The sequence below is a fragment of the Silene latifolia genome, chromosome Y, assembly GCF_048544455.1.
Source record: "Silene latifolia isolate original U9 population chromosome Y, ASM4854445v1, whole genome shotgun sequence".
Taxonomy (NCBI): Eukaryota; Viridiplantae; Streptophyta; class Magnoliopsida; order Caryophyllales; family Caryophyllaceae; genus Silene; species Silene latifolia.
The window spans coordinates 230,227,558-230,299,646 of record NC_133538.1 but is presented as its reverse complement, the minus strand read 5'-3'; the positions used below and the strand labels follow the sequence as shown (position 1 = coordinate 230,299,646).

At 35.0% G+C, this 72,089-nt stretch overlaps 6 protein-coding genes and 3 long non-coding RNA genes across 10 annotated transcripts; 5 read left to right on the top strand and 4 right to left on the bottom strand.

Annotated features, from left to right (window-relative positions):
• Positions 1-12,084: 12,084 nt before the first annotated feature.
• Positions 12,085-13,804, top strand: LOC141626331 (uncharacterized). The gene is made up of 2 exons (XR_012535930.1): positions 12,085-12,176; positions 13,603-13,804. It is a non-coding gene; the product is annotated as an uncharacterized LOC141626331 (long non-coding RNA).
• Positions 13,805-14,661: 857 nt separating this feature from the next.
• On the bottom strand, positions 14,662-15,348 carry LOC141630208 (protein FAR1-RELATED SEQUENCE 5-like). Its single transcript, XM_074443066.1, has one exon. The coding sequence runs from the start codon at positions 15,346-15,348 to the stop codon at positions 14,662-14,664; it is 687 nt and encodes a 228-aa protein (XP_074299167.1).
• A 1-nt stretch (position 15,349) lies between these two features.
• LOC141630207 (protein FAR1-RELATED SEQUENCE 5-like) lies at positions 15,350-16,848 on the bottom strand. The gene is made up of 3 exons (XM_074443065.1): positions 16,830-16,848; positions 16,023-16,091; positions 15,350-15,924 (listed from the first exon to the last, which is right to left on the bottom strand). The coding sequence occupies exons 1-3, from the start codon at positions 16,846-16,848 to the stop codon at positions 15,350-15,352; spliced, it is 663 nt and encodes a 220-aa protein (XP_074299166.1).
• A 680-nt stretch (positions 16,849-17,528) lies between these two features.
• Positions 17,529-19,019, top strand: LOC141627411 (uncharacterized). The gene is made up of 2 exons (XR_012536984.1): positions 17,529-17,721; positions 18,407-19,019. It is a non-coding gene; the product is annotated as an uncharacterized LOC141627411 (long non-coding RNA).
• Positions 19,020-37,762: 18,743 nt separating this feature from the next.
• Positions 37,763-40,329, top strand: LOC141630206 (protein FAR1-RELATED SEQUENCE 5-like). Its single transcript, XM_074443064.1, has 4 exons — positions 37,763-37,806; positions 38,379-38,459; positions 38,703-38,762; positions 39,390-40,329. Exons 1-4 carry the CDS (start codon positions 37,763-37,765, stop codon positions 40,327-40,329), a joined length of 1,125 nt encoding a protein of 374 aa, XP_074299165.1.
• A 49-nt stretch (positions 40,330-40,378) lies between these two features.
• LOC141630205 (protein FAR-RED IMPAIRED RESPONSE 1-like) lies at positions 40,379-41,561 on the top strand. Its single transcript, XM_074443063.1, has 2 exons — positions 40,379-40,577; positions 40,843-41,561. Exons 1-2 carry the CDS (start codon positions 40,379-40,381, stop codon positions 41,559-41,561), a joined length of 918 nt encoding a protein of 305 aa, XP_074299164.1.
• Positions 41,562-42,698: 1,137 nt separating this feature from the next.
• LOC141627122 (uncharacterized) lies at positions 42,699-50,059 on the bottom strand. The gene is made up of 18 exons (XM_074440581.1): positions 49,790-50,059; positions 49,612-49,659; positions 49,444-49,518; positions 45,863-47,714; positions 45,569-45,746; positions 45,398-45,442; positions 45,176-45,301; positions 44,887-45,072; positions 44,661-44,797; positions 44,475-44,561; positions 44,287-44,371; positions 44,137-44,208; positions 43,926-44,015; positions 43,677-43,808; positions 43,480-43,586; positions 43,314-43,395; positions 43,136-43,201; positions 42,699-42,967 (listed from the first exon to the last, which is right to left on the bottom strand). Exons 4-18 carry the CDS (start codon positions 47,704-47,706, stop codon positions 42,959-42,961), a joined length of 3,246 nt encoding a protein of 1,081 aa, XP_074296682.1. The 5' UTR covers positions 47,707-47,714; positions 49,444-49,518; positions 49,612-49,659; positions 49,790-50,059; the 3' UTR covers positions 42,699-42,958.
• A 135-nt stretch (positions 50,060-50,194) lies between these two features.
• LOC141630204 (uncharacterized) lies at positions 50,195-51,531 on the top strand. Its single transcript, XM_074443062.1, has 3 exons — positions 50,195-50,853; positions 50,937-51,015; positions 51,130-51,531. Exons 1-3 carry the CDS (start codon positions 50,780-50,782, stop codon positions 51,529-51,531), a joined length of 555 nt encoding a protein of 184 aa, XP_074299163.1. The 5' UTR covers positions 50,195-50,779.
• Positions 51,532-54,354: 2,823 nt separating this feature from the next.
• On the bottom strand, positions 54,355-57,396 carry LOC141626276 (uncharacterized). 2 transcript variants are annotated; one of them, XR_012535877.1, is made up of 2 exons: positions 56,277-57,396; positions 54,355-56,132 (listed from the first exon to the last, which is right to left on the bottom strand). It is a non-coding gene; the product is annotated as an uncharacterized LOC141626276 (long non-coding RNA). The 2 variants fall into 2 exon arrangements; XR_012535878.1 differs by having other exon boundaries at positions 54,355-56,054.
• Positions 57,397-72,089: the final 14,693 nt, after the last annotated feature.

The window sequence follows — 72,089 nt, the reverse complement described above, 5'->3', positions numbered from 1 at the left end:
AATGTCATTGTCTCACTTTCTTTCAGATTTGTGCTTCCTATTTTTGCTTCTTATTCCATTTATCTTCTTCACAATGTAAAATTCTTGTCATTCGTGAATAATGTATTTTGTCAATGGTATTTTTTGGTTTATAGATACACATGTTTTTAACCACACATTTTAATCATATTTTCAGATTACCACACATGGATAAGTTGACGCTATATAATGATAGTGCAAGTACAAGCAAGCAAACCCAGAATGCTATTACTAAGAGAAGTCGATGCAAGAAAGCTTTTAAAACGAATTTAAAAGATGATGATGGCTTGGGGCAGTGTTATTTGAGGACACGTATGTCACCTAAAATGTTGTTGACATTTATCAACAGTAATTTGAGTGCAAAACAAGTAGCTGATGTAAAGGACATGGGCTTTGGTGGGGTTCTTAATCTCCGGACAGATATGGTTCCAGGTGCTCTTGCACATTGGTTAGTTACCAAATTCAACATATCGTCATGCTCCTATATGAAAGGGCAACTTCAAATAACGGATGAAGATGTTCATTTATCACTTGGTATTCCTATGGGTGCAAATGATGTCACGATAGCTTCCTCAACAGATAGGAGTGTTGACTTTGTTGAGTTAAAGAGTAGATGGTTGAGACAATTCAATACAAAAGATCCCACAAAGGTTGATGTTAAGGATATATTACAACTGATAATTAGCCAAAGAGACGGCGGGGAAGAGTTTAAAAGAAACTTTATTGTATTCATTGTCTCAAAGATTTTTGATGGGCGTAAAAGAGACTTGTGCCACCTTTACGAGTGTTGAAGTGTTTAGAAGATATTCCAGCTGTTGCATCATTTAATCGGTGCAAATTTACCAGTTTTGATTTATTGAAGTGTTAAAGATTGGAGAATGTCCGGAAATGATAATTTTCTTTGGGCCTATCATGGTGTTCGTTTTCATCTATCTTGATAGAGTATCCTTCAGTTATTTTTCAGTCCCTCGAGTATTCCCAACAATAGCATCATGGACGAAAGAAAGGATAAAATCTAGGCTTAAGGATGAGATGAAGGATGGGTTTGGTACTGGAGGTGTTCTATGTCGCATTGTCAAGGCTACGGTTCAGCATGTAACTTTTACTATCCCAATACAATTGGATATGCCTGAGGCTTTTATTCGAGAACCCGAGGCTACTGAGCACCCAAAGCCTACTGAGATTACTGAGGACCCAAAGCCTACTGAGGACCCGAAGGCTACTGAGACAGTGGAGGAGGACAGTAGCCGGAGCAGTATGTTTACTTTCAAGAAATTGGCAGAAGATGCAAACAATCTTGCTCTTGCCTATTCTAGTTTCTCAAAGTCTTTGGTAGAAGCTAGAATGAATTATCCTGACAGTAAGATTGTACAACAGATGGCTCAAATCGCATCTGCTTTAAGTGATTGCTCTTATTCATCACAACCTACAACAGAGGGATTGAATATTCCTGTGAATAAAGTTGATGAGTCTGTCAGAGTGGAAGAGAAGGTAGCTGAAAAAGTGAACAAGAGAGGAGCTGACAACGTGGGAGATAATGGAGCTGTTTGTAATGAAGGTGATAGTGAGGAGCAGGATCCACTTACTAAGTTTGGTAAACTCAAATTTGATAATGAGGATGAGTTGTTGGCAGCTCTTCTTAAATTAGAAATTGCTTTGGGAAAACGGCCAGCAAAGGAGAAAAGTAATGTTATCAACAAACCAACTTGTGTAACGGCTTCAGTTCCTGTTTCTGTCAACACCAAAGCTAAGCCAGCTTCTCCTATTGTTTTGGACTCTGAGTCTCAAGAGTTTGAGCCACTGAATTTTGAGAAGAAACAAAAATCTTCTACATTTGTTCGACGGTCTCCACGGTTTATAAACCCCTCCCTTCCAAAGTTTACACCACCTTCCCTCCCATCGGATAATGATTTTACCCCACCTTCATTTAGATTACTAAGTTCAGAATCACAATCACAAGAAGATGAGTTAAAAAAGTTCTGTGATATTGCTCTAAATATTGGAGATGGGGTTGAAGTTGTGGAACCAATTGTTGTTGAACCGATTTCCTCATTGCCACCAAAAGAACCAGTGCACATTACAAGAGCAATGCTTAAGAGAAAGAGAGTTGAATCACAATTTTTCAAATCTCCTTTCCTTCAGAGAAGTATCATAGTTGCTGGGAATTTGAATAAAGTTGAAAAAGATGTATTGGAATATGTATTTTCAGAGACATCTGATGAAAGTTATGATTTTTCTAACATTGTCTATGAATTTGTGTTAGACACTTTTTTTGTTTATAAAGTATGATTTCGTAACTAACTTTTATCGATACATGTTTATTCAGTGAGATCCTCTTCCAATGTGATAACCATAAACTTAGTCGGGCAGATTTGAAGACGGTAGTGACAGGTGACATAGTGCCTAAATCATTATACATGCTTGGTGTTTCATTTTGAACGAAAGTGAAACACGTGAGAGCGCCAGTTCACCGTATAGGGTGTATCTCCAAAACCGATGAAGAAGTAAGTTTTGTATAATAATCTGATGATATTCTTGGGATTACTCATGTTTATCTCTTTTGCAGTCATACTCCGCTACATTTTCTTATAATTTTTTTTCTAATCACCAGGATCCCCTTATTGCTACTCATACTACCGGCATTAATCACAATTTTGCTGGAGCAAATCTCGTAAGTAAATATTTGCGTTTTAAACCGCAAGTTTTTTATTCAATGTGCCAGTTTGCTACTATTTTTAAACTGCAAGTTTTCTGACTTTTTAACATGAAATTGCAGATTTTTGTTCCAATAATCTCTGAGACGCCATTTGTGTTTTGTTTTAACTTCATAGCAATGAAGTTGGAAATCCTGCATGTGATGAAGCCAAAATCTGTGAATTATACAACAATTATTGAGTCTACGGTATGACCTGTAAAGTCCTTTTCTGAATGTCATATTTATTTTGGTTTGCTAAACAACTTTGCCAAATGCAGGTACAATTTGTTATGAATTGCTTGGTCCGAAACAAGATTCCATCTATACAAGACGTCAAGAATCTGGTGAGAGAGGAGTATATTCCGAAATCAAATATGGGTGATGGAGTTGATTCTGGGATTTATCTCATGCGTTTGTTGGAGAAGTACAGAGGCACTAGAAAGGGTTTCCCTTTGGGTCTAAATGATGTAAGTTATGATTTCATATAGTATACATCTAGCTACCTAGATACAATTCAATCAATTTGCTAGTCTATAATGTTTAAGATATATTCCAATTTGTTTCTAGACACATGTAATGCTTAACATATATTCCAATTTGTTTTGTAGCACAACCAAGTTAAGCTTTTTCTTCTGCAAGAGTTTGCTCTCGATTTGTTGTTTCGACGGTAATAAATCAAGGATAAACTCTTATCAAAAGCTGGATCTTTGAGTTTTGATACGAGGTATCCCTCTATTCCTTTGAGTAAATATAATCATAAATTACTTTCTAATGAAGTTGTAATTTTCTTGATAAATTTATTTTTTTGTTTTGTCCCTTATTTTTTCTAGATTTGAAGCAGTTGACCAAGAGTTCCAAATGAGAAGGCGGTCACAACATCAATGTCAACGTCAACTCACAGACACGGAACTTCTTGCTGTTGCAATGAAAAGGGGTAAAGGCATCGAGTAAGTTGTGAAATCGATAACATATTTGCACAATTAAATTTTGTTGATGCACTTTTATGTTCTAATTATATTCATTTACAGTTTAGACGAGACTCTTGTGAATACTGAGTGGATGGCAGTGTGTCGAAAAGGAATGCAAAGTTTGCAAAATCGGCACTGGATAATGGATTTGGTAAGTTTTCCTACACCTTTATTAGTATTATTATTATTATTATTTATACTAATCTTTTTGTGATATTTAGAACATGATCATTTATATGTAGGTGCTTGATATGTATGGTGTGATGTGCACATATGATAGGACTGATATTCTCTACTTTCCAACAACAAATCCGGGTAGATAATTAAGATTGATTCGAAAATGCAGGTTTTGATTCAAAAATGCATTTTTATACATGTTGATTCAGATTTGAAAATGCAGTTTTTCAGATGTATTAGTCCTCAATATCTAAACAATTTTATAATTTTCAGTTTGTTAAGCCCGCATTAAGGCCTCAGAAAGGGAATATTGTCTGGTGCCCTCATCTTAAGATGCACTACAAGCCTGAAAATGGAGCAACTATTGAAAAGGTAAATTTGTTGGGAATCTACCGGAAAAGTTGTTTTGGCGTTGGGTGGAATGTCATTGTATGACCTTTGCTGCTATGACATTGGTAGGTGTTTTTCACAATTGGCAAAAATGGTAATCATTGGTTAGCTTGTGTGTCGGACCTCAAGAAACAGAAAAACTATATCTTGGACTCATGCAAGCCAAAGTTAGAAAAAGCAGATGATATTGAGGAGTATAATTCTTATGTGGAGGATATTGTATGGCCCCTACTTTTTTTGTTATATTTTTGCATTTTTATTATCAGTTAGGATGAAATTATTTTATTACTATTTTTGATAAGTTGTTGTCATTCAAAGGTGTTCCATGTTGCAAGTCAGTTTGAGGGCCACAAGGGTTACAATCATCTTAAGGGCATCATCTTGTTTACTACTGTTGTTATCAATGTACCTCAGCAAGAAAACACGTAAGTTTTCTAAAAAATCCTTTATTTATTAGTCTGAAAATGGTTGCAGTTTTTTTAGTCTAATAATCTTAACTGTATGTGTAGTTATGATTGCGGACTATTTGTTATGAAGTTTCTGGAAGGTGCAATACACGATAGGAAATTATGGGAGGACCAAAACTATTTCAAAGTAAGCTTGCCAAATTAGCTAAATGTCGCTTTTTCATTTCTCTATTTATCGTATTTTTATCGTTGTTATCAATGTTTTTTAATTTGCGAATATGATTGCTTATCGTCGACAAATTATGTTGAAACTACTCAAGTGGGAGAAAAATACTGCAAAGGTAATTTTTGAATATGTGGAACTGATAGATACATATATGTAGGTGAGATAGAATACATTAGTAGGGGTACACAATCTTAAATTGCTGGATAGACTTCTTTCAGTGTGTAGATACACACCTCCTGCTGTGTGGATACACTTATCTGGTCCACGAGGTTTTGAGGTTACAGTTCTTGGGGCTGTGCAGATACATCCCAATGGGCCGCTTGATACACACTGCATTTGTCGCAGACACACTGCAGCCGTTGTCTGCATACACACCAGCAGAATGTGTGGTTACGCATTGTTGACTGTCTAGGTACACATATCACAATGTGCGGTTACACATCTCTGGCTGCATACACACCTGATAGTAATTTCTGTAGTAGTTTAGAGTTCATTTCCCTTCACCAAATGGCAGATTTTACACAAATTTATTGTAAGACGTTTACATTTTTTCTGTGCCTTCATATATGTTGGTAGGAAAACAAACACAATTATTCGTGTTCGGCGGTTTTACACAAATTTATTGTAAGACGGAATCTTTAAATCACTTTTGTTTAGCTACTAATAGAGTTTGTGTTTAGATCCGTTTTACAACTATATTAGTGTAAAATCATCTTACACAAGACTAACTCCCACTTGCCATTGATTATAATGTCTACTTTCATCAAGTTGGTAATATTAATATAGATATAGAAAGTAGAAGTTTCTGAAACTCCAAATTTAGACACAACCTCGTGGTTATATTCTGTGGATACACACCTGCAACTAGTGTGGATACACATCTCATTTCGTTTGGATACACACCCGCCTGGTTTGTGAATACATGCCCGGCCGCAGATACACATCCCCTCTTGTTTTGTAGGCACTTATGTGCCGGAGATGTTAATTTTATTTTACATATAAAATTATTTTAAACTAACTTAACATTACTTTTTTCATGTTTTATGACCAGGTGAGTTCGTAGATGGGAGTGTGTTTTGAGGATGTGTTGTGCGTAGTGAAATGTATTTGAATTTAATAGTGTTGTGTTCAAACATTCCAGGAACATTTTTGACTCAATATTTCGAATCGGGTTATTATGTTCAAACATTTTTTAGTGTTGTGTTCAAACATTCCATGGCTGTAATTGAATCCAAGTATACATTTTAGTGTTCGAATCCAAGTATACATTTTTTAGTGTTCGAATCGGGTTATTGACGTTTACATTTTTTCTGTGCCTTCATAGTGTTGTGTTCAAACATTCCATGGCTGTGTGGATACACACCTGCATCTGTGTGGATACGCATTGTCGGCTGTCTGGATACACATCCCTGGCTTTGTGGATACACATATTCTTTTTGCGTTCGCTTTGTTGTTCTTTCATTTAACAAACTGTGGATGTTACTCTTATTCAGTTTAAAGTGTGGAAACTCCTAATATTCTTATCACATTGATTACTCTTATTCACAAATCAAACCGAGAAGAAACTCGGCTGTAATTGAATCCAAGTATGCACCGGTTAAGGAAGCATATGCATGCATCCCGAATTCGATCGCTATATTGAAAACACAAATCGCTTCGGCAATATATGAGGGGGATTTGAACCCATGTGTTGTCATGAATCATGATACCTCTGTTTCAATCACTAGGCTAAAACCTCTTCGCTATATAGAACCGATATTGCAACAAATGGATGATACATAAGGCCATATGGGTTAATATTCATGTGCACCTTGACAGTAGAAACTCGGAACTCAGTTTTAAAACATTGATTAACAATAACTATTATGAAATCCAAGAATAATAATAATACAAGAAATCAAGATATAAGAAATGAATAAACAACTTACATATTCATCAATAGTTTTTAGGACTTATAATAATACTAAGTTCTTAATTCTATTAACAATTGGTACCCGACAAAGTTTAACTAAATTCTACAATCCAATTTTACCCAAATTCGACTTGGCCGTACTCAAATCCAAGTCTGTTGCTCCATCTCTTTAAACCGAACAAGACTCAATTTAATCTACTTATTATTCAAAATGTGGATTGTAGCTGATCTTTGAAGTTAATAAAATATAACCAACATAATAAAAAGTACAGTACAAATTAATAATCCGGAAAGTAATTGCGGATTTCAAAACGAATATCACTGAAAACATCATTATCACCTTCAACCCAATCCACCGGTCGTTTTCCCATGCAAGCGGAATTGTCCCGAACTCAAAGGAAGGCCCCTTCGCATACAAATATGCGACCGGCCCCAAATCATCTCTATTAGCAACCCATAAATATGGTCCCGACGGAGGTTTAACATTTTCAAACCACCACCTCGAAGCTTCATTATTAGAAAAGCGCTCCGTTTGAGCTTGAAGGAAGCATTTGCGCTCATCTCCCGCTCCAAACTCAATCATTGCATATCCCTTGAACGACCCATTGTCGTAAAGAATAGGGTGGATAGCTTGAACTAAATTTAATCCAAAGACGAATAATTTCTAATAATCATGTCAAGATCATATGAGAGAGTTTCCTTTCCAAACCCATCTCGTGTGCTTGGCAAATTATAAAGAATACACATCACAGGTTTGACGTACGATATTTCGGAATGGCGTCCAAAACTTTCATCGAATCAAAGGATGCATCGATTCATAGGATGCATCGATTCATAGGATGCATCGATGCATCGATGAATTATTAGAAGACATAATGGTTGAGAGGGAATTCAAGATGGATTAAGTTTGAAGTTTTTTGAAACAAAGAGATTGTAAAACCTATTTATATAGAAATAATTAAGGCAGATGCAATGCATAGAGTTGAACGAATGAATGTTTGGTGTGAAACGTTGTAAATAACCACATTCATGGCACTTGCCACGATGTTTAGAAATGTCTAGAAATGTGTAAATGTGTGGTAAATAATTAAGGCAGATGAAATGTCTAGAAATGTGTAAATGACGGTTTAATCCAAAAAGAATTGAAACTCATTCTTCGTTTAATTCCAAGTGAATGACGGTTTCAGATGGGTCCTGTGAATGACGGTTTCAGATACGAGAAAAACTACACCAATTCACTATTCCCATTGTTTCATCAATTTTTTAAAATAAAGAACTTAATCTTCAATTTGTATTTATATTTTATTTTTAATTATGTGTGTCACACCTCGACTTTTGAGGGTACACAATAAAAGTTAGTATAATAATAGAGAAGCAAAGTGTTTGAACAGTAAATGTGAGACATTAGACAACCAAATAACACTTCGCGACTTGGGCAATTCCTACTATCATGATGCGTTAATTAAACATACTTCTTAAAAGTCTTTACTTACTAGAAAGACCACTATTTAAAGTCAAATACAACATACTTCTTAGAAGTCTTTACATACTAGAAAGTTTTTAGAATACTTAATACAACTTAAACTTTTTCTAGCTGAAATCAAACTGGACTCACTTTTGAGTGGCTCGACTTGGGTAATTCCTACTATCATGATGAGTCATTTCACCGCAAGCACGACATTTCCTCAAGGGCTTTGCATTTTCTTGTACTGCCTTTTCCTTGTTTGAAGTAATCCGTCTTCCTGATCCCTTATTCTTACACTTTTCTGGTGGTAGAACACTAGCTTCAGACGGTATTTTCGAGCCAATAAGCATCTCAATTTCAGTGAAACACCCCGTATTTTAATAAGTTGGATAAAATTCTTTTAATTGCTACTTTATATTTAATTTCGTTGGTTAACAATTTATATATTTATTTTCTCAGCTAATTAATTAATTTCATTATAATTCGTTACGTTAAATTTAATAATCATTAATAAGTTTATTTAAAGTTAGTTCGAATTTATTGAAGTTAGTTCGGGTTTATTTATTTAATAATTTCCGTTTCTTTACGAGTCCTTATGAAGGTTGTTTTAAGTAAACCCGAGATGGATTTTGGGAACAAAACCGTCCAATTAGCTATTTTGAGCTTATTTCACTAAAATAGCAATTTTTATTAATATCCGTTAGTTTCGTAAAAATCGCTAATAATTCCGATTCGAGCTAATTTTGTATTATTTACGTTAACTAGCTGAGTTTATTTTATTTTCACTCATTAAATTAATTTCCGTCTCATATTTTATATAAAGATAATTCGTTAATATCGTCCTTTCACATAATTATTTTAGGTGGCTCATATGTGGTTGAAGAGGAAGAGTAATTTTGGGTTTTAGAAGCTTTCTCAAGTTTTTACTTGTCTCTTTGCTAGCGTAAGGTAACTATTCCGAGTTACTCGACGAATTAATGTCACATTAGTAGTTGATGTTGTGTTTGTTGTTTGATAAGTGTTTAGCTGATTGATAATTATCACAGGTTAGGATAGTTTATAAGTTGAAATTGTAATGATTAGGCTCAAGGTAAGTTTTATAGCGATAATTGTAATGTTTTGTTGATTGTGCCGAAAACTGAGCCTTAGTCCCTTTGACTGATGCGATGTCAGTTAATTGAGTGATTGGTCACCGCATTTGACCCGCACCGCCGCAGGTGGGGTTGCGGGTAAAAATTCGGTTGAATGAATTAGATAATCGGCCTTTTTCTTGTTTTAGGCCATTTATTATATCTCTATTTCACATGTGTAATTAGTTGAATTTAAATAGCTTCTTATTTTGTAGTAATGGCCCTAGATTCCCCTAAAGCCTTTAATATTGTTAAAATTGCTAGAATTGGAAGTTAGTATTGAATTCTTATTGAGGAACTGTTGGTTTATCTGCTGAATAGACATTTATATAGCCTTTCACATGACAGAATGCTAGAATTTATGTTGATAAGAAGGACTTTTTGCCCTCTTAAGGTTAAGTGGGTGTCTTACTTGACTTGTGTGGTGAGTCTTGAGTGGTGTGGGCTAAAGTATTCAAGCTGGGACTAGCTGTGACTAGGTCCTAGGTGAGTATTTCGGCCTCCATCATAGATAGGTCTTTATAGTCTTTGACGAGTATATGTTCACTGCTTGATAGCCTTTGTGTTCCCGACTAGTGGATGTTTATCCAAGTTGGGGCATGACCTCGGGTACTAATTTTGATAGTATGGGGTCAGCTTAAGTACTAGCCGACCCTTCGGTGGTGTCCTTAGGGTACTCACTTCACTTTGTTTTAAAAAAGTTGTGAGTCTTGGGTGCGGTGGTGTGTATCCGCATGTCTAGGTCTCTTGTGATTTTAGGCTAGGGTTGTGTTGTCTCTTGGCCATGTTTTCTTAATAGTAACCACTGAGCCAAGATACCAGTTCGATTACCTTCCCTACCTCGTGGTATAGACTTGAGTTACAAAGTGACTATTGACGGGACTAAGAACTTATGCCTGTCTTTGATATATTGCCCTTTCTTGTTTGGTGATTCTATGAATCATAGAAGGTGAGATGCAAGCCGGCTATGGTTGATAGAGTTTGGATTCCTGGATGTTATGTGATTCACATGATAGTGTAGTATGAGTCGGTCTAGTATTCACATGCTAGGACTATGTGTTGTTATATTGTTGTTCACATGATAAGCACGATTGTCTAGCATCTATATGCTAAGGCAGTGTGTGATTCGTATTCATATTATTATGTTTACATGTTATATTAATTATGACATTTCGTGGCTGGGAGAACTCGGAGTTACTCCCCACCGATCGTGTGGCTTTCGTATTTGTATAAAATGCGAATGACAGTAGGTGATGCATATATGGGGTACATGGACGAGCTAGCGAGCAAAGTAACCTTGGGACCTAGACTGGTTTTATTTCATTGTGACCCTTAAACCCTTTTTATGTCACATACATTTTAGGGACATATGTCTCCCTTTTCTATTTTGGGTTTGTATCTTTACTTTTTCTTATCATTAGCTATGTATGTAAAGTAGTTCATTAGCATTGCAGGTTTTGGCACCCGCTTCTGGGAATGTTGGAAATGTTGTGATTGGTTTAGAAAATTTTTGAAATTACAGGTTTTTGGCTAGTTGAACCAATTACAAACATATCCTACCGCTTTTTTAGTAGAATTACGTGTTTACTTTTCCGCAATAAATGAGGGTGTCACAGTTGGTATCAGAGCATATTTGCTCCCGACGCACGTTTGTGCACCCCACTATAAATAACTTGACCTTAAAATAATAAACTTGAGAGACGGGTAGGATGGGTAGATTTAGGATCTTATGTTGTAGTCTCTTTGTGTTTGCTCTTTGTTAGGTACTAACATGTTTGTTGATTGTGATTTTATAATTGTTGCGTTCTTGAATCAATGACCGTAAGCTTATCTATAGCTAATGGAGTTATTACCTTTATTATAAAAAAAAATTGAACTAAAGGTTTTGATAATATTTTAATGTTTTTGAAAGTATTTTGATTTTTGATTTATACAAATGATTTGCCTTTTGACCTTATCTTTGATTTGGAATGAGATGTTCTTGAATACGTAACGAGAACACTTCCGTTCCTCTGATGAGAGTCTGGTTCTGTCGGAAAAATTTTAGTTGAAGATCTTGAAAAAAAAAAAAAAATTTGATTCTTACGATAAATAACCTTTAAAATGTTTTGGTTACCGATTCCAATTTCAGTTTTATTTTTATAACTTTTCATTTATACTTTCAAGTTTCGAGGACGAAACTTTTTAAAAGATGGGGTGATTGAAACACCCCGTATTTTAATAAGTTGGATAAAATTCTTTTAATTGCTACTTTATATTTAATTTCGTTGGTTAACAATTTATATATTTATTTTCTCAGCTAATTAATTAATTTCATTATAATTCGTTACGTTAAATTTAATAATCATTAATAAGTTTATTTAAAGTTAGTTCGAATTTATTGAAGTTAGTTCGGGTTTATTTATTTAATAATTTCCGTTTCTTTACGAGTCCTTATGAAGGTTGTTTTAAGTAAACCCGAGATGGATTTTGGGAACAAAACCGTCCAATTAGCTATTTTGAGCTTATTTCACTAAAATAGCAATTTTTATTAATATCCGTTAGTTTCGTAAAAATCGCTAATAATTCCGATTCGAGCTAATTTTGTATTATTTACGTTAACTAGCTGAGTTTATTTTATTTTCACTCATTAAATTAATTTCCGTCTCATATTTTATATAAAGATAATTCGTTAATATCGTCCTTTCACATAATTATTTTAGGTGGCTCATATGTGGTTGAAGAGGAAGAGTAATTTTGGGTTTTAGAAGCTTTCTCAAGTTTTTACTTGTCTCTTTGCTAGCGTAAGGTAACTATTCCGAGTTACTCGACGAATTAATGTCACATTAGTAGTTGATGTTGTGTTTGTTGTTTGATAAGTGTTTAGCTGATTGATAATTATCACAGGTTAGGATAGTTTATAAGTTGAAATTGTAATGATTAGGCTCAAGGTAAGTTTTATAGCGATAATTGTAATGTTTTGTTGATTGTGCCGAAAACTGAGCCTTAGTCCCTTTGACTGATGCGATGTCAGTTAATTGAGTGATTGGTCAGCCGCAATTTGACCGCACTGCCGCAGGTGGGGTTGCGGGTAAAAATTCGGTTGAATGAATTAGATAATCGGCCTTTTTCTTGTTTTAGGCCATTTATTATATCTCTATTTCACATGTGTAATTAGTTGAATTTAAATAGCTTCTTATTTTGTAGTAATGGCCCTAGATTCCCCTAAAGCCTTTAATATTGTTAAAATTGCTAGAATTGGAAGTTAGTATTGAATTCTTATTGAGGAACTGTTGGTTTATCTGCTGAATAGACATTTATATAGCCTTTCACATGACAGAATGCTAGAATTTATGTTGATAAGAAGGACTTTTTGCCCTCTTAAGGTTAAGTGGGTGTCTTACTTGACTTGTGTGGTGAGTCTTGAGTGGTGTGGGCTAAAGTATTCAAGCTGGGACTAGCTGTGACTAGGTCCTAGGTGAGTATTTCGGCCTCCATCATAGATAGGTCTTTATAGTCTTTGACGAGTATATGTTCACTGCTTGATAGCCTTTGTGTTCCTGACTAGTGGATGTTTATCCAAGTTGGGGCATGACCTCAGGTACTAATTTTGATAGTATGGGGTCAGCTTAAGTACTAGCCGACCCTTCGGTGGTGTCCTTAGGGTACTCACTTCACTTTGTTTTAAAAAAAGTTGTGAGTCTTGGGTGCGGTGGTGTGTATCCGCATGTCTAGGTCTGCGCAGATTTTAGGCTAGGGTTGTGTTGTCTCTTGGCCATGTTTTCTTAATAGTAACCGCTGAGCCAAGATACCAGTTCGATTACCTTCCCTACCTCGTGGTATAGACTTGAGTTACAAAGTGACTATTGACGGGACTAAGAACTTATGCCTGTCTTTGATATATTGCCCTTTCTTGTTTGGTGATTCTATGAATCATAGAAGGTGAGATGCAAGCCGGCTATGGTTGATAGAGTTTGGATTCCTGGATGTTATGTGATTCACATGATAGTGTAGTATGAGTCGGTCTAGTATTCACATGCTAGGACTATGTGTTGTTATATTGTTGTTCACATGATAAGCACGATTGTCTAGCATCTATATGCTAAGGCAGTGTGTGATTCGTATTCATATTCTTATGTTTACATGTTATATTAATTATGACATTTCGTGGTCGGGAGAACTGAGTTACTCCCCACCGACGTGGCTTTCGTATTTGTATAAAATGCGAATGACAGGTAGGTGATGCATATATGGGGTACATGGACGAGCTAGCGAGCAAAGTAACCTTGGGACCTAGACTGGTTTTATTTCATTGTGACCCTTAAACCCTTTTTATGTCACATACATTTTAGGGACATATGTCTCCCTTTTCTATTTTGGGTTTGTATCTTTACTTTTTCTTATCATTAGCTATGTATGTAAAGTAGTTCATTAGCATTGCAGGTTTTGGCACCCGCTTCTGGGAATGTTGGAAATGTTGTGATTGGTTTAGAAAATTTTTGAAATTACAGGTTTTTGGCTAGTTGAACCAATTACAAACATATCCTACCAGTTTTTCTGTAGAATTACGTGTTTACTTTTCCGCAATAAATGAGGGTGTCACATTCAGCTTTCTTGTTTTTTGACTTCCCACGCTTAACTGAAATCATCAATTTCTCGTTGAAAGCGCGAAGAAGTTCAAGCAGCTCATCACCAAGTTCCTCATTATCTTCAACAAGCGAAACTGAAGTAAATACTTCCGACCACAATTCACTTATCTTACTTTGGTGGTTTTCTATTGACATACAATCAGCTAGGAGGGTTGTCCCAACAACATTAAAAATGGGACGACAAGTTGCATATTTGCCCCATCTGTCTAATAGATACTCCGTAGGGATATCATCAAACCCTCTATCTTTTAACACCCACAGAACATGCTTACAAAGTAACCCAATCTTTTCAAACATCTTACATGAACAAGAAAATTTATTACCACTTAAATCAACTGTGTATACCTTGTCTTTCTCGCGGTCCATTATTGAAATATGCTCATTGTTGTCTTCAGTTGTCCTCGGTGAAAGACCACAAGTAAAACACGCAGCTTGGAGTTCTTCTTGAAATTGATAAAAAACAGTGGTGGTGTAAAATTCAGAGGTTTTTTTTCTAGAAGGAGAGGTGTTGATAATTTTGGAGAAGAGTTCTTATCATCGGCAGTCACCTTAGCATATTTCCAACGCTGCGCATCCATAGCCGATTGGAAACGCATCCAAAACTCAACAAGAGTGAGGTGCGGGTTTGTGAAATTTCCAAAGAAGCTATTTTCGATTCGACCTTGATGTTGTGCGCATAATCCCACCAAGATATATGTCTCTGAAGTAGGCAGGAATCCAACTTGAACGTATGTCAAACATTGACTTCAGCCACTCATGATCAGAAAGCTCATACGAAGAAAGGATTGATTTCCATCTCAATTCGAATTCTTGTGTATCAATCTCTCCATCCCAAACAATAGAATTTATTTCCTTCAGAAAGTTTGTGTTTTGGCAAATTGTCGGCCCGACTTTGTCTGGCAACTTTTTCATTATATGCCACATGCATAATCGGTGTTGTGTTTTGTCACCAAACACATCTTTTACAGCTTGATTGATGCCTTTGCATTGGTCAGTTATAATTGTAGTAGAATAGCAATCACCCATAGCCTTCCCAAAATTCTCAAATAACCAGGTAAATGATTCTCCATCTTCCTTTCTTAACAAACCACCCGCAAAAGTGACGCATCTTTTATGGTTGTCCACACCAGTGAACGGACAAAACACCATTTTATACTCATTGAAGTTATAAGTAGCATCAAAAGAGACGGCTTCCCCAAAAAGGGCATAGTTTTTAATTGAGATTGGATCTGCCCAAAAAACCTTACTTAGTCTTTTTTCATCATCCACCTCAAAGTCGAAATAAAATGATGGAGACATAGCCTTTTTTTGCATGAAAGTTTCCAATAACATTTCAAAGATCATATTCCTTGATATATTTCTTAACATCCCTTGAAAAGTTTTTGAAATCTTCTAAAGAAGCCCCAACATTTTTGTACCCTTTTACATATTCCTTAAACATTCTAAAGGAATCCACTGGACCATGATTTACTCTTGAATTATCCATGATCATTTTCTTGTGAAAGAGATTCAAATTCCTAGATGGTTTCATATGAACCATTGTAGCTGGGGTAACCATTGCGTGTGTGTGTACCTCAACAAAATCATAAATTTGGTATTCACCGGTGTCAATTCTCTTAAAACTAACCTTAGCTTCACATCCTGTTCTCGTAACAGTCCTCTTTCTTTTAGTCCCCTTGTTCCTACTTTTGCCTTCTTTATTACACACACAACGCTTGTGTGTAACAATCCCATTAACCAATTTTGTTGAATCTAACCTTGGAATAAACCCACAAACTTTTGCGTATTTGTTGTAAAAATCTATTCCATCTTCCAAATTTGAAAACATCATACCATTGATTGGTTTTAGATCTTCGGATGACTTGGGAATCCAAAAATTGTGTTTTTGAGAACCAACTTGTGGGGTTTCTACAAGACAATTTAACCAAAAGGTTGTTATTTTTAAGGCAAGTACATTATATTAGTTAAATCAAACTTTGTAAATGAACAAACCACAATTTTTTTACCTGGTGCATTAGTCAATGGAATCATAGGAGTTATATCATTGTTCATTAGAGCATCAACATTAGAAGCAACTATACCTCGCACAGAAATGACACACAAGAGGGAAACGCATTATGTTCCGTACCAAAATCAAGCAAAAATATAGTCCATAGGTACACATTACTATGATATTAGATACATGCTTTCGCTACATTTTTGCGTACTGTTGCATCGTCAAGGGAAGTACAACCAAAGATATCCGAGGCATGGACATTAGTAGCAGGTATACTATCCGCACAGTACACATCTCATTCAAATTAGATACAATAATTCATATGTCACTATACATCAACAATTTGTGCAGAGAGAAAGAAGTTTTCGATTTTCAAATCGCTAAACATTCATCCAAAAATTTTCAAATGCTATACTAGCTTAATTTTTGAAAGATCGCTCTACTGATGCACAAAATCATAATCGACGAGTATTTATCACATACGGAGCACATATTTTCCCACCCAAGCCACATTAGGTACACTATTTTAGCTAGCCGGACACCTTTGTTTTAGCTAGCCGGATACATTTTTTTCAAAATATTTGGAATGATGTATCTAATGACCAGAGATGTATCTTTGGCTAAGAATTTTATTCTCAGAGATATATCTTGTGACCCTCATTAAACCACCCAAAAAAATACAAAAACAAATCGAGAAAAATTATCCTGACTAGAAAAATTATACAGAGGTACACATCTTTGTGATCCTAGATACACTACTTGATTTAGTAGATACATGTATCGACATTCCGCAATAAGAAAAAAAAAGAATGTGTACCTATAACTTCTTCCGTCATTGATTCATCCCTTTTCCGTTATCACCTACAACACCTTAAGCAATTTGAAATGGATCCCAAATTTAATTGAAAAAATAGTTCCCAAAAATGTATTTTGTGATAATTCATACCGAATCAAGAGAAGATGATGAAATTATAACCATCCTAAAAATAGTATCAAAACACAAACTAAATTACCATCAAAATCTCAAAATACGATTAAAATTGGTAAACCCTAATTTTAAGAATTTCAATTTGTTCAAACCCTAATTTACGATTTAAATTTTGTAAACCCTAATCTGAGTAAAAGCTTACCTCTTAGATTCGCATGGGACAGGAACAATAATGGCGGAAAGTAGGATGATTTTAAAGAATGGAGATCGCGTTTCTTCGATCAATTTTTTTTTTGTTGTTGGGATGAGTTTTTAGGTGAGGGTGAGTTTTATTACCGCGCTTGAACTTTCCTTTTTAGATGGTTCGTACGGTTCGTACGATAAGCTAGTTCGTACTTGAACCCGCCCCTATATATATATATACAGCAGGGATCCGGTGAATCCAGGATTTTAAATGAGTCTGTCCTATCATTTAGGACTATTAGATCTTCTAAGATCAACGATCGTAATTAATAAAAAAAAAAAAACTCGCGAGACTACTGACTTTCCCAACTAACCTCAATCACTCATTCCATCATTTAGAAAATACAGTCTCTCTTCTCTCTCTCACTCCTCTCTCTAATAGAATTTTATGATGGCTGAATCGTTCCTATCGACGCCCTCAAATTGAAGAAAACAAATAAGAATCATCTAAGATCTATTAAAAAAACAAAAGACGATCAACAATGCAGATGATATACTGCTACGCAAAGATGATTGCTGCCATTTCCATTGAAATAAGGTTTGTTTCTTTATCTACGGAGTAATTCTATGTTGTTTGCACATGCTAAAACGAAATTAGCTTCTAATGAAAAAAGAATAAACTCTAATTAGTTTGATAAATGCTTAAAATATAATTTGTTGAGTATTTAGTTTTACGCTAATTACATTAAAGGTTGAATTAATGTGATTTTGATCTTAAAATCGACTTACTATTAAAATTCTGGCTAAAGTGACCATTGTTTATGTGTTTGTTTGCCGTTTTTATCTATTTTAATTGAAATTTAGTGAACTTAGTCGCGTAAAATTGATGTGTACACGATTTGAAAAGAGCCTTGATTTTTTCACGCCTAATTATGTTATTGTAACACAAATTTGTAGTTAATGTAACATATTTATCTACGAAGTATATCCCCAAAGTTCACGAGTATAGTGATTGTGTTTTGTGACACATATGGTGTGTTCTTGTAACGATAATTGTTTGTTATTGTAACACATATTATCTGTTATTGTAACATAATTATACCTAGAGATGTAGTCTGCTCTTCTTTTATTCGTTTGACGCCAATATGCCATATTGCATAGTAACAAGTAACAATTAGGCTGTAGGCTTCCCTCCTCATTTTTGTTCCAACTGTAATCTCCCTGCTCAATAAAGGATCAGTAGCAGGAATTTTGAATTTGCACCAGCACTCTATTTGTTGCAGGATGGTTCTGTTGTAGGTACATGTAAAAAACAGATGCTCATGGGTTTATATGCCATTTTCAAAGATGCAGTATTTGTTGTCTATGCTGCAACCAATTCTCAACAATTTATCCTTGACATTCATAGCTTTTGACAGGGCAAGCAAGTAGTGACAGCATGCTTAGGTATGTTTCAAGCACTCCAAACGTATCTGTACCAGTTGCATTTCTGACCTTTTTCCCTTCTCCATTCATATCCCTTGCTGACTTTATACCCTTTATCATCTTATTTCCATTTCCCGTTCTGAAATCCATCCTTGAACATATCTTCAGCCTTACAAACCCTCCTCCAGTACCAGGTATCTTCTTTTTTAGGCTGGTATTGTGACGGATTTTCTTCTTGTAACGGGCCATTATAGGTGGAATGTTTTGGCATCTTGAGCAGAATACTTACAATTTTACTCAAAAAAGATGTTATTTTAAGGACTGACTTGTGTTATAGTAAGATCTCACTAGTGTTACTCGAATAAATAAGTTGTGTGATTTATTATTGTAAGTGATGTTATTCTAAGGAGCAATTAATGTTATTCTATAAATTAACAATATATCAGTACATGAAGGAATAATTTGTGTGACTTATAGCATATCATTTTAAGCCTCTTTAGAGGAGATTCAATTCCATTCATCATTCCTTGTTGTTTTATATCTCTGGCCAAAACAGTGCCAAATCTGAAGGCTTGTGGCACTGTGGATGGAGAGCATGTAGATAATGAAACAATGTTAATGACTAATTAGTGTTATTCTTAACTACTAATGAAATAGTGTTAACGACTAATCATCTCTAGAAGTGTGTTATTCTATAGATTAAATAGTGTTACTCTAACGACTAATTAGTGTTACTCTGTTGGCTTAATATTATTGAAGCAATGATCTTGAATCATTGGCAAAAAATTATCATTTGTTGTAGGGTGTTTTGCGGTGAATATTAAGGAATGCGTTTTGTTTTGTACTTGAACATTCTAGTTTTGTGTTGTGCCTTACTCTCGTCGAAAGCCGATTAGCTCAAATGGTAGAGCATTGTGCGATGCACAAGATGTGGGTTCGACTCCCATGTTGTCTATAAAACTTAATAGTAGTGTTATATATGCTAAGTCTCCTCCGTCTTGTCAAAGTGAAATTCTCCCTACACTTACCTGATCAGAGTAATGCCCTAACACAACTACATGATTTGAATAGCCGCCAAAATCATTCAACACTACTCAATCGCTTTATGATTCTAATTGTTTGAGCATGTTATTCTAATTATATAGGCATGTTATTCTAATAGTAAAAGCGTGTTATTCTAATTTGAATTACTCATCTGTTTGCTCCGTAAACAAATAAGTAGTGTTTTATATGAAAGTAATTGAGTGTGTGATTCCAGTTATAAACCTGCTCTAAAATAGATTAACAAAGTTTGAACATTGGAAGTTTGGAACAAGTTATGTTCTATATACATTCTTTATTTCTTCGTCTATGCGGGAGTCGAACCCACATCTTATGCTGTAGCACAATGCTCTACCCTTTTTGAGCTAATAGACGTCATATGTATATAAAGAACTAGATTTTGTTCCCGTGCGTTGCACGGGTTATAATATTGGTTCACCTCTTAATATTAACTAAAAAGGTAAGATATTGTGGATGACATGAACAGAAATGTGAAATTATTGTTGGAGTCAAATTTAATTTATCAACCTCTTTATTTTAAAAAAAAATATTTAAATTTAAATTTTTATTTTATAATTTTTAATTTAAATAATTATCTTATCAAAACTAATTTAATCCAGATAATTAATAATTGCATTAGCAATAATTATCCTCTTTATATATAGATAGAGTCCACATTGTACCTAAAATACATATTAAATCCAATTTTATTTAGCCTTGAATTTCATGCGTTTTTTTTTTTGCCTATATTGTCTTGATTTATCAATTGGACAATAGTGTTATTATTGTATATTTTGGTTTAATTATAATTATTAACATGCCATAAAAAATGAATCATATTTTAATTTAAAGATACCAACTATATTATTATCAACATAATTTGTGAAAATATACCCCTGTATCAAGAAATCACTTTATAGACATCAGAAATATTTAATTTTAAAAAGAGAGAAATAAAATAACGTGCGGGTCTTAAAAATAAAAGTATTCAAAAGATGTTATATCTTATCATTATTGTTTTTATTAAAAAGGTTGTTGCACGGATTCTAAAATAATGTATATATTAGTAAATATCTTTATATTGTTATATTATCCTAGTATATAGCATGTGTATATTTTCATATATGGTTACCTTGTATTTAGCCTAGTTATTAGCCTAGAATAGTGAGATTTAGTTGGTCTCTTGTAACTATATATATTTGATGAATATCATAACCCTAGTCAGGGATTCAGTCACTTTCAGTATAATAACATTGTGCTCCCTAAATGATTACTCCCTCCAAATTAAAATGTTTGCCCCATTTCCATATTATATGAGTCTTGTATTTTAATGAATGGAGTTTTTCTAACATGTGCCCTTAGAGTACATGATAATAAGCTAAGTATGGAAAGATTTAGAACATATAATATCCTTTTATTTGAAAAAAAATTTTAGTTTATATGTATAATGATATTTGACTTAGTAAAATATTTATTTAAATAAATTTTTAAAACTAAGTAAAATTCCAATCCTTTCCACCTAAATACTTATCAACTATCAATATTTTATCTTTCTAGATTAATATCTAAAGATTAAGTTATCTTTTTAATTAGAGTAATATTTACATATTATTTAAATTTTATTCATTTTTAATGAGATCATGTAGTTAATTTTGTCATAAACTCTACCTCACCACCAGAATATATATTATCCTAAAAAAATATATATGTATATGTTAAATGTGTCGTCAATGTCTTATCACAAAACAAAACCAACTCTTGGATCCGAAAAGAAATAAAACGAATACAAACAATCAAATACGAATAAGGAAAAAAAGAAAAGAAAAAAGTGTTCAACTTTCAGTATGTAAGTATAAGACGGAGTATCCGTCTCTTAAATCTTAAACGGTTTAAATACTATTATATGATGGTAATAAAGACAAAATTTTTATTATTTGACGCGTCTTTAGTTTAAGACGGATAGTGGTCGTTTTAATTTGTTACTAAATATGACTTTCAACTTTTTAAAACGTATATTAGCGTACGATATTGCAATTGTTTGTGGTGTTTGTAACCGATGTAATAATTTTATTATCTTAATCAAATATAATTTGTTTTGATTAAATAAAATATGGCTAACAACAACTTAGACGCATGAAGTGAGAATATAACCAAATTAAATGAAGGTAGGAAGTTCAGATGGGATAATAAGATTAAAATAATACTTGAAAAGTAAAAAGAAAGCCAAAAAGACGATCTACAACAATACATACATAATTCAATTAATTCAATTGAGTATCATATATTCCAAGGGGAAGGTAGGTCTCACAATTGAAAATTATAAAACTTACGGAGTATATAGTAATAAACTCTGTCATCAACCTACTAATTATATTAACAAAATCAATACTAAACTGATAAGGGTAAGTGATGGGTTACGACTTACGCACATGCCATGGGAGTTGAATATCTCTACACACCCGCGCACAGCTCGAGCACAAACTCTGTCATCAACCTCCATACTCTCACGCCTCGAATGTGTTTTGCTTATATTCGAGCACTTATTTCGAGCTCAACTATCGCAAACCCGCATACAAAATCAGATTTTGTACCTTAAACGCAATAACTTGAGCTCCATATTCTAGAACCTCACTAATCAGACGCTCACCTTGTACTATCCCACAAGATCTTCCTCCTCACGCATCCTGATGTCGAAGATATTGAGAAAGTTCGTCTCATCGATGAAGTCGTTTCCTCTATTAAGTCCGATTGTAAGTTGAATTTCCCTAATTTTAACCTAATTTTGCTCAAAATCATTGTTTCTTCAGCATTTTATTTTCGATTTGTCTGCGTTGTGGAATTTGAGGATTTCGATTTCATACTCTTGCCTTTGTTCCGATTTAAGTGCTTAATTTGTTGATTTGCTCGAATTTATGGAGTCATTGAATTGAATTCCGTAATTTAAATCTAATCTTGTTCAATATCATAGTTTCTTCGTAGTTTATTGTTCTAAATTTATCTATCTTTGTGGAATTTGAGGATTTTGATTTCATACTTTTGATTTTCTTGCGATTTAAGTGCTTAATTTGTTGAGTTGTTCGAAGTCGGCAATCTTCTTGGCAGACTTTCCAAAATTGAGAAAATCACAAATCAAAATTACACTATCCCGCTAGCAATGTAACGAACCGTAGTCCATCTCCATACAAATCGGTACTTGATGTAATACACTAAAACAGAGGCATACAAAGCATTACATTCTAAAATAGAGGGAGGTGTTTTGTGTTTTATCTTTTACCCCATGTAAATGCGGATTTGATTAAAATTCCAAGTCATGTATGCGCCAAGCGAGTTCACCAATGCAAACTCCACCGTAACTCAACCTTTCTCGACTCGTGTATATTCGAGCAATTAGCATATGGAAATTCAATCCGTTTTAAAGGGTGCTTCCAACAATTTACCGAAGAAGAAGACCATCATCCCGAGCAAGTTTTATTTTGGCTACTTGTTGCCCGTGGTGTGTTAATTTTGCTAATTTAGGACGTGAGTTAGGGTTATGATGGTATATATAGCCATATAAGTTTATGATTTTCCACTTATAAAACTCTATTAGATAGAATTTGCACAAATATTAGATAGAATTTGCACAAATATTGGGGATAACTAACTATACATAATATTATCTTAAATAAAAATTAGTTAGGTAATTTTAAAAAGGTGGAGTCTCTAGAATTGCCTGAAAAAAGCCTCTTTTATATATATATATATATATATATATATATATATAGAGGAAGGATCAACTAAGGTCCATTATATATTTGAGTCCATAAGGTCTTTTGTGAGCCATTGGATGGAGGGGGATGGAGGGATGAGATGAACCCACCAAAAGTCATTATACAAGCAAATTAACACACTTTACTAATCCACCCTAATTAACCACTAATTTACTATATATTTGTTTTCTACCCACCTATTTCTCTCTCATCTCACACATTTCACTCTTCTCTTCTCAAAAAAAAAAAACCCAAAAAATCCAAATAAATAAAAAACCCAAAAAATCCAAATAAATAAAAAAAACCCAAAAAATCCAAATAAATAAAAAAACCCAAAAAATCCAAATAAATCAAAAAATCCAAATAAATCAAAAAACCAAATAAATCATTCATTTCTCTCTTTCTCATTCACCACTACCCACCACTATCCCAACCGACACCACCCACCGCCCACATCCACCGCCACCTCCACCACCGCCGTAATTATATAAACTCGTTTTTTTTTTTTTTTTTTTTTTTTTTTGCGTCTCGGTTTATTTCGTCACTTTTTTTTTTTTTTTTTTTTTTTTTTTTTTTCGATTTCGTGTTTTAAATCTCGTTTTTTTTTGTGAGATACTTTTTTTCATCTAAGAGTTATACAGATTGTGACTAGAGTTATACATTGTATGTCTAGAGTTATACATTATATGCCTAGAGTTATACAAATTGTGACTAGAGTTTTACATCTTTTGACTAGAATTATAAATATTGTGACTAGAGTTATACATTAAATGCCTAGAGTTATACATTATATGCCTAGAGTTATACATCATATGCATAGAGTTATACATTATATGACTAAAGTTATACAATTTTGGACTAAAGTTTTACAAATATGGACTAAAGTTATACATATGAAGGACTAGAGTTATACAAAAATGGACTAAAGTTATACAACTATGGACTAAAGTTATACAAAAATATGGACTCAAATATATAATGGACCTTAGAGTTTTAGATTTGTTTTTTTTTTCAAATATAAATAGTGACAAAAATAGTGACTAGAGTTATACATTCAATAGTGACTAAAGTTTTTTTTGTGAGATACCTTTTTTCATCTAAGAGTTATACAGATTGTGACTAGAGTTATACATTGTATGTCTAGAGTTATACATTATATGCCTAGTTAGTTATCTGATTGTGACTAGAGTTTTACATCTTTTGACTAGAATTATAAATATTGTGACTAGAGTTATACATTAAAAGCCTAGAGTTATACATTATATGCCTAGAGTTATACATCATATGCATAGAGTTATACATTATATGACTAAAGTTATACAATTTAGTCCATTTTTGTATAACTTTGGTTCATTTTTGTATAACTTTGGTTCATTTTTGTATAACTTTAGTCCATTTTTTGTATAACTTTAGTCTATTTTTGTATAACTTTGGTCTATTTTTGTATAACTTTGGTTCATTTTTGTAAAACTTTGGTTCATTTTTGACTAACTTTAGTCCATTTTTTTATAACTTTGGTCAATTTTTGTATAACTTTGGTTCATTTTTGTATAACTTTGGTTCATTTTTGTATAACTTTAGTCCAATTTTTGTATAACTTTAGTCCATTTTTTGTATAACTTTAGTCTTTTTTTGTATAACTTTGGTCTATTTTTGTATAACTTTGGTTCATGTTTGTATAACTTTAGTTCATTTTTGTACAAATTTGGTATATTTTTGTATAACTTTAGTCCATAGTTGTATAACTTTAGTCCATAATTGTATAACTTTAGTCCATTTTTGTATAACTCTAGTCCTTCATATGTATAACTTTAGTCCATATTTGTAAAACTTTAGTCCAAAATTGTATAACTTTAGTCATATAATGTATAACTCTATGCATATGATGTATAACTCTAGGCATATAATGTATAACTCTAGGCATTTAATGTATAACTCTAGTCACAATATTTATAATTCTAGTCAAAAGATGTAAAACTCTAGTCACAATCTGTATAACTCTAGACATACAATGTATAACTCTAGGCATTTGATGTATAACTCTAGTCAAAAAAAAAATAACAACAAAAAAACAAAAAAAATAATATGAAAAATCTAAAACAAATCTAAAAATCTAAGGTCCATTATATATTTGAGTCCATATTTTTGTATAACTTTAGTCCATAGTTGTATAACTTTAGTCCATTTTTGTATAACTCTAGTCCTTCATATGTATAACTTTAGTCCATATTTGTAAAACTTTAGTCCAAAATTGTATAACTTTAGTCATATAATGTATAACTCTATGCATATAATGTATAACTCTAGGCATTTAATGTATAACTCTAGTCACAATATTTATAATTCTAGTCAAAAGATGTAAAACTCTAGTCACAATCTGTATAACTCTAGACATACAATGTATAACTCTAGGCATTTGATGTATAACTCTAGTCAAAAAAAAAAATAACAACAAAAAAACAAAAAAAATAATATGAAAAATCTAAAACAAATCTAAAAATCTAAAAACTAGATCTAAATAAATAACAACATAATAAGTAAATAACAAAAAAAAAAAAAAAAAAAAAACCAACAACCCAACCCAACCCGAAATCTGAAATAAACCAAATAACAATAAAAAAAAAAACCAAATTTAAATATCGTGTGTATAACTCTAATGCACGCAGTGTATAACTTTAATAGACAAGATGTATAACTTTAGTCTAAAAAATCAAATAACAATAACAACCAAATAAAAAATAAAAACAAAAACAAAATCAAACAAATTATTCAATAATAAAAATATCAAATAATAAAAATAAAACATCAAATAATAGTCCACTGATCATAGTCCTAATGTAAACAAAAATTGAAACAATAAAAAAGAAATCCAACAAAAATGACAACAAAAACCAACTGACAACAAAAATTGAAACGATGAAAAACGAATCCAACAAAAAAGACAACAAAAACCAACTGACAACAAAAATAAATCCAACAATGAAAAACAAAAACTAAAAACAAAACAATAGAAACAAAAATGAATCCAACACCATGAATGGTGCGTGCGGTTCAGATCCGGCCTTTTTGGCAGATCTGGACGAGGACGAAGACGGGAAAGGAGGGAGTCAGTCGGGGTGTCGGGTCGTGAATGGTGGTATCTGGGGTGGGGGGTAGGTGTGGGGTGGTTTCGGGTTAGAGAGGAGGGTGGCAGTCGGGTTGTCGGGTCGTTGTTGGTGTTGTTGCTGGTTGATTTCGGTGTTGTTGTTGGTTGATGTCGGTGGTGTTGTTGTTGGTTGTTGTTGTTGTGGTTGCGGTGGTGGGTCGGGTGTGGTGTCGGGTCGTTGTTGGTGTTGTTGCTAGTTGGTTTTGGGTTTTTTTTTTTTTTTTGTTTGTTTTTTTTTTTGTTTCAGTTTGGGTTTTTTTTTTTGTTTAGAGAGGGTGGGAAGAAAATGAGAGAGAAAGAGTGAATGTGAGAAATGAGAGAGGATGAGTGAATGAGGAAGTGAGTTGGGAGATTAGAATGATGGTAGAGTTATACACAATTAGGTAGAGTTATACACAATTAGGGAAGGAGATTAGGGAGGGAGAATTGTGACCCTTCAATGAGATGTAATCTCATCCCTCCATCCCTTCCATCCAAGGGCTCTTATAAGGACTTAGGGCCTTATATGATAAGAGGACCTTATAAGAACCCTTCTCTATATATATATATATATATATATATATATATATTGATTTTTAATAAATCAAAGTTCCAGGAGCATCGAATGTTTCTGGCGCTACTAGCTTCAGTCAATAAGACCAAAATACACTCTTAAGTTCACCAAAATCCAGTCAGTAGTGGGCCAGAAAGCCAACCCCTCTAGTGCTTATGGAATTGATTGAAGTGAAAACTAGGCTCACGAGGATCGTTTCTGGTGCTACTAGCTTCAGGCATCAGTTGATGCATATATGGTTCAGTCACCGAGTCGTGCTGGTTCTCTAAGTACGAACTTAAATGCTTGAGAAATCAATAAAAAGGCAGGAAGTCGTGTATTATAGAACACATATCGCATCAATAAAGTAATGGCTACTCTGTCAGCAGAACCAAACATGACCAGCTTGTGTTGACATAGAATATCTGTCACCTCACAAGGGAAGTAATAAGGGATCAAAGATACATACATATGCCAATTATCCACATTTATGTACGAATAGCAGCACTTAAGTAAATAATTTTGCATGTAGGGAGAGTTCTATGGTAAACCTAGTAGATCAAGATACTAAATTCCATATATTTGGCATAAAAGTGTATGATATAATCATAATCCATTGCTTTTTAGGTATATCACACAAAAAAAATCTGTATAACTTAATCAAACAAACAATTAACCTTTGTGTGCATGACCTCTACATTTCTTACGGTTTGTTGAAAATGAAACTAGCCAACTAGAAACCTCATAATCCATGCAGCATGAATAACAGCACATTCATATTTTTGGTTAGTCTCAAATATCTACAACAAAAAAAAAAGAGTTAATAACACAATTGTTATAGAAATACTTGGTAGAGTAGAGCAATAAGGACCCAATAATGAAATTATTTATTATTATAACACATGAACAATTATTATAACATGTATATAGTGTCACTATAACATAAGAACAAAACTAGAGTCGGAGAGATGGAGATGTTGAAATCTAACTAGATGCTTTTAAATAGCTAATTGTCATTTTTAGATCTATAGAAAACAAAAACCGTTTACCATGAAGTCGAGACGGAATCTTAATTTTGTTTTACGGAACACGTTAGGTACCCATATCTAACACGTAAGTTGGTCACACACCTACAAACAAGTAAGCAACTGCTCAAGTGACAAAAAGGGATAATTAAGTACTCCCTCTCGCCGGTGGATACCAAAGACTAGTTCATCTACTCTCTACTCATCTCTGAATTCATCTGTTTGTTTAACATTCTTATATCATTACAATAACAAACTTAAACCATTATAATAACACACATATAACATTAGAGAAACAGAACACCATTCTTCCATTATCGCAATTCATCATTGAGTAACACACTTATTTCGTTACAATAACACACTTAAACCATTATACTAACACACATATATCATTAGAGTAGCGGAGAGAGTTACGATTCGCTAAACGAAAGCCTTGTTGGATGAAGTAATCGGAAATGACAAATGATTATTATCGTGAGAAATGTGTACGGATTATTTTTGTACTTAGTAGTTATGTAGGGAGTAAACAAAATCGAAGTGAAATAAGAAAATATTGTATAATACATATACGCATATTATTATCGCTTTCTCCTTGCTTAATTGCGTTATCACTCTGAATCATATTCCAAGTTGAAAATCATCAAGCAAGAAAGCAAGAATTGAGAAGAAACACAATAATAAGTTAGTATTAAAATTAATCAATTCAAGCTAAACCTAGAATTGCAGAAACCTTACAAATTGTTCGAATTGAATAAGAAGAATCACGAATTTGTTTTCATAAAGCGAATTAATTAAACTAAAAATAAGGAATTCACAAAAGAAATTGAAAAACTGTAAAGCACGTCGAAATTAGGGTTTCAGAAAATAGGTACCGATTGAAACGAAACGCTGTAGAGATTAGGACGAAACCTAGAGAATCGTACAACGCGCGAATCGAAAGTATGATTCGATTAAAGCAAAACTGAAGATGAATTGCGATTGTAGAAAAAAGTGCAGAAAATACCTAAATCGAAAGGAATCACACAAACGACTGTAGATGACGATGAAGATCAGCTTAAGCAGCGCCTGTACACAAATAAAACAGGAAATCGTTTAAGAACAGTAAGAGTAATCGAAAAAGGAGAAGCAGAAAAATTGAAGATGAAAAAGAAGAACTAAACAAAAATTGAAGATTATAAAGAGGATTCACCGGAAAATTGAAGAGCAACGTAAAGATTATGAGCAAGCTGAATAAAGAGGGAGTAAATGGAAGACAGAAATAAGAGAGTTTTCTGAATTATGAATGAAGTTATGAAAGATAGCGGGTTTATATAGCTTATAATTACAATCTAAATCCTAGATTAAATCTGAGCCATCCGATTGAGATGATCAAACGGCTAGGAATGATAGGACGGACTCACCCTAAAAAGGTAGACTCAATAGATCCTAACTCTATATATATACATATATATATATATATATATATATATATATATATATATATATATATATATATATATATAGTAATAAGATCATCTAAGTCCACCTCTTACATTTGAGTCCATAAGTCTCATTGTGAGCCTTTGGATCTTGGAAATGGAGGGCTTAGATGAGAACCAAAAAATTAAGGTTAATGCTCTAATTTGTCCATCTCCCTCTAATTTTCTCATTAACTACATTAATCCTCCTCATCTTTCTTTCACCAACTCATTATCACATCTCCTCATTCTCTCTCTATATCTCACTTCTCCATATTCTCTCCAAAAAAACCAAGAAAAAAAAAACCCAAAAAACCAAACAAATAAAAAACCCAAAAAATCCAAATAAATCATTTACTCATCTTTTCCTCATTCACCATCCACCTACCACCACCCACCGGAAACCACCACAGTCGCCAATCGCCGCCGCCGCCGCCACCACCACCGCCGTCGCCGCCGCCTCCCCGGCGTCATTTTTTTTTTTTTTTTTTTTTTTTTTTTTTAACTTGATGTTTGGGTATTCTTTTTATTTTTTTGGTTGTTTTTTTCTCCTTATATCGTCTTGCTATATTATATTGTTTTAAATTTGTGAGATTTTTTTTATTTTAATCTTAGATCTACTAATATAGAGCAATGACCCGTTTTTTTTTTTTTCAATTTTGATGTTTTGGTCTTTTTTTTTATAATTGCCAAATTTCGTATTTAAAATTTTCTTTTGGTATTGTGTGATTTAAGATCTATTAAAATTATTTTATTGGTTAAAAATTACACTTTTTTTCGTTAAAATTACACTTTTTTCCGTTAAAATTACACTTTTTTCCGTTAAAATTACACTTTTTTGGGTTAAAATCACAGTTTTTTCCTTGTTAAAAATACACTTTTTTCCGTTAAAATACACTTTGTGTTAAAATTACACTTTGGACTAAAATTACTTTGTTGATATCACTTTGTTAATTTTGTAATTTTCTTGTTGATATCACTTTGTTAATATCCGTCTTGTTATATATATTTGCCAAATTTCGTATTTAAAATTTTCATTTGGTATTGTGTGATTTAGGATCCATTAAAATTACTTTATCAGTTAAAATTACACTTTTTTTCGTTAAAATTACACTTTTTTCCGTTAAAATTACACTTTTTTCCGTTAAAATTACACTTTTTTTGGGTTAAAATCACGCTTTTTTTTAAAATTACACTTTTTTCCTTTAAAATTACACTTGTCTTCATTAAAGTTACATTTATTTCTACTAAGGTTATCTTCTCAATGACTAAAGTTACGCTTTTGGACTAAAGTTAGAACAATTTGGACTGAAATTACAGAAATTTGGACTAAAATTACACAAATTTGGACTAAAATTACACAATTTGGACTAAAATTACACAATTTGGACTAAAGATACACAAATTTGGACTATAGTTATACATTTGGATTAAAATTACACTTTTATGGACTAAAATTACACTTCCGTGGACTAAAATTACACTTTTGTAGACTAAATTTATACATTTGTGGATTAAAGTTACACATTTGTAGACTAAAATTACACTTTTTCGGACTAAAATTACACTTTTGTGGACTAAAATTACACTCATAAAATGATAAAAGATAGACACACTATCAATTTACTAAGTTACACTTTAGTGGACAATGATTGGAATTGCACAATCTAAATGACTCAAAATAAATGAATTGTATAACTTTAGTTCTAATTGTGTAATTTTACTCTAAATTTAGTCGTAAATAGTGTATTATTAGTTCAAAATTATTCGTAAATAGTGTATTTTCAGTCCAAAAATGTATTTATAGTCCCAAATTGTATAATTTTAGTCCAAATTTAGTTGTAAATATTGTATTCAATTTAGTCGTAAACTCCATTAGTTCGTCCAAATAGTCCAAGTAGTCCAAATTAGTTAGTCCATATTGTCCAAATTGTCCAAATTAGTTAGTCCAAATAGTCCAAATAGTCCAAATTAGTTAGTCCATATTGTCCAAATTGTCCAAATTAGTTAGTCCAAATTGTCCAAATAGTCCAAATTAGTCTGCCTAACTTTAGTCCAAGAGTGTAACTTTAGTCATTAATAGAGATAAGTGTAATTTTAACCGGAAAAAGTATAATTTTAACCGACAAAAGTGTAATTTTAAAGTAGAAAAGTGTAATTTTAAAGGAAAAAAATGTAATTCCAACAAGAAAAAGTGTAATTTTAACATGAAAAAGTGTCATTGTAACAGAATTGAGTGTAATTTTAATATAAAAAGTGTAATTGTAACAAAAAAAGTGTAATTGTAAGAAGAAAAAGTGTAATTGTGACAGAAAAAGTGTAATTCCAACAAGAAAAAGTGTAATTTTAACATGAAAAAGTGTAATTGTAACAGAATTGAGTGTAATTTTAACATAAAAAGTGTAATTGTAACAAAAAAAAATGTAATTATAAGAAGAAAAAGTGTAATTGTGACAAGAAAAAGTGTAATTTTAACAGGAAAAAGTGTAATTGTAACAAAAAAAAAGTGTAATTCCAACAAGAAAAAGTGTAATTGTAATAGAAAAAAGTGTAATTTTAATATACTAACAAGACGGATATTAACAAGGCGTGATTTGTAAAATATAAAATAAGACAATATAATAATAAGACGAGATTTTAAATAACAAATCTGAAAAAATATAGTCCGTATAACCTAGCAAAAAAATCAACAATACTAGATCTAAAATAATAAATTGAAAAACCGAAAAAAATAGATGAGATTTTAAAAACCGAAAAAATATCGAAATTATTATAACATTACACGAGTAATAATTATCAACAATACTCAAAACAACCAAAACATTATAACAACCAAAACAGATCGATATTAGATCTAAAATAAAAACCAACAATATTAGATCTAAAATAATATAAAACCGAAATAAAAAAAAATAAAAATATTAGATCTGAAATCTAAAATTGAAAAAAAAAACGAAAAAAAAATACCAAGAAAAAAATACACCAAAAACCGAAATTAAAATACCAAGAGAAAAAAAAAAACGAAATACAAATACCAAGAAAAAAATACACCAAAAACCGAAATAAAAATACTAAGAGAAAAAAACAGAAATAAAAATACCAAGAAAAGAAAACCCAAAAAATTGAAATCTCACAGATCTGCATAATTTGAAACAAAAAAAAATGAGGGCGGTGAGTGAGGGGTGGGCAGCAGGGGAAGGCGGTGAGTGAGGGGTGTGAGAGGAGGGACGGCAGGAGGTGTGAGAGGAGGGACGGAGGTTGTGGCGGCAGAAGGTGTGAGAGGAGGAACGGAGGTGAGGGCGGTGAGCAGGCGAGCGTGGGCTGTGGGAGTGTGGCGGTGGCCTTGGCGGTGTGGTGACCGTGTGGTGTGGTGGTTTGGGTGGTGCGTGTGGAGCTCTGGTAGGTGGCCGTGGGGTGGAGGGCGTGGGTGGAGGAGGAGGAAGAGTGATTGGTGGAGGGTGGCCGTGGGTGGAGGGTGGCGGGTGGCGGGCTGGTTGTTGGGTTGGGAAGAAGTGGTGGGGTGGTTGGGTTGGTGAACCGGGTGAGGATGAGAGTTGGGTTTTTTGAGTTGGGTTTTTTTTTTTTTTGGTTTTTATTTTGTTGGGAATTTTGGAGGGTATGTGGTGTAGAGAGAAATTTGGAGGTGGATAATGAGAGGAGGATATTAGGATAGGTGAGTGTTTAAGGAAGGTTGAAGGATTAAGGAAGGTAATTAGACTAGATTGATTTGTGGCCATCCATTGAGATGTAATCTCATCCCTTCATTCCTCCATCCAAGAAATTTTTTATAAGGACTTAGGTGACTCAAAAGTTATGAAGACTTAGAAGTTAACTTATCACTATATATATATATATATATATATATATATATATATATATATATATATATATATATATATATATATATATATATATATATATAATAATCAGTCAAGATCCGGTGAAACGATGTTCGGTGAGAATCTAACACTAACCATTGGATTAAAAAGAAATCCACGGTCCAAACTAACCTCACACAAACATAATCATAAATTACCCAAAAAAAAAAACTCATCGTCATTCTGTATGCCACATCAATACTTTCCACCATTGCCATTCGATGTCGTTGCCCACCACCAGCAGACGTCGTCACCTACCTTATACAGCCAAACGCCGCACCTTCCCCGACCACCTTGACGCCGTCGCACCACCATGACGCACCCAGGATGAAATTTTGTTTGTTGTGTATAACTTGGTTGGTGGACCTAATGATATTTTTTGAGATGAAACTGTAGATAACCTTTGGTAATTTCGCATTGGTAAATGAGGTTGGTTTCAATTTTGGTTGTATTTTGAGATTAGTGGTGTTTGATTATATGGATGATAGTTTTGGTTGGCTGTGTTTTTGGGGATACTGGTTTCAATTTGCTTTTGGGTTTTTGCATTTTGGCACTGACAGTGATGGCTTTGTTGCTGTTTATTTTTCTGGTTATTGATTATTAGTGCACTCATTTACAGTAGTTGATTCTAAGTTCATTGCAACGCCGGCGAATCACTACAAACATCCCCGACACAATTTATGGTTCACGAAATTAATGTATCTGCTTTTTATATTGATGTATCTCAAGCCAATTTTGATGTATCTCATGACTAATTGTGTGTATCTATGTTAAACTACATTAAAATAGTGGCTAGATACATCAAAGATTAGTGTACATACGTTCAAAATTAGTGTAGATTTCTGCCAATTTTAATTAATAAATTTTCTAATCTGATGAGTTTCCAGACCTCTAATTTGAATGCAATTTGGTTGAAACAATACCTGGATCAAATTGGCGATGATTCGGTTGAACATCGATGATTAAAGAAGTCATCACTTCGTCGTGGTTTGAGTGGTCGGGGGAGGCGCTGGCGTTGGAAGGGGGTGCATGGTCAGCTTAATAGTTGAGTTAGGGTGGCCGGCGTCGGTATATTTCGAGGATGACGCTGATTGGGTCGCCGGAGATAGATCGACAGTGACAAGGGTGTGGTAGTGTTTGGCGGCAGGTAAGGTGCGGTGGTTGCGTGGTCGACGCCGGCATTGGAGGTGGTCAACGACGACAATTTACCGGCGTAAGAGGTTCACTGTTTGGGTGTAGTGCGTGAATAATTTAATTGGGCACATTATATGGAGTATAAGTTAGGAGGGGAGTCAGTTAGATTAATGGGACACGTGATATATTCTATAACTTAATGCGTTCTCACCGTTCTTACCGAGTGATCGTTCTCACCGGATCCTAAATCTATATAATCGTAGAAATCCAACAATCACAAATTCACAATAGTCTTCTCCACATGATCTTCACCTTAATTCTTTTGGGTCTTTTTATTGTGTTTTTTTTCTTGGAATAATAATAATGGAAATATATGAGCAATAATAGTTAGTTACATATATTTACGTTTGTTTGTAGAAAGTATTACATATATTTGAATGTTTTGCATTGACGTACTAATGACGATTACCCTTATAAACCTCTGTCGTGAATTTTATGAAAATTAATTTTATTTTATGTTTCTATCATTAGATTCATTATGCATGTTGCATCTCGAGTCCGATTATATTTTTGCATGTAAACAATACCTTTTTCCAAATATCTGTATATGTATTAGTCCCTCCAATCATATATATATATATATATATAGGGTCGGGGTCACGTACGAACTATAGTTCGGTGCGAACCGTACGAACTGAATAGTAACCTTTGGATTAAGTCAAAACGAAAAGTCCTCGTTATTTCTTAACCAATTTATGACCACTCTCTTTCCGTCTTTTCTATCCTGCCCTTCCCACTCAACAGTCACATACTCACCGATGCTTACGCCGCCTGCTATCGGCACCACCACCACCAACCACCCGCGGCTATCTACTCCACCGGCGACACCGACCACCATAATAGTCGATTAGATTTCTTCTTCTACCCCTTTTTACCTTCAAATCTCACTGCCATCGTTCATATCGTCGGCGATGCTGAGTACCGCTACACTCGCCTCCTCTGAGCTTTAACGTCCTACATATAGTCGGGCTCTGGTGACCCAGATCTGATCAACCACCGGTTCCGAGCCATTTGAAACTCCCTTTCCCTCGACGATGATTTTTGCGGGGTTAGATGGTGTTATGGGTGTCACAACGAGCGTATGTTGTAGTTGACAGTGACATTATTGGATCGATTGTGAGCATAGATGCAAGAGTATCACATTTTGTTTTGGGTTCGATTTAGGGGACATTAATGGGTGACATTATTGGCTCGATTATGGGTGTTGCACGATTGTGATTGTTTCGAGTGGTGGTTAGCCCGATTCATGGACGGCGGTGAGTAAGGTGAGATCTGTGACCTGTTCGCTAGCTATTTCTTGTGAAGGGGCCCACCTCACCATTCTCCTTCCGGTCTCCCCACAGTTGAGGGGTATGGAATGGCCTTCCTCGGCATGCTGTTGTCAAAGAGGCTGATATTCATATCCTCTTGAATTTACGAAACAACATATCTCGTAACTGAGGTTATGAGTGCACTTATACGGCTCAGTTAAGTTATGACAAAACTTGTTTGGTCCATCATCTGAGTTGGTGAATATATACCAGTGAACTTTATCAATGAGGATTGTTTTTTATCTGATTTGCGTGAATGTTAGTGTGAATTGTTCTCTTGCTATTTATTGTGAAGGACCCTACCTAATGACTCCCCTTCTGAGGGATAGGGAATGGCCTTCCTCGTGAAGCTGCTGTAAAAGAGGTTGATATTCTTCCTCATGAATTTACTGAACAACATATCTCGGAAATGATTCATTCAACTTGGGCTTAGCACTGGTCATTATCACTGAGGTTATGGATTAATTCTTCACAATAGCGTACCTAGCTTGTTACTGATGTGTGTCTGTGAGGTAAATGATTGAATCTGCAAACTGCTAGATATGTGTATCTAGGCCAAAGCGAAAGAAGTATATATAGGCTTTGCGTAAATGTGTATATAAACGAGGTAAAAAAGCATGATCAAAGAATCTAAAAGTGAAGTGTATAACTTAACAAAGATGTGATCAGTGAGGCGAAAAAGTGTCTGTGATTATAAGAGATGTATATCAGTAAGGTAAAAGAGTGATCTAATTTGATAGAGATGTGTGTACATGAAGATAAACGTGTGTCAGGCAGAAAGAGATGTGTATCAGCGAGTTAGAGGAGTGTATCTAGCTTATCGATCTAGCAATGTAAGCCACCGTATGTAAGCCACCGTACTACAATGAAGTGCATTTCCGTATGCAAAAGCCAGAAAATCATCTCTTTTGACTTTTTCCCTATGCAAGCAAGAAACTCGATCCACTGATTTCAAAACACTAATATTACCATGTAACTCTGTAAGACACCCTCTGCAAAGAAAAAAATGTTTTTTTTTGGTGCTGGCAAAGAAAAAAATGTAAAATGTGGTTGTTCACATATGAAAATGAAAAGTACCCGTTCTAAATACATTTTTTGTTTCTGACTTTCTGCTTGTACAACATTCCTATCTACTTATTTAATCAATAAGTCCTTTCAAAAAAAAAAAAAAAATCAATAAGTTTGCATTGAACCAGCTTTAATTAAATTTGAACAAATAAAATGAAAGTACTCAGACATTTATCCAAGAACAGTAACTTATGTATCTACAATACTAATTAGTGTATCCAGGCCCACCAACCACCACCACCATCACCACACCGCCCACCACTGTGCACCACCGTACCATCGCCCACCGCCCACCACCATTATCACAAGCACCACCACTCACTCCTGCCGCCTTCTGAAAACAACGCTGCCACCCCAGTCCCTCTTACCGACGTCACACCAATACCGGTGATCACACCACACTCTCACCTTTACCATCACCACAACCACCATATCCTCTTTCGACCATCAATGCCCCACCAAATATGCTATCAAAGAGCCAAATCGACATCGACAATCGGAATTTAATGGGGAAATGGATATTACCAAATGTCGGAAATTATTTGGAAATTATTTTAATGGGGAAATGCCCCACCAAATATGCTATCAAAGAATGACCAAGGAAACGGACATCACCAAATGTCGGAAATGGCGCTGCCTTCACACCACCACCAATCTGCCTCCTCGCCACCCAACTCCGGCAAGCCGTCACCCCTATTATATTAACCACCCAACTCTGATGGTCAAAACATCTTCAGAGGCTAGGTTGTCAAAGGAGTGTCGGTCTCGACGGTGAGATCCTCAGCTACCAGAGATTGCATATTGGAAGATAGATGGTCGCAGTGAGGTTATCGGCGTTTTCTGGATCTGATTTGTGGTTAAAAAAAAGGCGAACAGAGGTCTGTGTGTGGAACTCAGACGGAAAGGATGGGAATAATTAATGTCAGGGAAGGTATAGAATATAGGTGATGGGAGAGAATGTCAGCGCGTGTGTTTGTGTAATTCTGTTTTGGTTTTTTAAATCAGTTCGTACGGTTCGCACCGAACTTTAAGTTCGCACGAGATCCTATTTCTATATATATATATATATATATAGAGGTGGGATCAGGTGAGAACGAACACTCGGTGCAAACGGTGAGAACGAACTACAACCAATGGATTCACTGAAATCGTACGGCTGATTCTTTCTGTCAAGTCATACTTCCTCTGACTTTTTCCGCCAAAATCAGAATTTGACACAAAAAAAAAAAAAAAAAAAAAAAAAAAAAAAAAAAAAAAAAAAAAAAAAATTGCGATTATCCATCAATTCAGCCAGAAATTCAACGAAAAATTATTCAATTGACCAACATATTTCACGAATTGATGTAAGTATCGTTGAATCTATGTATTGTTATCACATATTTGAGGAATTTATAGGTCAATTTGTAATTTTGTTGTGTCGATTTTTAGGGTTTTGATGGAAATCGAAGAATGCGATGTCTTGGTTGATCCTACTAATTCAATTGTTCCAGCTGATAACAATGAACTCGGGCATGTATCTTAGAATTGGGACGGATACCTTTAATTGGGTATAGGTATGTCTATTTTTAGGGTTTGAATTATTCAAGGCTGTTTTAGGGTGTATTATTATTATTGATGTTAGTTGTTGTATCTAGTGTATTAATTGGTGTGAATGTTTGCTACATTAGTCAGATGATACATGGTGTTTACGGTTTTCTGCTTGTGTGTGTCGAAATAGTCCTACTGCTTCTGAGTTTTGATTGCCGTATCTAGAATTATAATTGATGTGTTTCCGGTGTCAGATTGTGTACCTGATAGTGACTTCAGGATAGTGTTTGTTTAAGACTGAAAAAGATGTACATGGGTATCAAATAGATGTTAATGAGTAATAACTACTATTGTATATGATAGCAAGGTTAACTTTAGAGTCATTCTGAAAACCTAATGGATATCAAGATTTGATATGCGTACCTGGTAATATAATTGATGCGTCTCTGATTTCAGATTGCGTAACTGTTAATCCCTCTTAGTTACACCACTGGATACATGCATTCATCATTATACTTTCTGGGTTTTCCAAATTTTATGAGTTAATTCCGCAGAGAGTTACTGAAATGAACAAAAAGAATAGATTTTTAGCTGTTTCTGAACTGAATGAGCAACACACAATTCTAACATGGTTGGGAAGCAATTTCAATGGGGAATATGGAAATGCACTATCTTGTTGAAAGTTCACATAAGATTCAAGATCGGGGTGTCTTAATTGTGTTCAGTTAGTTTGTCTTAACTTCATGAGTTGATTATCTGCTAAGTTTTCAATATAATGCAACATAAAGTCTGATATGATTACTAGATAAACAAATAGGTTCATTGGTTTAGAAAATTTGTTCGCGTTTTCGATTTGTTAAGGTTTCCATTGATTCATGTACTAATATAACATATGATATCACATATTTGCAGACTCACCGTAAATCCCTCACAACTCCAAAGAAAGGATACTGTTTGTGCACCACATTTGAAGCCTACCGTGGGAACGATTTTGAAAACGGATGAGGGAATGCAATTCTACAAAACTTATGCTGCCAATGCTGGGTTTAAAATGAGAAAGTCGACCCAAAGAATGGTAGGTGGGGTGGTGATGACGAAATACTGTGTATGTAGCAAGGCAGGTGAGAGTAAACCTAAGGGAAAGGTGAAAAAAAGGCAGAGAACTAGAATTTTGTGCAATGCAAAGATTTTTTTCAAGAGGAATGACAAAGGGAAATATGTTATTGTCGACTTTCACGAAGGTCACACACACCTTCTGACTACCCCAAACACAATAGTACATTTGCCGGAGTCAAGGGAACTAACGCTAGTACACAAGGCTATGATTGTAGAGAATTCCAAGGTTAATAAAGGTCCCGTACAAAGTTTCAGAATGTTTAAGGAATATGTAAAGGGATACAGAAATGTGGGAGCATCACTAGAAGATTTCAAGAATTTTTGGAGGGATGTGAAACAGTTTATAAAGGGTTACGATGCTCAAATGATGATCGAAAATTTCATGCATAAGAAAGCCATGTGTCCCTCTTTCTACTTTGATTTTGACGTTGACGATAAAGGACGACTTTCTAGAGTTATTTGGGCTGACCCTATATCAATCAAAAATTACAATCTGTTCGGTGACATGACATCGTTCGACACAACCTTCAACATGAACACATATAAGATGATTTTTGCTCCTTTTACGGGGGTTGACAATCATAAAAAATGTGTGACGTTTGCAGGGGGGCTTCTAAGAAATGAGTCTGATGACGGTTTTGCATGGCTTTTTGATTCTTTCCTGACCGCAATGGGTGGGAAGTACCCTAGGTGCATCATTCTTCGACCAAGATGCCGGCATAAAGGCAGGGGTTAAAAAAGTATTCAAGGACAAAACTCATCATAGGTATTGTATGTGGCACATTATGAAGAAACTACCTGATAAGATCGGCTCTACACTTTATAGGGAAACGAATTTTATGAAAGATCTATGTGCGTGTGTATGGGCAGAAGACATTGAGCCGGCTGAATTTGAGGAACGGTGGTGTTCAGTTATATCTTCCTACGGGCTAACCGAACATGAATGGCTGTCTTCGATGTTTGACATGAGAGCTTCCTGGATCCGTATTTTAAATCTGTTTTTAGGTGGACTAATGAGGACCACATCTAGATCTGAGTCCGAAAATAGCTTTTTCGGAAATTTCATGAATCCAAACTTAACTTTGGTGGAGTTTCTTATGAGATTTGAAAGTGCTATGGACGCTCAAAGGTGGAAACAGTCCAAATTAATTGCCGATTCAAAAAACTCTTTCCCTAGTCTAGAAACACCTCATCCTTTGGAGAAGCACGCTCTCGTGTTTTACACTCAGGTCATATTTTTGAATTTCAGGTCGAGTGGAACGCTGCTGTTTTACTTGTGGTGTTAAGGTTTTAGGGGGTAATACGTCCGACAACATTCCCATCCATGATCGTGAGAGAAATAAGGTATATTATGTTGGGTTTATTCCTGATGGAGTGAAATTAAGCTGCTCATGCAAGAAATTTGAGAGGCATGGTCTCCTGTGCCGACATGCTCTCTATGTGTTGAAGGAACAAGGATTTGAAAAAATTCCCAACCATTTTTTGCTAAGTAGATGGAGCAAATTGGCTCTATATCAGCCACTTTGTGGTAATTTGCCCGAGACTTTGAATGAAGATTGCAGTGCTTTAGAGGTTCAGAAAATCAAGCTTGGCGAGCCTATGGTCCGAATTATTCTCTGTGTGACAATAGCGAACGAAGAAGCGGAGTGTATCGATGAGTTAATGGACCTACTTAAGAGTTTCAAGGACAAGATGATCTTAGAAATTAGCCCGTCTGAATGTAGTAGTGGTGTCACGGGTGAAAAGACCAGAAACAAAAATAAAGAGCTTGAGATGTTGTTAGGTACAAAGATACCGACTGAAGTTACGGTTTTAAATCCTATTCAATCAAAGACTAAGGGGTCTGGAAAACGATTGGTATCCCAAAAGGATAAAGCTGTGCAAGAACATAAGAAAGCGCCGAGAAAATGTAATGCTTGTGGTGAATTGGGATTCCATGATAGTCGGAATTGCCCCGGGAAAGCATGAAATTAGCCCGTCTGATCAGGTAAAATACTAATTTTGGTAAACAAGTTGGGAACATACAATTCTGTCTCTGAATATGATTACAATTTTAGCTTTAAATTTGTAAGGCTTTGATGCAGGTTTGAGAGATTGAAGGGAGAACAAACAGGTATTGCAGTCAAAAAAAGAAGAAATATAAAGATTAAAGTAATCAAGAGGAAGGAATGTACACACAGTGAAATACCATAGTTACGCCTCTTTTGTTCGTGAATTGACGTAAGTCAACTGGTGTAACTACAAAAATTTTATATGGATCAAACATCTTTTGTCACAGATTTATGAACACTATAATTTTGGAACGGCTCAAACCGTATTTTATTTTTAAGATGTAACTCCGACTCGTATTCTTGACAATACAATAATAATGATTGTCAATGTTTGTTTTACGTATCTTGGTATAAAATTGATGCATGTCAGATTTGAGATGGTGTACTTTTATGAAAATATCATCAAAAAAAAAAAAAAAAAAAAAAGGTCATTATGTAAATTGCCCTGTAAGACCATGGTTGAAGACATGTACGGTAGTAATATTAATTCTCGTATACGTGGTGAAATCAACCGTCATATATTTATGAACACAAAAACGGCCCAAACCATATCTTAATTAAAAGGTGTAACACCGACTCGTAATTAGTCAATAAAATACTAATGTTTGATGTGTATAATGTATTAAGATGGCGTGCTTTCATGAAAATAACATCGGTTGATTTCACCACGTATTCAAAAAAAAAAAAAATTATGTAAATTGCCCACGTCAGACCATGGTTGAAGACATGTACGGTAGTAATACTAATTTTCGAAAACGTGGAGAATTCAACCGTCTTAACATTTTTGGGATCTTATAACAATTTGGTGGTGACATTGTAATTGTGAAAACATTTTACTAATGAACAGCCAGATATTATTTTTGAGAAAATATTGTACTTGAGTGTAAAAGTGATTTTGATGAATCTGGAAATATAATTGATGTGTCTCCGTTGTTAGATGGCGTAACTATGCACGTAATTCCTGCCTGACAGTTTTAAGACAACATTCAACAATGAACCAAGGCCAGAGTTGCGCCTTTTATATCTTCTACAGTATTTAAAACAAAACCGACAATTAAGACACCGTAGTGCCAGAATTACGCATTGCCATAAAATGATATCTGGACAATTGACGTAAAATGTCAGTCCACTTTACACAGCTCTTGAACAAGTTCGGATTACAATTTTCATTACACCCCTAACCGAAATAGATGGATCAAAACATATTTTGGTTACACACTACGGTTTCATTCATGTCAGTCCTAAAAGCTTTACACTATAACGCATTCCTTGATTGATTAGAACCACGCTTCTGCATTCCAGGGATCACCTCACTCAAAAGATCTACATAGCAAAAGGTTTGACGGCAACATGAGTATATGGATCAGAAGGAAAAATAGCATCGTATAGCTGTTAATACCTAAAAATCTACATATCCGACATATAGGCAGAAACATAAGTCTATAGACGGAATAAAAATGATCATGGGAAAACGAAAAGATTAAATAATACCTTTCGTTGATTTTCTTGCCATCGTAATAAGGTGACCGCAACTACCTTTCTATATGAAGCCATAGCCTGTGTAACAACTTTTGTGTTATAAATGTAATCCAACAATTATTAAACGCGCCAAAGGTAGATTTTTTACTCTTTTTTTTAAAAAAAAAATAAAGGTAAAAGCGGAATAAACCTTGTAATAACTTGCAGCTTCCCACTTAGATCTGTCACGTCCAGCTTCCAACCACTTGAGTACATAAAGACCACAATCATGCCTTCGCAAGCATACCACAAAAACAGCCAGTTAAAAATCTGAGTGGTTAACGTCAGACACCAGGATATAAAAGAGATGAACTTACAAGTTTGACTGCTGTGGAACATTCTGATGCTCAAATTCATTTAGCGGAACACCTACCAGGTTTTTGTACTCTTTCGAACGGCATAAAATACGAACGACATTATTAACCTACAACAAGGAGACTAAATTTAATCTGAAAAGGTTTATATTTAAATAAAAGGAAATTACTAAAAAAGCGGATAAAATCTAGGTGTGTACCACTCCAGCAGCAATCTCCAAATCAGCCCGAGGATCCTTAGAACGTAACGAGTTAAGGATGTAGTTCTTCTTCATATCCAGATCACACACACAAAGAAACCAGTGTTCCTTTTCGATGATGGGGATAAAAATCTGTAACACAATATAATAAGACACACAAGTTTCCTGAACGGAAAGCGGTCTACTCGTACCAGTTTTGATAGTCTAACATCACATATTACATGCCCAACTAGACAATAGTGGACTTACAGCTTTTACGCCCGTCCCATCCATTGGCATGTATGCGGAGGTTTTAATGTAGTTGCGACCAAGCGTTTTGTCTCGATCTGGATTAAGATGCTAAATTGGACAGCAACACAGATAACTATTACAAAAAAAGTAAGAAACAAAAAAAACAAAAAAAAAAAAAAATTCAATAAATTGATTATTGAGGTGCAGCCAATAAGAAGGGGGTACTCACACGTGCGGTTGTTGGAATATACAACAAATCTGGAGAGTGTATAGTCGAATATACCCCAAACATGTCAATTACCTGCATTTGAACCATGAATGTTGTTAGACGCTGCGTAAAATGGAAAAGGACAAGTTATTACATAGTAAGTAAGAGTACCATGTCAGCAACCCATTTCCGAGGTCTCAAAGAGGACATGCATTCTTTTGTTAATTGCCCGAAGTTTGTCCGAACTACGATGTCGCTGAAATAAACAAAATGTAGTCAGTATGTGGTGATAATAATTACCACAGAAGATATTGAATAATTTCGATAATTTAAAAATGATAGTATATGAAAATTATTACTTTGTAGCTGCATCTCCATCTGACGGTGAGAACGCATAATTCAAAAGGTGCGAATCAGTGTAGCCGACTTCTTCAACGACTTGTTTTCTTTAACAGAAATGGGAAAGAAATATTTAGTTGGTGAAAGGTAAAACATTAACAATTCACTTTTTTTTTTTTTTTTTTACGAAAAAAAGGACTGCTTACCCAGTTTTGATGTTGAGACGCCTTGCAGATATCAACACTTGGTTCGACAGTTCATTCTGAGCGCATGTGAGGATAGCAAAACAGTACTTCAGCTTTTGCCTAAAAAGGACTTTGTCAACTGCAGCTGCTGTCCTGGTCTGCATGGGGAAAGGCAAATGACTATCAGTGTGGTTGATGTATCTACCGAATTGAGAAGCGGGTGGGAAGATAAAAGTACACTTCTTACATTTACGACTTGTGTTTTGAGAGCTGGACGGGAGCCTGTATATGTCTCCATGTAACACATCAGGTAAATGCCGTCATCCACTTCATCAATCATGTGCATTTTGGGCACAAATTCTTCACATTTAAAAAATTGAACTTTCCCAAATTTGGACGATTTGGTAGTCATTACATTCCGAATAAAATCCCTCTACAAGAAATGCATCAGGCTAACGTCACAAAACACATGGATGGAATGAAAACCGACAATGAAACTTTGGAAAGTATAAAGGGCAGTAGGAACAAATACTCACCACCGTCCGGACAGGACCAGTGAACATCATACTTTTAGGTCGCTTTGGGTGGATAACTTCAATCGTTCGGGTCATGAAGTTGACACAGATCAGGAACGGCTCAGGAAGTGTGAATGGAAAGAACATCTGGGTTTGAAAAAAAGATATGGTTACCTTAGTGAAAACAACCAGCCAAAAATTATACATTAAAATATAAATAAGACGAAGATGCGAGATACTCACTAATTTCAATTGTTCATAATCGGTGCCATCTTCACATACAATTCCCTGCAATTAATATGTGAGAGAAACATTGAGACCCAAAAAGTACAGAACAAGCTGATAAAGGGGATAATATGACAATACCAATTCAAGTCAATAATGAAAATAAATATTTACAAATGAGTGCCTTACATTGGGAGTAACAAAAGCGTAAAGACGCAAAGGGGACGAGGCCGCTTTTAACTCCTCCCTCTTGTTTAAAAGATGACCCCATGTATTGATTACATTTGCAGATATCTTTGTGCTTACGATCAGAGACTTTAAATCACATCGTCTTAATTGAAAATGCTGATTTCTGAACAATACATCGCTGAAAATATGAACACATGTAGATGCATTGATTAGTGCTATATATACAATTTTTAAGGTGTTAGTTACGCTAAAAAAAAATATATATAAATATGTATAAAAAATATGCAAACATACCTATCATCCAGTCCATCCCGAAATACTAACTCGGTAACATCTTTCTCAGCTTGGCTCAAGTCAGAGAGCATGGATATGTTCCTTACCAAAAAAGGCGATTTCAAAACAGTTGGAACAACTATGTCCCTCTTGCTATGAGGTTTGGCCTCTGTTTGGACTGGGAGAGCAGAGATTATCGGACGGATCTGAACTGAAGTAGGTGCTGATGGGGGGGAATTAACAATTGGCTCAGGTCGATCGTATGTAGCAGCTGAATTGGATTTTTCCTGAGATTCAAAAAGGTTGAAGGTGGGATACTCGGGAGCAACTCGTTGTTTCTTTGGAAGAGGCTCATTAACGGGGTCCTTATTAAATGCATTACTTAACTCAAAGAGGGCTTCCAAGAAGGTTGGGTCATCCCAACACGGATCATCACCCGCACCCCCTGTTGTAGATGTCACCCGGGCACCGTGAACTCTCGTATCTGCCATATTCACCGTATCAGCTGTCACATGAGCACCGTCTAAATCACCAGACACTTTTGACCTTTGTGCAGCACCAGATGCAACATTAAACGCTTCAGTGCGCGCATCATCAGATCTGCCTTTACTATGATCACTGTTAGTCCCAACATCTCCATCAGCTTTGCTGGGTGGTGTTAAATGAAACCCGCCCAACAAAGAATCTGCCATTGCAGAAAGCTGCCCAACGATCACAGATTGTGGCATAATAATTTTAGCATTGTTGATCGCTTCTGAAAAGTTCTCAAATGCACGAGCAAGAGCTTTTCCTGCCTGGGCCATGTTCTCAATACAAATACTGATACGCGATCGTTCATCAGTCACATCAGGTTGATCTTGCTCAGGTACATTGGCAGCTGGTATGTTGGGTTCCACATACCCTTCCCCAAAACATCCTGGATGCTTCTCCAACCGGGTTTCAATAAAACCAGCACCAAACCGATGAGCCTGCCCCTTTTCTTGTGATATACGGTATGAAATCTCCTCCTTGGTCCACGTGCATAATGTTGGAAACACACGTGCAACCTTTCTCGTCTTGAAAACCATCCGATCAAGGTAGATGAATATCAGCACCATTATAGGACCTTTGAACGTTTTCGGACGACCCCCGTTTGCTTCACGTAACTTATCAGTCCGCCATTGTCTGACACTATCAATCAAGTTGTTCCGGGTAAAGTCGCACCATTTTAGGGTTGGTATGATTGAGACATCACTAAGACACTTGAGAATTCTGAGGCTTGGCACATTACCCTTGACCCCCATTAGGAAAGAAGACACTATGAAAACAATGAAATTTCGTTTGAAGTGTTCACCGCCTTCCCGTTGCTCAGCCATCTTAGACAAGATGTGGGAAAACTGAATTTTTTCAACACCAGCATATTGGGACTTCCAGTCCTGAACCAGCTTCATGAACTCGTTTGTCTGATCATATTTTCCCGCTTGTTCAATCGTAACCTGACCCAAAGGCAGACCTGTGCTGAGATGGACATCTTCATCCCGGACAGGGAGTTGGTTGTTTAAGAGTGAGGACGTAAATGGGTCAAACTCTGACACAAGCCAGTAGGCTAGATGTCCAGGAATCATGTCAGTCTTAAGGCATAATAACCCACCGAAACCCATCTCTCGAATGTCTGAAATTTGCATGTCAGAAAGCCCACTGTTTATGAACTGAATAAGGGAGTTAGGACTCATCCTAGTTTTTAAAACCGGGAAAGCATATTTGGAGGAACAACCGGCCTGGTTCGTATCTATGTCAGATGCCGCGTGTTGTTTGCCAGATGCCACTTGTCGGTTGCCTGTCCCAGATACCTCTATTGCCAACTTGGTTGATATGGATCTTTTCATTGTTACCCCTGTTCAAGAAAAATGTAACCACACGTATCATTAATGTACCCAACAACCAAAACCGTGTACCTATACATATGTAATGATATATTGGATGAGAGTAATTCTGACAGACCGTCATAAAAATTAAACATACAGTGCATAGTTTAAATACCAATTTTACATACAGTGTATAGTTTAATTAGTTTGTATTTTTGTAATCTATAAAGGGGTCAAACAAACGGACCTGCAAAGTGTGAGACAATAGGCACAAAAGCAAAGTGTGGAATCTAATAAAGTAATGGTAGTTCACTACCCACAAGCAAACAGACCTGCAATCTATATATATGTGTCTAGAACCCGTTAAGATGCATATAGTGACGAAAGAGTACTTTATAAAACCAGCGTAACCAGCGTACTGTATGCCAATAAAAATACATATGTTAAGACAGCTGGTACAACAACAAAAGAGGGTGATGGTTGATAGTGTATTTGAAGAATATGTGGCATATAAAAAACTAATGTCAGATAGGTACCTAGTATATAAATTAGCGTACCTAAATCCCGGTATAACGTATCTAACAAGAGCCCCTCTTAAATGTTGATAAAACAACAAAACACAAACAATGCCACACACCGAATATATGGCACATTAATCAAATAAATAGGTACCTAGTATCTAAATTAGCGTACCTAAATACCGGTATAACGTAACTGACAAGAGCCCCCCTTAAGTGTTGATAAAACAACAAAACACCAACAATGCCACACACTTAATATATGGCACATTAATCAAATAACTGTAGTTGCTGATAGTTTATTTGAAAAAATACATGGCGTAACACGACCGAATGACAAAGATGTACCTAGTATCTATACAGACGTACCTATATCCCGGAATAACGTACATACTGTCAACGAGGGCCCCTAATTGGTGATAAACAAAATAATTCCACCAAAAAGTAGGTATGAACACATATTTTTTTTTTTTTTTTTTTTTTTTTGACATAGACGGTCTTCCACAATTAACATTATCAAGAATGTCATTGACAATTAAGAAACAAGTACAAATATTTGAACAGTAAAATAAAATACAATATAAGGCAGTAAAAAAAAAAAGACAGAAAGAGGGGTAAATACCAACAATGCCACACACTTAATATATGGCACATTAATCAAATAACTGTAGTTGCTGATAGTTTATTTGAAAAAATACATGTCGTAACACGACCGAATGACAAAGATGTACCTAGTATCTATACAAACGTACCTATATCCCGGAATAACGTACATACTGTCAACGAGGGCCCCTAATTGGTGATAAACAAAAGAATTCCACCAAAAAATAGGTATGAACACATTTTTTTTTTTTTTTTTTTTTGACATATACAAACGACTGACAGTCAGAGACAACAAACACCATGAACTGATAATTAAAATGATGCGAAATCGATGAACTAAAAGTTGTAGTGAACGAAAAACAAAAAGCAATCAGTAAAAGCAGCAGCCAAAACACAACAAAAAGTATAAATAAATCATACAAACTAGACGGATAATGAACTTAATCACGATAACAGCAACATTGATAACGAAAACTCACCAAAAACGCAACAAAATTAGACCTAACAAAATAGGAAACACATGAAATATCGCAACAATTGAAAGTCGAAATGGAATACTGTGAAATCAATATAACTAAGGTTACATGCAGGACGAATTGAAACAGTAAAAAATCAAATGGAAAAAGTAAAACAATACCTAGCTGAAGAATATAGACGACGATGCACCTCAGATCATCGATTTCGATCAGGTTAATTGAAACAGACAAGGAACCTGCAAATCACATGAACAACCGAAATCAAAATATAATCACAAACAAAAACTAAATCAAACAATTAATTAAACGCAAAACAGCGGGAATATTACCTAATCACAACCACACTCTACAATAACACAAATTAAGCTCAACTAGATCTGCATTATTGATTAAAAGCACAAAGTAAGTAAAAATACAGGAAATAATTAAGCTCAACTACAAAAAAAGTCAAATAAATCGATATAAACAACTAAAAATTATGATGAATTTACACCGAAAGATACTTACGAAATTGAAAGAAATATGACGATTGAAGATGATATAATGATACGGATGCAAACTATTAATCGTTGTCCATTATCATCGTCGTTGAATTTCTTCGACTTTAGTTAATTTGAGGAGATGATGAATTTGGGGAAAAAATTAGGGTTCTGTTAGTGGAGAGAGAGAGAGTGTTCAGGAAAAAAATGAGATGAGAGAGAAAGAATTTTGAAGAAATGAAAAATTAGCGTGATATAAACCCGCGCAATAACAGTGCGTTAACAAAAATAATCTGCCGTACGATTTAACATAATCCATTGGTTGTAGTTCGTTCTCACCGTTTGCACCGAGTATTCGTTCTCACCCGATCCTAAATCTATATATATATATATATATATATATATATAGAATCAGGATCTCGTGCGAACTAAATTAGGGTGCGAACCGTACGAATTCTATCTCAGCCCTTAGATCAAATAAATCAAAGGCTGATATTAGATGACTTATTATTCCCGTGTTTCATCTTTCTCCAACCACATACACTAACCCCATAACTCCTTCATCCTTATTCGTCAGACCACCACCACCATATCATCACCGGAGCTCCGGCGTCAGTCTCGTCGGCACACCACCATTGCTCCTCCATCAGATCTCGTTGTCGACGGCGCTTCTTTCCATCCATCTTCGTCCCTCTATCTTTCCCCGCAGATTTAACGACCACCCTTGTTTTCGCTCGTCGCCGGCGACAATAAAATCGAATAAGACCATTTTATGATAACTTCAATGCTGAACAATGTTAAATTAGGCTTTGATTTTGAATTTCTGTTGTAATTGATTATACATGGTGCTTAATAAGTCCAGATATTGTGAAATTGTTATGCTGATTGCTGAAATTTGGATAAAATTGTTGATCCACTAATCTATCGTTGGGTGAGGGGTATATATACAATGATTCTGTTATAACAACCTATTTACAGCTGTATAACTACCTATGTTAGCTGTACATTACACATCAGCATGACATGTCAGTCTAACCAACTCACAAAAATTAAGGCAGCATTGCCACTCAATGTTGCACTTGAAAGTATTCGGTATTGCGTTGTTACTCTAAACATCTTATAGTTTTTGCTCTTCTATTATTCTTTTGTCGTGTGATTGTTTGCTCTTTTCACAGGGATGATTTTTATATCCGACGCTGGATGAAGAATAAGTCTGCCAGTGATCTTGTAGTGCTTCTCTGTCGTGACGAATTTGTATGGTGCATCAGATTACAACTTAGTAGGATCATATTCTTGTTGGTGTTGCATAGAGTTTGACCCATTTAATATCCGATGGTGTCTTGCTCTTATTTCAATTGCTTTTGACAGAGGAATATATTGGAGACAATAAGATTGCTTGTACTGAAGACGACAGATGTCTACTGTGAATTTTTACTATATTTGAAACAAGGAAAGATGGTTGAGTTGTGTGCGTTGCTGATGGTAGCCCATAAAGAGCTCTTGGCATCAGACTTTATGGTGGACACTCTGGTTCCAACATCAATCACTCACAAAGATGGAGGTGCTGGGCACGGGAACTCGCATGAACATAATGATCCAGTCGAGAGAGAAGAGACGGTTTTATTACTAGCTATATTTGAAAAGATAGGTGGTCATCTTTCTGCATATATTAGATTGGAGCAACGAAAGGTAATATGTCGATATGGTTTTGCAGTACAAGTTATCAATTTAGTAAGTCTTACGAACTTGTCTTTGCTGAAATTTGGATAAAATTGTTGATTCAAGTTGTTCATTTCCATGAACCATTTGATTGATAATCAGACTATATAGGTTGATCAATTTATCAGACTATATAGGTTGATCAATTGAACCATTGCTAGATCTTTATACAAGCCTACAGTGTACAGATATACAGTTAAAGGTTAACAGGACATGGAAAACTTTCGACATTTTAACAGGCATAATAATTATATTGCTTTACATTTCAATGCGACCTTCATATTGCTCACTGCATTCTCAACCATTATCTGAACGGAGTTTGACAAGAAAAAAGCAATGAACAGCGATTCCTCAGTACCATCATTCTTGTTCTAAACACGAAAATCTTCAAATTTGTAGTTGTCATTTTAGCATTAGAAAATCAGTAACAAGTCAGCAAGTAAGACGGGAGCAAAGTGAGCAAGCAAAGAGAGAAAAGAAAAGTAGCTCCTCCGTTCACCTAGTGTGACAAGATTAGTAAAATTTATATCACGAACTCCATGCTCTCGGATATGGAGAATAAGACTGTGATACAACCAATACTGTTGTGGTGCATTCCCGTGACTGATAATTTTGACCGAAGTTTTCCTAAACTCTCATTTCAACTGATGGAGTTCCTGTCCGTTACACTGATTACAGTGAAACTGGATTAAGAAAATTGCATGGAAATTGGGAAAGTATGAACTCTGAGAACATATGACAATATTAACCAGCTAAATTTAAGATTGAATGTGTTATAGAAGCTCCTAAACACATTACATTAGTACAACCTTTCTAAACTACGTAGTACTTTGAACAAATTTAGCATTAACCACATTGTTGTTAGCCATGTATCGGTACTATACGCCTAAACAACTATACCATAAAAGCATGATCAAAATATGCATCTTTATTAAGATGCTAGGCTTACACAAACTCTAGCATCCTTCACAAAATCTAGCATCCTTTTATCTTCCATACATGTCTCTAATCCCAAGCTTCTTTGGCGATCGAAAAACCAACTTTTTGACCCGTTTTCCCTAGACGTTTGGGGCCCTTTTTGATGGAATCCTGAATTCGACTCTAGCCAATTTACCCGGGACTGCTCTTGACACTGCTCAGTTTGAGAACACTCTGGTAGACTGGAAGGAGACCCAGGAAGCACATGTGTTTAAAGTGGATCTTCCAGGGTTGAAGAAGGAAGAGGTCAAAGTCGAGGTCGAAGAAGGTAGGATTCTACAGATTAGGGGAGAAAGAAGGAGCATGAGGAGAAGAATGATAAATGGCACCGTGTTGAGACGAGCAGCGGTAACTTCCTTCGTTGAATCAAGCTTTCGGAGAATACGAAGATGGAAGAGGTTCAGTACAACAGGAGCTGGTAGTATGGGTATTTCACAATATATCCTACCAACAAATCAAGTACCATCCATGGAGCGGTCCAAGTGACTGTAATGCGCAAATTTGAGGTCGAGGAGTTTTCCCCAGGAACTAAGGAGTAAGGATCCCTTTATTCTCATCTAGAGGGCAACATAAAATTGTACTTAAGAATCCATCACAAGATTATGCAATTAATGAGCAAACTGGTTTATAGCATTCTGAAGGTGCCTGTACATCAGGCCTTACTTTCAAGCTCTATATCTGGAGTTTTATCCGGTTAATTTTTGTGTTCTTTATACGCATAAATTCTTGAAGAATTATACTTTCTTATGGATTTGGAATCAGCAAGATTCATTGAGTAAATTTTTCACAATAGAGCTTCAAAGGCTATCACGCAGAATGCAACTCGTCTCCTAGCAAATGACCTGTCAGTATTAAAATGCTCATATTTCCCAAACCAGGAAACATCATGGGGTAATTCTTTTTGGAGAGTGTAGCTAACTCATCTAGCTTCGATTTGGTATATTGGTCACCTCGTGGTTCATCTTGGATCAAGAGTTATGCTATCTGAAACTTTCTAATGCATGCTGAAATGTACAGCACAGGTCAGCCACGACCTGCTATCACTCAAAGCTCCATATCTCGAGTTCCAGGAAACATTTATGGGTGATTCTTTTTTGTAATGATAGCTAACACCTTTAGCTTTAAACTGATATAGCATGGACCAGAAAATGCCAAGAGAGCAGGGAGTTACGACCTCTGCAAGAAACATCTGATTCGTGCAATGCTATGGATAGCCTGTTTTGGCACCTGTTTGAAACAATGACATTTCTAGGCCTTGAATGGCACTTTCAAGTATGAAATTTGTCCTTTATTTTATCCTAAAGGTGTGAAAATCCAATAATCCAGTCAAGGTTTAAAACTTAAAACATAAAATGCAACAAACCCAGATTTGCAAAACAATTCTTGACCCAAGTCCAACAATCTTGAGATCAATCAATAGATCAAATTTCCAATCAACCTCACAACAATAATTAAAAATGAGCTGAAAACTGTATCAAGAAAATTAAATAATTTCTATTAAATCAAACAAAAAAGTTGGAAAATTACCTAAATTGAAATAATCTTTATGTTTGAATCATCATATTAAGATGCTAGATACATTCCTTTACCTTGCTAGATACACATCTCTCGCATGCTAGATATACTCCTTTAGTTTGCTAGATACACTCCTTTAACTTACTAGATACATATCTCTAGTAAACTAGATACACTCCTTTATCTTGCTAGATAATACACTTCTTTACCAAGTTAGATACACTCAGTTACCTTACTAGATACACATAATTAGCATGTCTGTTTTTGTATAACTATAGAATTTCAATTGTCAACCATATAAAGCTATAGGCTTAGAGACAGATACTTGTTACCATTTCTAAGATGAAATATAAAAGTATCCTTTATATGAGAGGAATCAAATACCAAACCATGATTATAGATATTTTTATTTTTACTTGCAGTTCATGAGTATTTCTTACAATATTCGGTTCTCTATATAGTATGCTACTCTGAGGTAGTAATAATTCACCAAGGGATGCACGATAAAAGGAAACAAAAGCAGTAAAATCTGATCACTCGTGATACAACACCCCTTTGGATCAGTTGAGTCTGGCATTCTTAGTTCTGATCACCGCGGCTTCAGTTAGGACGTTGGTGGAGTGATAAGGAACTTCATTCTGCTCTTCATTCAGTAACATAAAGTGATGCGTCAGCACTGAGGGCAACAAACTGGTTTAGCCCATCTTTCGAATTCCTGCATGCGTGCAGAATGGGGACGGATCTCCCATCCTACTGAAAGTATTCAACTACGTCAAGAACACCTGCAATAAATGACGAAGATAAAGTTTGTCCCATCCTACTGAAAGTAACATAAAGTTTGTCCCCATCCGAATTCAGAAAACTAAATAACAACATAAAATTTCCGTTAACATTATATTGACAGTCAGTCTAAAATCTAAATAACTAAGATAGATATAGACGGAGTATCACCACTAAGGTTAAATACTCGGCATTAACTCAGTCTGAACCGGTTTTGATGTCAATTGCACGGACCTTCGCCATTTACAGTCTTTTGTGCTTTTAGTGCCATATTTGTAGCAGTATATGGCTTCCTGAGACAAAAGGAAGAACTCTTAAGGAAAAAAAAGGATATTTCAGATGAAGCTAAACGCAAATTGGTCGATAACTACTGAGTATTTAATACCAAATTCATGATATCATGGGATATTCTTTCTGTTGTATGAGTATATATAACAAATTCTGAATTTGTCCCAAGATTGAGAAACTGAAGGTGTTTATAAAAAAATTATTTGGATTGGAACAAGATTATCATTCACTCTTTCCGGTTCAATACTTTGTTGCTCTACAATAAGACCATACCATCTTCTTAACAGTTCAATATAGAGTACCTATTTTACAATGAGCAACGTTATCGATCTTCTGTTTTCGATCTTGAGCTGCCAGCTGCAAATTTCAATCTATTGGGGGTTAAATACAAATAAAAAAGCTATTCTGACATGAGGGCAGGTTAGGTGACACACCGGCGCAACGACTTCTGGTTGCCGATGAGGTTATTGACGTGTGTATAGGTGATTGCCGATGACTCATGATGGTTGTGGGGATCATTGGTAAGGTGGTGTCGCAGGTTATGGCAATGGAAATACAAAATATCAGTCCAGGTACACATGGTACTATTACCGGATACACAAATCGATTTGTGTATCTGGTAGTAATACAATGTGTATCCGGTATCAATACCATGAGTATCTGAAGTAATAATAACTAAGAAGGGTATTTTCATAGTAAATAATGTATCCAGTTGGTAATATGAGATATCTAACTAACTAGTCTATGGTAGTTATATATCGGTAATCACTTTGAAAACAGTATATGAGAAAGCCTGACACATCTATCTTAAATAGACTATAATTAAGTGAAGAAAACCATGTTTTTTTAGTCGGTGACACCGTCTCTGGGTAGGATAGAACATGAAGACATCAACTTACTAACCTGATCACACACAGGACAAGCATCACTTCTTTCCATCCACCCAAGAATGCAATAGAGATGAAAATGATGCTCACATATTGTGAGCAACTTTGGATTTTCCTCTGTGTAATCTGCGCATTAAGATAACAACCACTCTAGCACAATTACTGGTTTGTCCGTGCACATGGTGGGACAAAGAATCACTGGTTCTAGAAGAACAAACAAAAAAGAACACTCAGTGAAGAAGCCGACGACGAAATGGCTGCCTAAAATGTCCTTAAAAGGAAAATGGAATGCATTATATTAGAGCAGGAAAAAGATTAATTTTCATTCTTGATAATTAAGTGTCATACTACAACTTCCTTACATAGGCAGCAATCCCCTTCGATAAACAAAAGAAAAGGAATACAATTCTGGTAGCTGTCCTACGCTCGTATCCCATGTGCTTCTATAACGGCTCTCATTCAATGATTATTGGTGCATCGGATCCATCAATTGGTGGCTGGTGATTGTGCCCTACTGATCTACCATATCTCCCCTTCCTAGCAATTACGCCACAGCCCATAAGACAACATTGTCATTACTGGAATAATAATAAATTAATAATGATGTGAACAAACAAAGACACTGGTTTTCCATCAATAAGTTAAGCTAACAATGAACACCGTCACTATCATCCACAATAAGGTAGCGATGCGCCGACCACCGTCGCTTTCACTGTGCAGACCACTATCGTCACTCTCAATGCGGTGACCACTTGAATAACCACAAACGCTTTTGATTCGAAGCCTACATTACCTAGATACACATATTACTTATTCCAGATACACATATTACTTATTCCAGATACACATATTTATGCATTCAGATACACTTGTCAATTTGTGTATCTGGTAGTATACCTTCATGTATCTGGCGACACATTTTATGTATCCAACTAAATAGCACGACTAACCCCACCCCTGACACAACAATACCACACCCACCGGCCACCACCCCTCGTCTTCAACCTGACAACCACCAGTTGTCACCAACAGCAATAAAGACCACCTTATTATCCAACCACCACCATGCCTAGCCGGAATTCCTAAATTAATAACCTTACCAGTCATCCAAAAAGCCATCACCGGCTCCATTTGATCATACCATTGCAGAAGATTTCCCGTCACAAATTTAATTTCTCCGGCGTACAGGTCTTGTGCTTCCGGCGAGATGAATCAATGATGTGAAGCATAAAGGAGATAAACGGAATAAGAACGGGGTCGACTATGGTGAAGGTCGACATCGTTGGTAGATTAGGTGGTCGCATTGGGGGTGTCTACGTTTTCCGGCTATGATTGATGGTCCGACATAGGCGATCGGAGGTCGTGGTGTCATAGCGTGTCGGGGTGAGAGAGAAAAAGGATACGAATAAATGTCAGGGAGCATACAGGTGGAGAATAGCTACAATTGAAATGTCAGTGGATGTTTTATTGATTTGGGATAGTTCGTACGGTTCGCACCGTAACTCGATTAAATCGAACCCGCCATATATATATATATATAAGCGGGTTCCATTAAACGCGTGGATCGCGTGGCGTGTCAACCCAAAGATTAAATACAAAGTATTAATTACAAATTTGAATATTAAATATAAACATAATAAATGCTGTATAAATCTCAGCAAAATATATTATAATTTAATAAATTTTATTATAAAATTAAATTAAATAATTATGGTGATTTGATACTAAATTTATTAAAAAATTATTTTGATATAAATTTTAAAACGTGAATAATGTTCATTGCGAAAAATGCTTCAAATTGAGTATAATTTACATTATATTTTTTTTGGTGCGCATTTTCTTCATATTTATTGAAATATTTTTATTTGTAGAGAGATGATTAAAGTGAGTGTCTCATAATGTTTTATGTTTACGTAAAAAGACATTTTGAGAAAGTTATAAAACTTAAACCATTAAATCCTAAGAAAAATATATTTAGAAGAGTCATTGTATTTCTTAAAAACATAACTTAAAAAAACTACTAAAAGATACTCCCTCTTATTCACTATGTTCTTCCACAATTGTTTTTAGGTAGAATTTAGTGGGGTATGATATGTGGATGTAAATGAACTTAAGAGAGAGAATATGGGGTCATAAGATATTGTAACCACAAAAGATAGACAAATAAGGAAAGTGGAAGATCTTAGTTAATTTGCGAAAGTGTGGATTCGACACGTGGCATATAGAAAAAATTATTTTTAAAAAAAATACATCATAAATATCAAAAGTATGTTCATACAAGTATACGATGTATGTCCAGATGCACCAAATTTTTCATAGGTAGTAAAATAACTAAGGGAGGAGTACGATGTGGATTATAATTCCAATAACTTTAGACGTCGAATTTAGTCAATTAGCCAGTTCTATGAAATAGTAAATGGAGCATTATAGATTCAAATGGGCAATTTAGAACGAATGTGCTACATGTTCAAATATTCAATAAATGCCTCAACTTCCAACGAAATTTTTCGTTGACCTCCTTCCTACATATGTAGCCATACACAAGTATAAATATTTAGAGGGGTGCTATAGACCTTCTCCCTCCAACCTTTTCTTCTACCTTCTTCCTTTCCCTCTCACAATTGATTAAATTTTGTATATATCATGTGGGGTCGAAAAGCAAGTAGATGAAGCAAAAGAAACGATATTTTAATCGATTGTGAGAGGAGAAGGTAGAAGAGAAGGTAGATATAAATTCTCAAATATTTATAACAAGTAGTTCTTTCATCTTAGTGTTAGAGTTCTTCTATCTTTTTCCTCCTCTCATATTAAAAAATATTTGCCTAGATGTTAAGCTTTTAAAGTACATAATTATCAGTACCTTATCTTTCTCGATTTTATTTAGCTGCTTCGGAATTGCATCGCTACAAGGATTTAAAATAATGTGGAGTTCAATGGAAACTTTTATCAGTATAATTTTTGTGCACCTGAAATGTTATCTACAAAAAGTGTGTAATAGAAACTTTCCTAAGGTACCAACCTCATACTAAAATTATTTCTTTAATTATTTGTATTAAACTTATTTAATCATAATGGTTAAATGGCCAGTGATAATGAAGGAAACGGGCTCGGATTTGTACAAGTGTTACTCAACATGAAAGTATATTCTTAATGCATTGAGTTTAATGTAGTTAGCCTGCCATTTTTATTATAGTTTAAGAGAAATGTATTTGATTGCCATGTTCCCATGTATTTCGTATTATGTCTCTGATGATTATCATATTTCATATATAATCTGCAATTAAAGTACTTTGTGATAAGAGAAAATTTTTATTCCTTGCTTTGCAAGCTAAGTTGATAAAAGAAAATCTGACCATTCAATATTGCCCAAGATAACTAATTAATAATATTTTCATCAAATTGTCATAACTCTATTTAATTTGAAGGGTAGCATAAGTTGTTCATAGTTTGTGTTTCTTTAAATCTTCCCAATATACTAAAGAGGACGATAATAGTAAAAAAAAGAAATGAGAGAGTAAAATGGAATATATAGAGGGATATGAGTATTTACAAATTTAGGGTATTTTAAGTTTCAATTTTGCTATGTAAGTATGTACTTTTTCCAGTTTTAAAACTATATCCCTCTTTCTCAACCAATTATTTATCTTTTTATAAAGATATTATGAACAAGCAAACAATTCACTGTGTATATATACAAAAAATTCACTAAGTTGCTAAAGAACCATAGGCTAATTCACCAACATATACAATATTTAGGAATGATTTCATATACTACCTCTACTTTACATTTAGCATTACAATAACTAAATATAAAGCTGGATATGTTCATTGTTCATTGTAGGCTTAATTTGTCATGTCACATATCCAATCTGATCATTAGTATTTAGTAAAACATAAGCATAAGTTATAAACTTAACTAAAAATACAAAACAATACATAGAACACATTGACCATAGAAGTACTAATTATAAGTCGAGAATTAATGTCAAGGTTAGTTGTATAATCTTGAGGATGTTTTAACTAAAAGATATATTAATTGAACAAGTACATATATACATACACAATATGTTTTTTCAAGAAATACATCATTACTTTCAATAGTTAAGATTGTGAAACATTTATATCTTACAATAATTTGAATAAGTGCATTTGAATAGTCAAAACAAAGTAATGATTATTAAGTAATATAGTATTATAAACAACATGAAAAAGTAGAAAACACGTTACATTTTTCTTTAATATCTTTAATTAAATATGTATAAGTCAAATATAAAATATTGATTATGACTAACCAAATACTCCGTATTACTTTTAGTTAAATATTTTATATGTTATCTTTTAAATACTTTGAAGTTAAACATCAAAAAATAATATTTGAGAAAGTTCAACCTTTTATATTTATAGGTAATAAACTCTTAAATATCATTATATATAATTGTTTAAAAAAACAAAAGGTGCAAATTTCTCATAGATATGTTTGACACATATCACATGCAAGACACAGTCAAAACATTTGAATAAGTTGAGTTTGAACTCTATATGTTTGATAGATAAATGTCACATGTTATACATAAAAAATTAAAAATTACATAAAATTATGTTCACATCATTTTGAATAAATATTAATTGTTTTGAGACATAAAGTATCGTGAAATGATATAATTTGAGAACTTATTGTTGATTGTTGTATTATTCGAATAAATTTTATTTTGATTAATATGATATTTCACCAGTCACAAATTTATTTATAAAACGTTGATCATGCAGAATTAATCATCACTTATTAGTTTTAATTAAAACTCTTATGTATTTTATTTTAAAACATTGAAGTTAAACCTAAAAATATTAAATTTGAGAAAAAAAAATTATAAGAGAAATATTGAAGGTCATATATGAATTATATAATTTTTCTTCAATTATAATCATAAAATATTAAAACAGGCCGCGCGAAGTGCGGGATACTACCTAGTTCAAAATAAACTTACCCTCTTATTTTGATAAAAAAAAATAGAGAAAACACTACCCTACCATATAATTAAATTTGAACCACACAAACACTTACCAAAAAAAGAAATTGGGAAGTTATCGTGAATAGACGAAAAAAGAAATATGGAAGTTTATTGTGAATTGGAGGGAGTATATAATGGAAGATCATGTATCCCTTCTAAAAGGTAAATCATTAGTCATCTCTTTTTCATTTTGTTTTCTCTAAAACATGTTTATGTGTATTTATCTTTAGTATCGTCTTTTTATGTAGGTTTGGTTGCTAGTGGAAAATCAATTACTCGGCAACGACGCCATTTTGTAAAATGCATACCCCCATCACTAATTCAGTTCTTTGATCATTAAGCCATGGAATATCGTCTTTTTATGTATATTTGATTAAAGATGAGGTTAAGAGTGTACCTGCTTGGATTCGACTTCCAAATTTGCATTTGAAATTCTGGAGTAAAATATTGGTTAAAATTGCAAATCTGGTGGGTAAATATATCAAAAGTGACACTGCAACTGATCAAAAAACTAGGTTAGGGGTTGCACGAGTTATGGTGGAACTAAAACTGGGACAAAAATTCCCTGATAAAATTCAGTTTAGATGATGCGTGCATTTTATATAATCATTTTAAGTCTTATTTGCACGCATTTCAATGCAATTCCCGTAGTTTTAGGCTACGAAATGCCCCGAATAGTACTTTGGTTCGTTTGGCTTTAATTGCATGAATGGACCTGAAAGAAGCAGAATTGAGCCTTTTACTGTCCCTTTAGCTCGCATGTAGGAGATGAGTAGATTTGGAGCGGAAATACTGCTGGCTTGGGATGCGTGAAGACGTCTTGGAAGCTAAATCAATGAGCTATGTGCTGTTTTCAGTGGCAGTTAACTCGATCGAGAGCTTTGCTGGCCTATATGCTCGATCGAGATCTTTTTGATGGTGAAGACCAGTCAATCGAACTCCTGCTATGTTCGATCGAGATGTGGCTAATTGGTGTTCCTCGATCGAGTAGTTTTTATACTTGATCGAAAGGTTTTTGGTGGAAGATGTTCGATCGAGTAGATTCAAAGTGCTCGATCAACCAGTTTGTTATCTGACGCGAGATTTTCTTGCGTGAACTTATTAACTTATTATTTAAGTTATCGCATTAGGTTAATAAATATCTCCCCTATATATAGGAGAGACTTAATTAGGTTTAGGTATCTTGAATCTTTTCATTCAGTTTCTCATTAACTTCAGAACTTAATTACTCTTGTTCAACGTTGCTTTCAATTTCCGGATCTCAATTGTGTAATTCCTTTCTCTCTTTAATTCATAGTATTATTTCCTTTTGCAAACATTTAATTCTTTTGTTTGTTATCTCATCTTCATACCTTGTTTAGTATAGTTTTATCAATTGTTTTCAGTTTTATTGTCGTTATGCGTAGCTAAATTCCTTTATGCTAGGACATAGGGGAGTCATGGTAATTAGGGAGATTAAGATTAGGTGATTAGGCTAGGCTGAATTCGTTTGTGTTGTTAATCACCGCGTTTAACAGTAATTAGCTGCTTGAGTCGATGCATTTAGCTAGTTGATTTGGTACGTCTTAACCTAGATCAGAAGATTGGAAGGGGTAAGACCTGCAGTGAACATTAGGACATTCTATGAGGGCGGAAGCTAAGTTAGTAATGTTTTGGGGCGAATAGCGGACCGGAAGGACCTTTTCACTACCCTGCAAACCGAGTTTATGCCAACCTTTGACCCTAGATTGGAGCCCTAGGAAACCATGGTGAACCGACAATCCTAGCATTTCTCTCTCTTATTTGATCACATCTTACTTTTACAGCAATTTTAGTTTATCTATTGCCTTTACTTTTTGTTTTAATTTAGTACTTCAAACAAACAAAAAGCCTAGTGACACCGACAGACCGAGTTAGACAAGTCAATAGTGACCGCCTCCCTGTGGAATACGATACCCGACTTACCTCTGCTACATTAATTAGAACCAGTTAGGTTTATTTTTGATAGGGTTGCGACAGCCGTGTCAAATTTTGGCGCCGTTGCCGGGGAGGTGGTAGGATTCACTAATTCCATTAAATAACATATTCATATATGTCACATTTTAATTTAGTCATAAAATTAAAACTAGATCTTATGCATGCAAACATAAATAAGATAAGAGAAGAAATCGTCACTCTTACATTGAGGTTTCGGATATTTGGGCACAAATGAGTTCTCCTTCTCACTTGTTCTTGAGCTTCCTTATAATGGATGAACAAGGATCCAAAATAGAATCCCTCCCAAAAGTTTATACCCAAGGTAACCTGTTAAAAGACTAATATTATTAGACCTAGAACAATATTAATCTTACTAAAAATGACCCAAAATATTTATTTTGGTCTCTTGTTTATTCGGCCAAGAGAAGGGAAGAAATTGAGTATTTTCTATCTCTAAGTTCTAGTAATGTTCGAGAGTAGAATAATTTCTAACACTAGAAATATATTGTAAAATTGTGAATGAATAATTAGAGGAAAAACCCTCTATGATCCCCTTTAGAAAACCGGTGGGGAGGGTGGAGGAGAGCCAATGCATGGGCTTGTTTTTCTACCCAAGAAATCATAAGTATGCATGGCTATATTAGGTTTTAATCATCATGTTTTCCACTTAAAAATAATTAACACAATTCAAACCTAATGCTCCCTCCATTTTCGGCACTTATATAAAATGGGAGGTCCATTTTATATTTGTCATTTGTCAATTGTCACATGTTACTAGTCATGTGTAATTGTAATGTATTTTTAACATATTAAAAATCAAGGTATTAATAAAAATACGTCATGTACAAAATCGACTTAGTAATTCATAATTACTTGTACCAAAACGGTTTATCAATTATAAATCACAACGTCTTGTATTTATAATAAATTATTCATTCAGTTTCAATTGTTTCGTAAACAATAATTTTATCTAAGTAATAAAACAATTTGATTACTTAGACTGTATCTTATTTAATCGAATTACAATAAGACACGTCAATTATACTCACAAAATTGTCCGTCAATTTTAAGCAATTTAATTAACCCGTATCGACATACGATCAATTAAATAATCAATTAAGAGTGTCACCCTTTAGGTATGACCTAAGGGGATCAACTGATCACCACCGTCGCACGACAGTAATTTCAAACTCTAGTCAGCCAATCATTATCGATATGTGTGGACCAGTTGACTGTAAAATATTACATCCCACATGTATTCTTAAAATGAGATTTAAACATGTGATCATCATGATCGACAGTTTTGATCGCATTATTGTCGGAGGACACATATTCCAACAATCTCCCACTTGTCATCGACAAGTGTGCGTCACCAATTCTCTTGTTCTATTACTATCTCCCACTCAATGCAAGGCGTCTTTCAGGTTGTACTTGCAAGTGATCATATCGAGAGTGGTTTCCTCGATCTGGAGAATAACTGATTGACCGGAATTATCTACCATAGATACCTTCCGTGCGTGGCCACGCATTTCCAGTTCATTACTCCTCGAGTGGCCCTGAGATATTGTTATAACCCTGACAAGGGGTGGACAATTCCTATCGCACTTATTCCCTTCGACTAGCCACATCCATCATAACCCAAAATATGCCAATTTGACCCGATTTACGAAGGTCGTAGTAACATAAATCAAAGTTAATCTGAAATTGTGCCACCTTAGGCGAACAATCTTTAGTCAAAAGAATCGACTCATTTGAATACTATAGTAGCTCTCGCCACGACCAGGCTATATAAATTTGCCAGAACTCTATAAGCGGTCATTAGCCCGATAAAGTGTTCCTAACAGTCTGCCTATGTGATCGACTAGTCATCTCACATGACTCTATGGCACTTGAACTTGCCATCAATCGCATCACACTCTAGTCACTTCGAGACGTCACCTCATGTAAGTGAGTATGGGCGAATACAATGCTAATCCGTGTTCACTTTAACGGGGTTCAATTGTCTCTACAACCCGTTTGGATGTAAAAAAAGTAAAAGGTGAGTTAGTAATAACTCAAACGACAAATGTGGACATCACATTCAGGCAGTCAATATCATATTACCACCTTGTGATGTATATTGTAAGTGTGTAAACACTAGTTACTGCAACATGAGTTTAACATGCCATGTGTCCACGTGTTCAAACTCTTGAATTGCATTTTCCTTTATTTTCATGTTTGTCTAGCATAGCATGAATCTCACCAAGTACATATCTAGTTTCCCAAACTAGGTTTAGGTTCTTTACTTTGAGAGAACTTTGTTGTTGTTTATCACATAACAAATGAATTATGGTGGATGACATAACTTGCACTAGTCAAGTGTTCTTCCAACTCATAATGTACTAGGTATATGTTTTATAGGATCTTGTAATAATTGTCAAAATGATTAGCCTAGAACTTCTCATAAGTCCTAGCAAATTTTGAAAATACTAGTTTTGAGTAACTTCTTACTATAACCAAATATCTTTTCAAACTTCGTCTTTTTGGCTTAAATAGCTTAGGATTTTCATAAATCCTTACGCGTTTTCGAACTTCAATATGTGCAACTTCTTGTCACATAACAGAGTGTTCTGTCAAACACTAGAATAGCTCATTAGTTCTTCTCGAGAATTCATGACAATTCTTCTATGGCTTACCAATGACTCATCATGCTCTTAACCATATGATTCATGATAGGACATGTGCATGATTTTCTAATGGCGGAAACATTAGTAATCTTTAATCATGTGATCAACCATTCTTAGGTTCAATGAATGACCATGACTGCTTATGGTAATTCCATTTTCATCGATAAGAATAACCTACGTTTCTCGTTGATTTGATGTGCATTTCTCAATGCCTATCCAACATCCCATGATGTGATTGGATTCATCTTAGTCCATTTTCATCCAGAATTGAAAACTCAAATACTTCTTTGTGAAGATAGTACTAGCTCGTCATTCTCAATGAGTAATGAGTTATAAATTTTACAAGATGATAGCTCCCATTAAATTTCATGTCTTCACATGATAATTTCAAACTCCCACTCAATTCCACATGTTTTGTAATTGACTACTCAATCGAAACATTTCAAGAATTGAAATACATTTTGCTTTGCCAATTTATTAAGATAAAAACCATATATGCTCCCAACATATCCTTTCAAAATACCCTTTTGAAAAGGTTTCAATCTTAAACTTATGGAAAGAGATTTTAATCTCTAACTCATTCATTTTTATAATGATGCGTAGCAATGTCATTATTTAAAGGCGAAAACCCATTTAATATACGTCCTTCTCAAAATACCCTTTTCGGAAGAAGGTTTAACCATTTCATTTTCATAATGAGGTTAAGTAATGACACTAGCGTGGTTAACAATTAACTTAGCTCTTGTAGACATCGGCATATCTTTCTTTGCAACTTTTAGTCATAAATCTCATTTATTTTCAAGGATGCAACTTTGTTTCATTTAGGCTCTTAAGTAAATATCAATATTGAAACTCTATTTATATCTAGTTCATAAACTATATTGTAAAATTGTGAATGAATAATTAGAGGAAAAACCCTCTATGATCCCCTTTAGAAAACCGGTGGGGAGGGTGGAGGAGAGCCAATGCATGGGCTTGTTTTTCTACCCAAGAAATCATAGGTATGAATGGCTATATTAGGTTGTAATCATCATGTTTTCCACTTAAATATAATTAACACAATTTAAACCTAATACTCCCTCCATTTTCGGCACTTATATAAAATGGGAGGTCCATTTTATATTTCTCATTTGTCAATTGTCACATGTTACTAGTCATGTGTAATTGTAATGTATTTTTAACATATTAAAAATCAACGTATTAATAAAAATACGTCATGTACAAAATCGACTTAGTAATTCATAATTACTTGTACCAAAACGGTTTATCAATTATAAATCACAACGTCTTGTATTTATAATAAATTATTCATCCAGTTTCAATTGTTTTGTAAACAATAATTTTATCTAAGTAATAAAACAATTTGATTACTTAGACCGTATCTTATTTAATCGAATTACAATAAGACACGTCAATTATACTCAAAAAATCGTCCGTCAATTTTAAGCAATTTAATTAACCCGTATCGATATACGATCAATTATATAATCAATTAAGAGTGTCACCCTTTAGGTATGACCTAAGGGGATCAACTGATCACCACCGTCGCACGACAGTAATGTCAAACTCTAGTGAGCCAATCATTATCGATATGTGTGGACCAGTTGACTGTAAAATATTACATCCCACATGTATTCTTAAAATGAGATTTAAACATGTGATTATCATGATCGACAGTTGTGATCACATTATTGTCGGAGGACACATATTCCAACAGGAGGCAACCAGTTTATTTACTTGTTTTATATTTGTCTGTCTTTAACCTCAAGAAAGTTATTCCTTGAGGCAGTTCTTATTTTTTCTTCTAGTTTTGTTCTAATAGGTCCTACCTAGACATGATTTTTGGAGAAAAGCGTCAAATGGAAGGCTTGAGTACCTTTGATTATTCTACCAAGATGTCTAACGTCTCCAGAATTATAGCACAATTTGAAGCTCAGAATGCAAGATCTGACAAGTTGGAGAGTAGACAATCTTGGGGTGGTCCACCTCATTTCCATACTATGGCACAACAGGTGGTCTACTGTGAGAGATGTGGTGCTGCGGGGCACAATGCTGTTATTTGTATGGTGGAGAACGACGAAGTCTATGCGTTTAAGCAGCGTAGACAAGGTGGTCATTCCTATGGCAGCCACAATGGGGCTTACCTAAACTTTACCCCACCTTCGCAACAACCGACATATGTGCCGCCACATCCGTTTCAGCAATGAGGCTATCAAGAGCCTCCATTTGTTTGGCCGCCGCAACAACAAAGCCCTTCCCCTACCAAAAAGAATGAAGAGATTGCTGAATTGACATCTATAGTGAAGACACTTGCGCTGCAAGCGCAAGAGATTATGCAAGCTAAAGATGACGTTATCAAGAGACTTGGGACTCATTTGGCTCAAGTAATTGTCGAGCGAACTTTTAGGCAACCTGAGATGGTATATGCTGTTCTTACCGAGAGCGGTCCTCCTTATGAATGACTTGAGTTGCCTATTGAGAATCCTGAATTTTCAGACTCGGAGGATGATGCTACTATTCAGGGAAAGGCGTCTTTTAATGAAGTTGTGACAGATTCACATGGTGTGCTCGATCGACTGGTCTCTGATGGTCGATCGTGCAAGTTTAATAAAGAAGTGCTCGATCGAAGGGATAACACAGCTCGATCGAGTACTATGGAAAACAAGCCTCTCGATCGATCGGTTCAAACTGCTCGATTGAGCATTGATAAAACCTCTCGATCGAGAAGTGAAGTTGCTCGATCGAGTAACATTACTGCTAAGAGTGATAATTTGTCGTCTAAATCTAATTTTGACGATAAATCTATGAAGGAAGATAATCCCTATAGGCCCTGAGTTCCATTTCCAGGGAGGCTACCGAGGAAAAAGACGGAACAACAATTTGGCAGATTTGTCGATCTTTTGCGAAGTCTCAAAGTTAACGTGCCGTTTGTCGAGTTACTCACCCAGGTACCCTCTTACTCAAAATTTATGAAAGAAATTGTTTTACGTAAGAGGAATATAGATGAATTCTAAACGGTGGCTTTGACTGAAGAGTGTAGCGCACTTCTTCAGAATAGGACCCCTCCTAAGCTTTCTGACCCGGGTAGTTTTTCTATACCATGTCATATAGGGACCCACCTGATCGACAATGCTTTATGTGACTTAGGTGCTAGTGTTAGTGTCTTACCTTTATCGCTTGCTAAGAGATTAGGTTTGACCAAGTTTCAGTGTACTAGGATGACCGTTCAGATGGCCGACCGTTCTTTATCATGACCTTTAGGAGTTTTAGAAGATGTACCTGTTAGGATCGGGAGGTTCTTTATTCCCGTCCACTTTGTTATTTTAGACATACCCGAGGACACCCGTACCCTTATTATCTTAGGGAGACCATTTTTGCACACTGCTGGTGCAATTGTGGATGTCGGGGCTAGGACACTTACCTTTCAGGTAGGAGGGGAGAACTTGGTTTTTACCCAGTCAAGTATACGCAGGGCACCTATGAAAGTCATATCATGTAATGCTATCCCTTATGTTGAACCCGATGGGGTTCCTTCTAACCCTTTTATCGCGTCACATATTGTTGTTGACTTGACACCACCGCCCCAGTTTGGGAGCAAGTTGGAGGAATATCTCTTTGTTACTTCTTCTGCGGGTCTTGACTGGTTGAAAGACCCAGGAGGCGGGCATGGTACGTTGAATTTGGAGACTGGAACGGTAAGAATTGATGACCCGGGTGGAGGTTTGGAAGAGGCTATGCCGTATAATAAGAAAGCGCGCGAGGAAGCAAAAGGTGGAGGCCATGACGCTGCGAGAAGCTGCTATTCTTCGGTTGATGCGATGGTGTGGAGGCCTAAAGTCAAGCTCATGGACGCCGAGGGGACTTCATTTAGTCAGCAGCCTTGTTGTGGACAATTTAGCTGCTTTGGAAGATGATGAGGAGAAGGTCGAGCTGGGACCTATCTGAAACTAGCGCTGACCGGGAGGCAACCCGGAGTTTAAAACTTTTCAGTTGATTTTCAAACATTTCAGTTTTTGTTACGTGTTCAATAATTAGTTTTCACGACTATAGACTGCGAAACAATTTAGACTTGGTTTTTGGTCGTATTTGTGTCGCTATTTGCGTATCTGCAGGTGCTTCAAAGGACGCCTAGGAATTCGTGCACAGAGGGATCTCGATCGGGTACTTTAATCTTTCGATCGAGTACTTTCCTCCCTCGATCGAGTACTTCACCCACTCGATCGAGCACTTCCGCGATCCTATTCTACTCGATCGAGTACTTTGCTCTCTCGATCGAGTTCACTTGTTTTGATTCGCGTCCAGTGACGTTGTTATGTGGCTATTTGCGACCTCCCTTGTTGCTGGCTGGTTTGAAGAGGTCCGTACTTCGCGTTATCTTGTAGGTTTTCCGCGGCTACACTCTTCTTTTCAGTTTGCATTTTCTTTCCCTATTTTGGGTATAATGAGGGCATTGTATGGTTTGGTTTGGGAAGGGTATATGCATTCATATCTGTGTTTGCATATTGCTTTTATTGCATTTCTGTTAATCACGTTTAATTTTTGTTATTCATTTTTAAAAAATTGAAAATTCAAAAAAAATTTACAAAATTCGAAAATTCAAAAATATTCACGTTTATTTTTGCATTAAGGTTGAGTCGGGACGGTGTATTTCAATGATGAAATTGTACTGCATTTAGTCCTTTTACTTAAGCCTTGCAGAAAACGAAATATCTTTTAGCATAGTCAATTTGCATAATCTACGAGTTTTTGTTTAAATTTAGCTGAACGAATAGATTTGACCTGATATTTTGGCAATCTACTTATAATTTACTCCCTCCATACCAGACCAATGGTAACATTGACCGTTTTGCCACTATTCATGGTCGTAGGGAATCTTCGATAATATTCTTAATCTATAAGACAAAGTATAGTCATGTGAGATCTTGTTTGATTTATCGTCATGAATGCTATAAGAATATCAAATTTTTATAATTTTTAATAATGTATAACAAAAGATATTTATGTTGCAAAACGTGTCTCGACAAGTGTTAAAAAGTCAATGTTACCATTGGTGTGGTATGGAGGGAGTATAAGTTTTTAGAGCCTTAAAACTGGTGTCATCCATGACCAGTTCATGTAGGATTGTGAGTAGTTACTTCTTGCATATCATGTAACATTAATTTACACAAGTATGAAATTCAATTTCTTATTGCCTACATACATTCGGGTTAGTGGTTGGTGTCATATGCAGGGAGGGGCTTACATTTCCCTTTCTTCCATTGTACCCATTAACTCCACATTTAGCCAAATTTGCCTTTTTTTACCCTTAACTACATTCCAAACATAGCCTGCCTTGTCAAGCTAGTTTAGATTGTTTTTGCGGTATATTGTTTATTGTGCCGAATTTGGTTTGTATTGTAAAGTTGGGAGTTGGTAATTTGGAGAAGGAGAATTTTGAAAAAAAGAAGTGAAAAATGAAAAAGAAGTGAAGAAAGAAAAAAAAAACCAGAAAAAAAGCGAAGAAAAAGAAAGAAAAAAATTGAAAAAGAATTTTAATGATGTCGGTTTTACTCCTATGTTATCACTATATCTTATGGGTAGTGGTTGTTATTTGGTTTAGTGAGTTTTTTATGCCAAATCAAGTGGCATTGTGCTTAATTTTGATGGATTAGAAGCGGATACGGTTCATTTGGCTTTGTTTAGGTAGCTAGCTTGGTTATTACCCTCACATATCCAAACATGTTTTGCCCCTTCTTACCCATTACCTCACTTTTCCATAATTTTTGTAAGCTCTCGTCTGTGACGGGACCTTGTTTGGTTAGAATGTATGTGTACGGTAGCTAGAATTGTCTATCATACTATATTGCATGCATGTTTATGTCGGTCGTAGTCTAGGTGAGCGACTTCTTATTCTTTCTCTCTTACATATACTAGTAGAAAAAACCCCTATCGTGACGCCTTTATCGCGGCGGTTCTAATAAAACCGCCACGAAAAGTCCAAAAATTTGGCGGGAGAGAATTTTTCATGGTGTAGAAGGTCTTTTGTGGCGGTTTAAATTAAAAACCAACGTAATAGTAGTAATTATTTATGGCGATTTTATTTAAGAAACGCCACCATAAGTCAATTGTGGCGGTTGTATTAACAACCAACGTTAATAACGACGCTAAAGGTAATAATACATGACAATACTTTTTAATAAAAAAACCGCCATCATATGTTTTTGTGTCGGTTTTAACAAGAACCGACATAAATACCCACTAAAAAAATAAACACAAAACCCTTTAGAATAAGTAACCGACATAAATCACCATTTTTTTTCTTCCCCCACGCAAACCCTTCACCTTCCCGCGCAGAAATCTCCCACTTCTGCTAAAACCTCAATATTTAATCACCGTCGACCACCAAGGCACCGTCTATACAGTGTCCGCCTCTACCCCAATCCGAATATTCGAACTACTTCCGGCTAATACTTTGTTCACCGGCCCTACTGGTTGTTTCCGGCTAAACTGTGCCCTCCTCTTCCTCAAGCAAAGGTAATCTATTTTGCCTC

What these genes read in the sequence shown, in the direction of transcription:
- LOC141630208 (XM_074443066.1), bottom strand. Translation starts at nt 15,348, where the DNA reads ATGTTATTGGAAACTTTCATGCAAAAAAAGGCTATGTCTCCATCATTT.
- LOC141630207 (XM_074443065.1), bottom strand. An exon ending in TCCATTGACTAATGCACCAG is followed by an intron (nt 15,925 to 16,022) that starts GTAAAAAAATTG and finishes ATTGTCTTGTAG; the next exon opens with AAACCCCACAAGTTGGTTCT.
- LOC141630206 (XM_074443064.1), top strand. Translation starts at nt 37,763, where the DNA reads ATGGTCGCAGTGAGGTTATCGGCGTTTTCTGGATCTGATTTGTG. An exon ending in TTTTCTGGATCTGATTTGTG is followed by an intron (nt 37,807 to 38,378) that starts GTTAAAAAAAAG and finishes GTCGATTTTTAG; the next exon opens with GGTTTTGATGGAAATCGAAG. An exon ending in GCTGATAACAATGAACTCGG is followed by an intron (nt 38,460 to 38,702) that starts GCATGTATCTTA and finishes TGCCGTATCTAG; the next exon opens with AATTATAATTGATGTGTTTC.
- LOC141630205 (XM_074443063.1), top strand. Translation starts at nt 40,379, where the DNA reads ATGAAGAAACTACCTGATAAGATCGGCTCTACACTTTATAGGGAAACG. An exon ending in CATGAGAGCTTCCTGGATCC is followed by an intron (nt 40,578 to 40,842) that starts GTATTTTAAATC and finishes TTTGAATTTCAG; the next exon opens with GTCGAGTGGAACGCTGCTGT.
- LOC141627122 (XM_074440581.1), bottom strand. Translation starts at nt 47,706, where the DNA reads ATGAAAAGATCCATATCAACCAAGTTGGCAATAGAGGTATCTGGGACA. An exon ending in CGGGATGGACTGGATGATAG is followed by an intron (nt 45,747 to 45,862) that starts GTATGTTTGCAT and finishes TCATATTTTCAG; the next exon opens with CGATGTATTGTTCAGAAATC. An exon ending in TGGAGATTGCTGCTGGAGTG is followed by an intron (nt 43,587 to 43,676) that starts GTACACACCTAG and finishes TCCTTGTTGTAG; the next exon opens with GTTAATAATGTCGTTCGTAT.
- LOC141630204 (XM_074443062.1), top strand. Translation starts at nt 50,780, where the DNA reads ATGACATGTCAGTCTAACCAACTCACAAAAATTAAGGCAGCATTGCCA. An exon ending in GTTGCACTTGAAAGTATTCG is followed by an intron (nt 50,854 to 50,936) that starts GTATTGCGTTGT and finishes CTCTTTTCACAG; the next exon opens with GGATGATTTTTATATCCGAC. An exon ending in TTCTCTGTCGTGACGAATTT is followed by an intron (nt 51,016 to 51,129) that starts GTATGGTGCATC and finishes TGCTTTTGACAG; the next exon opens with AGGAATATATTGGAGACAAT.